Raw genomic sequence first — 70151 nt, 5'->3', positions numbered from 1 at the left:
TATATATATATATATATATATATGTTAGCTCCAAATAGAGGCTCAGATCTACTAATTGGATCATACAAACGAAAGCCGAACAGGCCTTAAAGCAGTAATGCATAGTTCTACAATGCATCAGAAGCCTAAAGCCCCAGGAATGAACTTACTTCTACTTCAGAAATAAACTCTAGATTTTGAAAACAAAAGCAAGGAGAGTACTAACTGTTAGATTTGGATCTATTCTAATAAGAACATTTCGGCTTTCAGAGAGGTCTTCTCAGCTACTGTGCGCCATGATGCCAAGGGAGGAGGGGCTCCACCTCTCTACCTCCCTCCTCCTTGCTGGCCTCAAGTTTGTACTCTGAACCTTTTAATTCCAGTTTCTTCAGTTCTTCATACAGTGCCTTGAATACTCACAGTGGGTAATTTATAAATGGTTTTCAAAGGGATGCTCTGAGTGAGAATTTTTAAATTAAGATTAGTAGTTTATAGATATTTATAGTTGCCAAGGGGGTAGAATGGATGAATAATGTAGATAATCTTTATATGTGTGTGTGGACGTGTGTGTGTGAGAGAGAGAGACAGAGAGAGACAGACAGACAGAGAGAGAGCATGTGTGAGGGCAGACGTGCAGAAGTGCTCTGTGTGGATCCCGGGTATTGAACTTTGTCAGTCTTGGCAGCAAACACCTTTGACCAGAGCCATTTCGCCAGCTCCTAAATACTGACATCTTTAGAAAATTAAGAATTGTTCTCAGCTCTTCCTACTGGGTAGACAGGACCGCGGATACTGCATCAATGAGCTAGTGTAGTTCACAAGTCAAGAGAAAGTTAGCTTACAGGTAGGAGGGCCTGTGTGTCAGCAGAGGATCTGAAGCTGACCTGCGCTGTGGTTCCTTGTGTGCCTAGCCTACCCGAGGCCGAGGTTTCCATCCCCAGCACTGCCAACAGGAAGATTTCACTCAGTGTCTGTCTCTAAGCAACGTGTTTTCAGTTATGCTGCTGTTCGTCCATGAGCTCAGTGACAATTGTCTACACTTACAGACTTAAAGCTCAGGGAGAAGCTCAGGGAGGCCAAGCTCATTGCTGAGATCATTTGGATTTTATTTCTTTGGGAAGGATATCATTTCTTAACAGGTTTATAAGATAATGTAATCCACGTGCTAGACATAGTACTTTGCAAGACTGCTTTTAAAGACGGTGACTATTTGAAGATTTAATATTGTATGTGTATGGGTGTTTTGCCTCCAAGTGTGTCTGTGTAGCACATGTATTCAGTACCCTTGGAGGCCAGAGAGGGCAGGAAATCTCCTGGGCCTGCACTTACAGGTGGTCTTGCTAGGAACCAGCACTCCTAACAGCTGAGCCTCTCTGCAGCCACAACTACCACTTTTTTTTAAAAAAAAGACACAAGCATTCTTTCCTCTTTTATTGCCCTTTTTTTTAAGTTTTAAGGCCTCCCTGTTTTGCCTCAATTGACCTCCTGAGTAGCTGAGTCTATAGATATGTGTCCTTTTCTTTAATTCTTTTGTCTGCCTTTCATTTCTCTCTCCTCTTTTCTCCCTCATGATTTTTCAGTAATACAAAACTGGGGTTGAATGTTCAGCTTTTCAAAAATATTTTCACCATTTTATAGACATTTTTAAAATAACTGAAAATCTCAGCAAAAATGTCCACCTGCCTCTCCCAGAGAAGTGTTTTTTTCCCTTTGGATTTTATAAAGCCCCATACATGACCCTGTCGCCTAACAGGAACCTAAAGCCCCACCTTTCCTTTCCTTTCCTATTTTTATTTTAAGGTTAAAAAATGACACCTGGTGGCAAGTCTGTTCAATTACAAGTTGTATTTACATTTTATTTACATTAATATATACAGGTTTGTGGCTTAAAACAAAGAATGTGACTGAAAATATGATCGTAGTCCTAAGGTGAACCAGTTGAGCTACTTTCTTACTCATACTTCCTCAGGAAAATGATTCTTTTATCGCTTACCAAAGGGTTTTGTTCCACTTATTCTGGACAATAAGGATTTTGTTAATTGCCTTTCTTACTGTTTTCTGTCCTTAATCTTTATTATCTTACTTTTTTTTTTTAAGTGTTTTCCATTTTACATAATTGTATTGTTTTACTCTGCTTGTTACCATAACTGAATACCTGAGGCTGAGAAGAAATTTAATGTTTACACCTCCGGAGCTCACACAGCCTAGCTGGTGGGGTCTCTAGTCCTGAGATAGTAAGCAGTGCATGCTCCGAAGCTCAGAGCATGCCTAGGCGACAGGAGTTCACTTTTTTTTTTTAAAGATATATTTACTTATCAGTATACAGTGTGCTGCCTGACTGCCAGAAAAGGGCAGCAGATCTCACTATAGATGGTCGTGAGCCACCATGTGGGTGCTGGGAACTAAACTCGGGACCTCTGGAAGAGCAGCCAGTGCTCTTAACCTCTGAGCCATCTCTCCAGCCCTCAGAGTTCACTTTTAAAGCAAAGCCAACTCCCTTTTGATAATCTAATTGCCTCCCAAGTTCTCACTCCTCAGAACCCCAACAAATAACTTAAAAGAGTGTTTCCCCCACATGAATTTTGGGCAATGTTTAATGTCAGTTAAATGCAACAGCCGGTCATGTTTCTAATATCCTTTCACACCTCCACTTGTTCGAGAATAAAACATGTCTTTCTTCTCGCTTCATAAATATGCAACAGAACACTTATTTCTAGTTCATAGTTTTATCTTTTGCACTGTGTAGAATGAGGTGTGATCTACAATCAAATCTTTACACCAATGCCTTCTACACTAACTTGAAAACTAGCATTTACTTGCGATTCTCCTACAACCGTAGGAGGTAGGACTGGGGTTTTCATTTAGCATGTGAAGAAAATGAGACCACTGATCTAGAAAAATGTAAAGCCATGATAGGAACCACATACCTGTACCCCAAAGTCCAGCTTCCTGTCAGGTCAGGCTTTATCAATAGATGAGTATGTTGCTCACATGTATGTATGTGTTTGCCTGTGTTGTGCCCACTAAGGCCACAAAGGGGCCTGATCCCCTGGAGCTGGCTTTAAGGAGGTTGTGCATTACCGTGTGGGTGCTGGAAATTGAACCCTCGGCCTCTGGAAGAGCAGGCAGCAAGTGCTCAAAATACTGAGCCATCTTCCCAGCCCCTAAAATACTTATTGTGACGTTACTTACAGATTGTCTGAGTGTACAAATATTTGGGGTTTTGACTTTCAGCAATATCTCGTTTGAAGTCAGTGAACTGATACAGATCTTAAATCACATTGATATCTTTATTCACGTTTCCTATTGTGAAATTTCACCATGTTTCTCATTTTCTTTTAAAATAGACACTTCTGGGAAATGACACCAGCATTCTGGTATCTTATTCTGAGTCCCAGTTTTCTGTCTGCTTCCCAAGAAAATTTTATATTTAAGTCACTATATGCAATCCAGTAACTGGTTTAAATAAATGTTCATGTTAATGTATTCTCAAAGCTTAATTTCTTTAAATTGTAATCTCTAAATATATTATTTTTCTAAGGCCTCACACATGTAAAGGATATGCTCACAGTACAAAAAATGGCCAGTCTCTCAGGAAAGCTTCTGTGATGAACAGCATCTGCCCCAGCTTTAGAAAACCAACATTAGCTCATGTTTGCAAGCACCCTTTACAGACTGTCACTTAGGTGCCATTCTATGGTGTTATTTAGGTTAATGTAGAAATGTCACCTTTTTTAGTGTTTAACTTTTGGTAGAAAACTAGATTTTTATTTTTATTGTTATTATTTGCTTATTTTGTAAAACTAGAGAGCAGTCTTGAGGCCTTACACATGTGGGGAAATCAGAATTTAATTCTTGATTTCAGATGTTCAGATACTGACTTGTAGCCACATGAAACTTTCCTGTGCAGAATTTTTATCAAGTAAATAAAATCATGCACTGTGTCCCCATCGGCTGTCACCAAGATAGCACACTATCTAGGTTCGAGATTTCACAAGTGAGTATGACTTAGCAGAGTTGAAGGGCTCTGTTGACAATGTGGAAATGAAGAACAGTGCCATTTCATACAGTTGTGAATGTTCCTTGTCCAGGTTGGTGACCAGATCGTGGAAATCAATGGAGAACCTACACAAGGCATCACACATACACGAGCAATTGAGCTCATTCAAGCTGGTGGAAATAAAGTCCTCCTCCTTTTGAGGCCAGGAACTGGCTTGATACCTGACCATGGTAAGCAAAACAGCTAAATAAACACGAGGGGGCGGTAGAAGGAAAGAGAGTCCCCTTGGAAGGAGTGGACATTTCATTGGCTGATTCCTACGTGGACACCAGAACCACCAGAGAAAGTTACTATGATGCAAAATGATGTTTCCAAACAGAACATTTATTGGAATGCAATATATTTTGCATGTATTGCATCTAAAAGCACATAGTGCTGTTTGTAGAAAAACAAATAAGAACTGAGAACATTAGAGGCAAAGAACTAAAATGTCTTCAGAGTTATCCCAGCTTTATCCCCTCCTTGGCTGATTACACATTACCAATAAATGTTCTTTTCTTAAGATAAGTTTGTCTCTCTTAACAAGTAAATGCCAGAAGAACTTTAGGATTTTCTAGTCACTCATCAAAATAAGTTGCTACAGCCCCACTACTTGGGGACAGGGAGGGAAACTTCAGCTCATGTCTGTACTCCTGCACTGATTGCAAATGCCCTTGGCTTTATTGTGTATTTTTGAGCTGTCACGGTGTTTTGAGATTGCATGATCCTAGAAATAAAGGCAGCACCATGCCTGTGTAGTACGTGTCTCCCCTGCCCAACTCCCCGTCAGAGCTGTAGGGTAACCTCCTACAGTCCCTTCCAGCGGTGACTCTCTGGCTGTGTTATCTTCGACCATCTGCTCATACAGCACGTGTTCCCAGTGACATCTATGCTAACTGTACTCGTTTGTTTTCACATAGTCCTAGGCTTTTTCTCTTCCTTCTTCAGGTTTGGCTCCTTCCGGTCTGTGCTCCTACGTGAAACCTGAGCAACATTAAGGCTTTCAGGGCTTTTCTTGGTCTTTCCTTAAAAAGACTTGGTAAATTTGCATGTCTTTTAAATCACTTCTTTCATTTTCTTTTTAATTAAAATGATGCTATTAAATACATCTGTTTCTGTCTTCTGCACTTTTTCAGTCTTCTTTTGACATTAAAATTTGACAGCTTAACAAGAAAACTATTTACAGTGTCCATAAACCTCATTTGGGTTACCACAGTCTGGTCTTTTTCACTAGTTATTTTGGCATATCCTTAAGTTAAACAGTAATAACAGCTTAATTAGTAAGTTTATTGGACCAGGCACTTTGGTCCAGTTTTATTATTTGTATCTTATTTGGGTTTATGAATAAAGAGTGTACAGATCATATTACCTCTTATGGTACCTAAGTGAAAATTTATTATAACACGAATCTACCCTTCGTACATGAGCAGAGAACTGTAAGCATCTGCCTTCACAGAGAGCAATATAAACGTGTATAAGCTATGTGACATATTCCTCCTCGGGCTGTGCAACCAGTAACATATTCAAATGGCTGTCAAGAGTTCAAAACTCAAAACTGTTCTATTTATAATTCTTGAGTGTAACAATGTTCTGCTCAATCACTTTTTAGGTGATTGGGATATTAATAGTCCTTCATCTTCCAATGTCATTTATGATGAACAGCCACCACTTCTCCCATCTTCACATTCTGCTTCCACATTTGAAGAGTGTCATGTGCCAGTAACTGAAGACTCTCTGATTAGAGTTCAGATATGTGAAAAGGCAGAAGAACTGAAGGACACTGTACAAGAAAAGAAAAGCACTTTAACTGGAAGCCAGCCTGAGGTGAAGTATCAGTCTGTTCTCCAGAAAAATGTGAGCAAGAAAGGTCCACCCAGCAGCTATGGGCATGGGGAGAAGAATCTCCTTAAAGGAGAAAACGGTGTTGCACGAAGAGGTAGGTCTGCCAGTCCCAAAAAGTCAGCCAATCGGCATTCAGAGGAACATGTGGAAAAGATTTCCAGGCCCCTAAAAAGTGACCCCAAAGGAAAATCTAGAGAGCGGTCACTCAGCCCTAGGAAAGGAGGGAATAGAGGTCAGCTTACCATTGAGGCGGGCTCTGGACAAGATCCCTGCAGAAAAGGCAGAGAACGCTCTTCCAGCCCCAGGAAGCAGCAGAAGATGGCAGGCAACAGCCTGTCAAACACTGAAAGCAAATTATCAGAGGTTGGGAGCCGAAGAGCTGTCGGCCATTGTAATGACAGCACTGAGCAGCTCCCAGATGGGAAAGAAAAGTCAGGGGTCATCAAAAAAAATCTGAAGCAGAGTCAGCTGGGGAAAAACAGAACAAGGTCTCCAGAGAAAAAGGGCAGTAAAACGGATGAAATGTCTCTTGCCTCCAAAAAGACCAGCAACGCTGCTAGTAGGGTAATGTCTGAAAAGGAAAACGGAAAGATGGTAACCACAGGGGAGACAAGTAGAGACAAGACAGCAGAGAACGTCCACATCTCAGCAAAGACGCTCAAGCAGGAGCCTGAAGAGAAGGCAGCGTTGAGTAAAGCAGAAGATCACAAAGGGAAAGAACCTGAGGCCGCTGACAGATTCAAGGAGCGCGCAGGGACCACAACCGAAAGTACCTCTCCAGTCAAGAAAGCACCCATCACTCCAGGACCCTGGAGGGTGCCACGTGCAAATAAAGTCGCAGGCACTACTGGCATGGCTGACAAACAGCTGTGACCTTTCGTTTAAAACAAAGAAAAATTAATTTGTAATCTTTTTCTAAAACACAGCATTCTTTTAAAGGGGAGGGGTATGTTTTTCCCCCAGAAATTCTTCGATACCTAATTGGAGCATCAGGGTAGCCAGGCTGCATGAAGGGCTTCTGGGATTGCTAAGACCCACCTGGCCCTGGCCTACTGCCCTTCCTTATGCTCAGGCCACTCACTCAGCAATGACATGAGCCTAGCAGTGTGGTCATTCAAGTTATCCACTGCATCAGGTCTGTTTTATCTTCCCATTTTGGTAGCTCCAGTCACAAAACAGTTTGGTCTGGCTTGAAAATGTTCTCAATAGCATGCTGCATGTGTCCAGAGAGAAACATTTGAGTCCTTGCAGAGGAAGAAATCGTTAGCTCATCATTAAAGTTGGCACTTGCCTCTTCTCACAGCCTTCTGTCCGTCCTAGTTCACAAAAATATTACAGGAAAGGTCAAATACTATGGATGCTTTTTCATGGCTAAGTAAGGTGTTTCAAGTGACTGTTAAAGGTATTCCTTACAACTGAAAGCTCAAAATGGGAAAGTCCTCTAAGCAGCAGAATTAATGACCTCCTGCCCTGTTAGCCAGCTCTCACATAGTGACAGCGTCTCCGATCACCTCTGGTTGTGAGGGGAGTACAGGAGCATGTAGAAGCATTGCTTGTTTCTCTTTAAAGAAAAACTTCTCTATCTGGATATTTTAATTATTAATCATTAGTCTTTAAAGAGCCAGAGTCCTGTATAGGTTTTTGTGAGGGACTTAATCAGAGAAAGCACCAGCTCCTGCAGGTAAAGGAGACGTCCAGGAGCAGACGTATGAGTGCTGGGATTTAGAAGCAGAGCCTGCCTTGGGCTTCCCCAGCAAGTCAGGACTAATGTGGTAGAGACTGTGTGTTGGAACTTAATTTTTCAGAGTTTTTAAAGTCTAATAAAAATGTTTGCTGAAAGTGGGAGAGAATTTTTAAACTCATACAATAGAGCAGGACATTAGTTAGTTCCCTGAAACAGCATTCAGAAACATCTATAAATACAGACATGTCTCAAACCAAAACTATCTACTTATAAAGTATTTGAGCACTCATTCTATTACCCTGTGAGTTTGACAAATTCCACTGTGACAATTGTACCAGCCCCTGTATATAACACATGCTTCCATCCAGAACTCTATTTAACCCATCTCTTATAACTACTTGAATAGAGCAAATTAGGAAACTTGATAAATGCTAAGTATTTAGTACCACAGAAATGATTTATTTTCCCTATAGTCTACAATTAGTGACACAAATCCTATTTTTATTGTTAACTGTGACATAACTTTGATGTCATACGTTGTCAACATGATGTGGCTCTTCCTGAGTACCCTGTCACTGTACTGATTGCATACTGACTTAGCAATGTGGCCTTGGAGTGCTGAGCAAACTACGGATGTGCTGGGTGTAAATGTTTATATATGTACAGTACCTTTATATAGACACCTGAGGTTCTGATTAGAGAGAGATCTGTAAATCGCTCGTTATTTTTTATATAGATATTAAAAAAGAAATAAAAGTTTATGCCCTGCTTTTTTTTTCTGTCAGCATCATTTAACATTGCTGTTTGTGGAGTCTAGTTACCATCATGATCTGAGTCATCAAGGACAGAAAGACATGTTAACGTGGCTTTGCCAGCACTTCATCTCATATATGGAAAAAAAGTTGAATACCATTGTGGCTATTTTCATATTTCATTGCAAAGACGATAGTTTTGCATTAATAATTTGCTATTAATGCTATTTTTGATGTCCCTTTTCTCCACCACCAGGGAAGAGAAAATACTATATCTCACTGAAATTCAGTCACTACACATTTATAATGGACTAATGGTATAGACCACTTACCACAAGATCACAAAATTCCATGGCAGTTCACATTATTTAAAACCATTTTTATTTTACTTTCAGAATTATACGTATGGACTTGATATCATTTTACTTGGTATATAAACTCCTTAAATCCTACTTCATAACTCTGGTTAAGTAATATTCTTCAGGAGAAATATTCCTGTAATTGCATGAACTCACACTACAAAGTCCAGTTACATTTCCAGGCCCAAAATGAAATGTGTCAAACCAAAGGCTACCGAAAGTGGGAGCCGTGTGGTTTCTGTCGACTCACTTCCTGGTCACCAGGAAGCACTGCTGAGAGCCCACAGCACTGCCCTCTGACGGTCAAAGCACCCTTCCAGCAGAGCAGCTTTGAGCAGGGGCAACACCTACATCAGGAGTCTTGGCCCCAGAAAGCATTTTGCTTCTTATTTTCACATGTGAACACCTTCATTTAATGAAAGAAACTGGGGCAGCAAGATGCTCCTCAGGTAACAGCACTTGCCACCAACCTTCCATCCTCAGCACTCACATGGCAGGAAAGAACTGAGTCCATCAAGATGGCCTTCACACATTTTGTGTGTGCTCACACACAAATTTAAAATAACAAAATAATAGTCAAGATACTATTGATACTATTCTTATGCAGAAATAGCCAAATGCTTTGTAAACATCTGGACAAATGAAGCTCCATGTTTTATTATGTCAAATCTCAGCAACCACATGGTGACTCACAACCATCTATAATGAGATCTGGTGCCCTCTTCTGGCATACAAGTGCACATGCAGATAGAACATTGCACACGAAATAGATGGATGGATGGATGGATAGATAGATAAATGGCAAACCAACCAAACAAAAAACACTGATTAGACTATGGGAAAAGGAAGCCATATGTAAAAATGGAAGCATACATTCAGAAACACATACCAATGAAATGTGTGTGTGTGTGTGTTTAAGTATAGCTCCCTCACAGCACTTGGGATGGGTGAGTATTCTTGTTGACCCACTACCTATATTTGTGTCTTAACAGCTATGAATCTATCAGATTTTAAAAGGATAAAGATAATAACAATATTTACAGTAGAATTAACTGATCAGGACCTTATTCTGTCTCGTTAAACCATAACAACGCCATTAGGTAGTTGTTACCTCAACAGGTGAGGCAATTGAGACACTTCGTAGCAGGGGCAAGGATTCAAACTGAGAAAGATCTGTACCATCCAGGCACTTGGAGAGCTCACCTTTAAGTTCATCAGTTTTCCTGCACATTGAATGTGTAACCAGAGCTGGAGGGATAGCTCAGAGGTTAGGAGTACATGCAGAAGCCCTGAGTTTGATTCCCAGCACCGACATGGCAGCTCACAACCGTCTGTAACTCCAGTCCCAGGGAATCTGATGCCCTCTTCTGGCCTCTGGCACCAGACACACACATGGTACACAAACATACACACAGGCTAACATCCATACACGTAAAATAATAAATATAAAAATAACAATGTGTAACCAATCCCATGATCTGGATAGTACACAGGATGACCAAGTTCTGCAAAATCTTACCATTAAGGTGTTCGTGTCTCCTGTCTCCCTCAAATTCTTCAAAGCAGGGAACTTCGTGAGCAGGAATGCAGGCGTTTCCATTAACAGACCATGCGTGATGGGGTGCTCACAGGTAAACCTCCATGGAAGGCAGTGTGGCCAATCATTAGAAACTGAGGGTCTGAAACTGCACTAATGGCTGGACACATGACCTCGCATAGCAGGCGGACCATCAGAGAAACTGCCATCTGATGGGCATGGCTGAATCACTCAAGTATGCATGACTCACCAGCAACTATAGTTACAGGCTTAACTCAAAATTAAAATTTTCCACACAAATGAATAGAAATTTGTTTCAGAGGTTATTGTATTCCTCCACCCTCCCTGAAAAAAGCCTAGAAACTGAAATTTTCCAGTAAAGTTCTTTTATTTGGATTCAACCTAAAATAGTTTCTCTCCGATAGAGAAATCCCCAATTCATAGACTATATAGAAAAGTACCGAATTTGCCTATTTCCAATAAAAGATAGTTGCTTCATGCTTTGGGCATCTACCACAGTTACCCAATAGACTATTTCCAGTAAATAGAACTAGCACAGCACTGGAGGCTCCAGGATAAATCTCCTGACTCAGAAAACAGTCCTGCATCTGTCAGGCAGCTTTAGTTTGCTGACTATTCACATTGCTTGAGAACCATGAAAGTGCAGGTTTTAGCACGCATGCCCAGGGAAAGGATGTGCCCCTCTAGAAACGTCAGTTGTTAGACTGGGCTGAATAGAGGCTTATGCATGTGAGCCTGCAGGTTTCTGTGTCCATCTTTGTCCTCAGCGGGTGAAGAGTGACACCAGCCAGAAGAGTCCAGGCACATGTCTCAGCTTAGGACTTAATTTTCCACAGCTAAGGAAAAATAAATATAAAGAGTTAGTTGTAAGACAAGAAGGATTTAGATATGTATTTACATGACTATGAACTGAGAACTGTTTATTAACATTTTATTAAGAACTTGCAAATAAAAAAACATTGCACAGTGAACTTAGTAGATGCAAAGTCGACATCCTGAGCTGTGGCATGTCATTCTAGACTGTACACTTTCATTATCAATTATGGTTCTGAACTTTTCACTTTCACTATCATTTATATTTTAAAGATTTATTCTTATTTTATATAAGGGCTTTTCCTGCATGTATGTATGTGCTCCACATGCATTCCTGACCAGAGTCAGAAGAGTATGTTGGATCCCTTGGAACTGGAGTTATAGACAGTTGTGAACCATCATGTGGGTACCAAGAACTGAACCCACATCTTCTGCAAAAGCAACAAGTGTTCTCAACTGCTGAGCCATCTCTCCAGCTCCCTCAATTGTTCTTTTATGCACTTACCCACACACACAGAGACCCATTACAGAATTAACACTAGAAAAGCCAGTAGCTTTATGACCTTCCATGTCCTTTTCTCATCCCCTAACACTGACCTCCTGTCTTCCTTTCCATGTTATACTGATCCACATGTCCACACATATATTTTGGGCTAGAATCCACATGAGGGAACACATGCAGGGTTTTTTCTTTATGAAACTGTGTAATTACACTTAAGATTACACATTCTATGTCCATTTTCCTCCAGATTTTGTGATTTCATTTTTCTAGAGCTGAATAGTATTTCATTTTATATGTGTACCAGATTTTCATCATCCATTTATCTGGATGGACAACAAGGTTGAGTCCACTCTTTGATACAGTGACTAAAGCAGCAATAAACATGAGGTATAAGTATCTCTGTGGTAGTGATGGAGTTCTGGAAATGTGCCCAGGAGTGAAATAGCTGGGTCATGTCATAGTTCTGTTTTTAATTTTTTGAGAAACTTCCAAACTGATTTCCAAAAGAACCCTTTATATAAGAAGGAATAAGTAACAATTCTGACAATGGAATGGGAAAATAAATATTTTCACATCAAAAGTGGCACTCTAGCCAGGTGGTGGTGCACCCCTTTAATCCCAGCACTCAGGAAGCAGAGGCAGGCAGATCTCTGTGAGTTCGAGGCCAGCCTGTCTACAAAGTGAGTTGCAGGACAGCTAAGGCTACACAGAGAAACCCTGTCTCAAAAACAAACACACACACAATTTAAAAAGAGTGGCACACTACTGTTAACATTTTGCAGGTTTCGGTCACTCCTCTGTTTCCCTGGGTCACAGTAACATGCTCACCCAGACCATGCTACTAACATAAAATTCAAAATTGGATTTTCAGTCTGGCCAAAAGTTGAGTGTTTTACTTTTGTAAAATGAGAAAAGCTAAGCTGAGAAGCCTGCAAACTACCATGTCAAATATCCCCAATCACTGTCAGCCCCACGGACACTCGCAGTGCTTTACAGACCAAAAAGGCTACACACAGCGCAGTCATTACAGCTTACTCTTATGTTGAATCCTAGAAGATCGCTTATGACTCCAGAGACAGCAGAGAGGATGACCACTCTTGTGATGTTGTAGATTAAGGGGTTCATGGTCAGTCCATAGAGTCTAAATGGTGTGTCCAGCTCCTACAGGGATGAGAGAATTGAGATGAAACATGGCTTCCCAAAGGTCACCATTACTCCATGCTTGTTTTAAGTCTTGGGTGAGGATGCTGCTTATGGCTCTTCCTTAACATCCCAGAGCTACTTTTAAAGAAACTTGTTAGGGTTTAACCAACCTCTCCATGGCCTACTCTTGTGAAAGAGGAAAGGGGCAATAAGTCATTAGTACTGGTTTTTTATGAGTGCCTTTAACCCCAGCTTTGAGAATCAAGACATGCAGATCCATGTTGAGTTCAAAGCTACGCTGGCCTACACAGTCAATGTCAGGTCAACCAGGGGTATATAGTTATACCATCTCAAAACAAAACATGAATGACCTGAGTACCATCAGAACCTAGGTTATGAGACTGAAAATTCTTTCCCATTAGCCTAAAACCATCATGCCAGCATTCTGAACCTATATTGCCTAGCACTGGTCAGAGGTTGTTTCTAAGTAGTAAAACATGGATTTAATGACATAATTCAAAACAAGCTTAATTTGCTTCATCTTTCTTACACAAAAACACTGAGCAGCCAGCAGGCAGAGCCTGGGCCCTGTACACAGAGAAAGGTAGGCCTTTTGGCTTGGTAGGTGAATGTCCAGCAGAAAGACCTGACAGCCATAGATCTTTCCAGAGTTCAACAATAAGAGAGCTGAAGGTCTTGGACTCAGTAACAAAGGTGGCCTTCGGAAGGCTTCCAGAGCCTCAGGAAACTCCAGACTAGGCAAGCACAATGACTGTGAGACAAGCAGCTGCTTCTCCAGCCCAGCAGCACCAATGGTATTAGTGCCTCTGCGAACAGGGCTGAGGACACAGTGACAGGAACCAGTCTTGTGGCAGGGGAGAGTAAGGCTTGCGTATCTGTACCTCCAGCAGCCTCTTCATACTGGCATGCCTGGGGATGACAGGAATGACAGAAAGCTTGGCCACGCTCACAGCCCTTCAGCAGGCCTAAGCGCTCAAACTCAGACAAAACCCTGTCCATGGGCCAATAGAAGTCTGCTTTCCCATGGTCAAACTGTACCCGAGGGATACCAAGAATAAGCCAGAGATCTCCCAGCCTTGTCCAGAAGAAACAAGTTCTCTTTCTGATCAGATGGACCACATGGTAACGGAAGCCACAATCCCTTGCCTTGCTTCTGGAGGCTTCAGACAGCTCTGGACTGACCCAGGCATAACATTACCAACCCTTTGTCTCTAGAAGCTGACTAAGTCACACTGCAGTGAGACACCGCTTACCTTTAACAACTTGGTGGACAGCTTCAATACATTGTTTACTAGAGTGAGCTGTTCTTTCTTATTTGGCTTTTTTTCCATCTTAAGATATAAATTAATCTAAGAGAAAAGAAAGAGGAGCAAGGTAAATTCTACAGAAAACACACGCTGCATAACAGCTGGCCAATCTTGAGGGTCATGTTCTCGAGTAAAATCTGTATCTGTAGTGTCGCAGCTATGGGGCCACGTCCTCTTCCCCGACCCTTTGCCTCTTTGGTAAGGAAAAGCTACTTAGAGAAAATTTTTAAAATCACTGACGAAACAATTTAAGTATCAAAATAATGAAAAATACTAATTGTAACAAAATCAGCAAATTCTGTGTATTCAAACACTATGCCTTCCTCTTCTCACTATCCCTCAGGTAATCTAATATCTTCAATAAACACTTATGGAGAAGAAAAAAGACACCTGCTTTAACTTACTAAATCATTTTTTCTCATAGAGAAAGAATGATCCACTATGACCCGAACACCAAAGCAATAAAAACAAATTATCCCAAGGGTTTTTACTTAATTTTTATGGAAAACTTGAACTTAACATCAAAATTAACATAGAAAATGCATTATCACTCCATAGTCACCAAAAAATCTGTCAGTCCTACTGTGTATTCACAGGTACCAATAAAAACACCTTTATAGAACAGAGTCCTTTCAGCACATTGGCTCTTCGTTCTTTCCAGTGCTACGGAAGATAACGATGTTATTATGCTCACTTTATGTGGAGAATTAAAAAGACAATTACAGCATGAGTCCCAGTTGGTGACTCAGCCCCATCCCCGACATCGGTTCTGCAGCCTATAGCCTCTAACTACTGGCAAGCTGAGGGGCCCCTCTGTACCTGTTCAGTGAGCAGGATAGAAACATTGCTATATTTCTTATTGGTTTCTGACCCTAGTGAGGCCAGGCGAAGCAAGAAAAGCAACAATGCTGTTTCCCAGATCAAGAACTCCCAGTTGTAAGCATCATTCAGGAATGTCTTGTGACCTTGAAGAACCTATCAAAGGAACAGAAGAAGTGCAATAGTTGTCTTAATATCACAGAATTATTCGTGTCAATTTTAAAATGTTACCAGCAATCCACACTTTAAGACTCAAAGGAGAGGAGTTGAATATTCATAAGGTATTTTTACTTGCTTAGGCATTGTGTAATTCTCCAAGTTCCCTATATTTTTTTTTTCATCAAAGACTGCAAGGGCCTCCAAGGAGCAAGGTAAGAAACAGATTTCCAGCTTCCTGAGTGTGCTCAGAGTATGCTCACGGGCACAAGGCGCTCACTGCGTCTGACTAACAACAAAAGCTCCAGTGGCAATGGCCCTCACGCCCAGCTCAATTCTATTTTAGGATTCCTGTAACAGCATGGCTGCACAGCTGCACTGAGCCTACTGTGTGTCTTAGGTTTCACTACTTTAAAAGTTACTGAGTTAAAAGTAAAGCACTTCACTCAAGAAAGCCCAAGAAAGTTAGGATAATTTCTTGAAAAACTATTCAGAGAACTCTCACAGAAGCCTTTGAAATATGCAGGAAGTCACCAAGCAGCTGCCCCCTTTCTTCCCTTGTCACCTGACCAACTCTATAGCCTCACAGGACTCTGTGAGCTTCCACTACTGCCAGTCTTGGTTTGTCATGAGACCCTTGGCCACAATGATCCTTCCTGACCTTTCTTCTCCAAAACTTGTCACCCAATATCTCAGTTTAACTATGATTTCAGGAAAAGTAAAGCTCTTTAGCTCAGTCTGAATCAGGGTCACCGTAATCAATCAGCTATAACCAAGATGAGGAAAGACCCAACTGGCAGCCAGTGCTGGGCCTTCCCTTAGGCAATCCATGCATCACAGCAGAATGCGTACAAAACTACCCTAACTCTTAAGCCACAGATAAAGTTTAGTTTTTGTAAAACAACAGTGAGACCAACAACTAACTTCTCAAGATAAAATATAGAAATCCAAAGACATAAGAACCAGGTGTAATGGCCTAGGCCTTTAATCAGAGGCAGGTGGACCTTTGTGAGTTTGAGGTCACCCTAATCTCCAAAGGAAGCTTCAGACCAGTGACGACTAAATGAGACTCTGTCTCAAAGAAGAAAAAGGAAAGAATAACAGAACCCTAGAAGTACTGAAAAGAAAACACAAACACCTAGCTGGCACCCTAGGATTCTATTCCACCAAATAATATACTTCAAAAAAATAAGTGAGCTAAAAGTGGGGCAGCTAATCCCAGCACTTGGGAAGCACAGGCAGGAGGCTCAGAAGCTCAAGGTCCTCCCTGTCTACACAGTTAACTGGAAGCCATCCAGGCCTACGGGAGACCTAAACTAAAAGAAAAAAGACATTTCAAATGAGCAAAGAACTCATCTGCAGCAAACTAGCACTGAGCACTGTGACTCAGGCTGGCAAGAGTCAGCCCCAGGAGCAGGGCAGAAAGCAATGGATGTGCGGCTGCGGCTGAGCAGTAACTAGCTACCCAGATAATAATTCCATCCTGGGTCTTAAATAACAGAGAATGACACAAAAGAAGAATGGAAAGATGTAAGAAAGTGTTTGAGGATCTTGTCACTAAGGGTGGAGAGGTGGCTCAGTGGTTGACAGTGCTGGATGCTCCTTTAGAGGACAGGAGTTCAATTCCCAGCCCACAGAGGAGCTCACCAACATCTAACTCCAGTTCAAGGGATCTAGTGTCCTCCTTTGGGATTCCAGATGTGATATACAGACAGATACACATGCAGACAAAAGACCCATACACATAAAGATAAATCTTTTTAAAAAAAATCTTGCCATTACCAAGGAAGCTATAAATTAGACTATAAATTCATCAGACTTCACACTCAGCTAATTTCTAAAGTCACTACTCAGACAATAGCAACAAATGTACAGGTAAAGAGTAGACTAAATGGAGTATGAATAAGGAGAAAACAAAAACAGAAAAGAAAAATTAATAGATAAGCCAAACAGGAAGCAAACAGTATTTATAGTTGTAGAAATTATTTTACATTTAAATAGTTAAGAAACCCCAAAGAGCTAAGACTATGAGGTTGGATAAGAAAAAGGTAACCAGGGACTAGCAAGATGGCTTAACAAACAAGGTTACCTGCTAATAAGTCTAGAAACCCGACTTCAATCCTTGGGACCCAAACAACCCAGTCTATATATAGTTAAGGAGGGCCTCTCTCAAGTCTTGATCCTTCTGCTGCCTCCCTCTCTCAACTGCTGTACTTACAGATATCTGCCACCACTTGAGACTACCCTGGGTTACATAATGAGATTGTCTCACACAAACATAAATATTTAAAGCAAAAATTGGCAATAAAAACTTCACAATCATGATGGGTTTAAGCACACGTCCATCAAGAGCAAAAAGCAACACTGAATATGTGCAATGCAGTGACTATACCTGGAGAAACCAGCATGTAGAGACCATTGCTCTCGGCAATGGCAGATTTAATAAAACCGAGCAATGCCGGGGAATGAAGGAAGCCTCTACCCATTTCAAAAGACTGAAAACCATTGAGTCTGTTCTCTGACCACTGCAGGTAACACTAAACAGGGAAGATGTGTGATAAGCCTGTAACTTCTTTTGTTGTGGTGGTTTTGTTTTTTGAGACAGGGTTTCTCTGTCTCAAAGCTAAGCTGTGCCTTAGCTTTCCTAGGACTTGCTCTGTAGACCAGGCTGGCCTCAAACTGAGAGATCCACCTGCCTCTGCCTCCCAAGTGCTGGGATTGAAGGTGTATGTCACCATGCCAGGTAAGCCTGTAACTTCTTACAAAGCAGAAAGAGTAAAAGTGCTTTAATAAGGAGATAAAAAGACCTATCAAAAGGACACTGCTTTCAGATCCCACAGGTCAAATATAGGACAATTTAGAAAGCAAAACAAGCAGATACTAGATTATAATCCACTAGGTAAAAACAAGAACACACCATACCATAATTCAGTAAACAGATGAACAATATATGAATGAGAAAGGAAGTCCCCCAAAGCACTAACAATGCTAAAGAAAGGATGTGGGTGGATCACTACTTACAGCTATCAGAGTGTGACAGTTTATAGTCAAAAATTGCCAACTCAACTAACTTAGAACCATTGAAGAATTCTCAAGGACTTCAACATTCCCACTTCAAAGAGATTTTTTAAATAATAATAATAACAGGTATCCAAAATAGTAAGATATGCAGACACACTTGAGCGCCCAGCAGCCTGTTATAAAACAAAGTGGGCACTGCATAGAATTCCCTCTTCCATTAAAACAGATAAGAAACTTTACCTGTGCACAACAAATGAAAGCAATTGAAAGTGTCAGTAAGAAGACGGATGACACAACCACGTCCACTGAGCGCTGTGGACCCCGCCTCTGTAGAGCAAGACACATGTTAATGTTTTAGAATATGGTCAGACAGCAACAGCCTTCACACTCTTAGCTCTGAGATGTACTACGTGTGAAAATAAATGTGAGAAATGTCTGATAGAGCATTATAACATATTTGAGGCAACAACCTGAAACACTAAAAGCCATGTTTTCCAAATTAAGAGGTTAATACATTAACATATTTTCAGCTCAGCTCTTTCCCAGTCAGAAAAGCATGCAATCCTTAGGTCTTTGTCCTAGGCAACAGTTCTCTTCCTTCTTCTACCTTAACTATCTACTGCTACTATCTTTCAGCACACCATGTATCGCACGGCATCCAGTAAGGCTGGCCACTGCTGAACCATCTGCCAGTGACTAGAAAGCCTTGCCTGCTTAGCAACTGTACCCAGCTTCATCAATGCACATGCTTTCCATAGACCTACACATCTCCCACAGTGAATTAAAATAGCTCACCTTTAGGTAGGAGCGCAGCGATAACCATATTTTAATGTTCTCCACCTTTTTAAGTCTGAAATGAGGTATTTCATATTTCCTGGCTTTCCTGGCAGAAGTAATATGGCTGAAAAGTTTTGCAAATAAAAATCTCTAAAGGAGATTAAAAAAAAAACACAAAATGAAATGTACATGTGTCTAGGTTTATGTTCAATAACCATCAATAGTATTCCTAGAATATTTAAAGTGTTATAAAAAATTAAAATTCTCCGGAACTTTTAATGAACCCTCAACATTCACAATCTCAAATCTTTTTTCTTTTTTCTTTTTCTTTTTGGAATAGGGTTTCTCTGTGTAATAACCTTTGCTGTCCTGGAACTCACTTTGTAGACCTTGTACTCACAAGTGCTGGGACTAAAAGCGTAGACCACCATGCCTGGTTCACAACCTCTAATGTTTATACACAATTCTGGCTGACTCTAGAATTGTATTCCCATTCAAAAATTACATTCCTTATGCACATCTCCAATATAGTTAATTCTCAAACCCATAACTCAACAGATTTCGATCCATTTCTTGTCACTGTATGTGCTATAGATAAAATACAAATGAAGTACTGCTCCCGCCACTGAGCAGTCAGCAGCCTACCCCACTCGTTTCTACACACAGGCTCCAGCAGCATTTCAGATGACATGGCTGCTGCACTAATGGCTGTGTAAGATGGAGCCCAGGGGTGGGTTGGGCCGAGGTGTCTTTGCTCCAGCTAATAACCCCACACCCACACTCATGAAAGCAGCCTCATTAAAGGCACAGGGTCATTTTTCAAAGACATAAAAATAGAAAGGAGACTTGATGAGAAGAAAAAGAGAGTTCTGTGCAAGTGAGAGGACAGGTAAGAGAGTGTACTAGGGGCGAACGGATCAAAATAATACATGTATGAAATTGCAAAAGAACAGAACTTCTCTTGTTTTTGTTTTTCAAGACAGGGTTTCTCTGGTAGTCTTGGCTGTCCTGGACTCACTCTGTAGATCAGGCTGGCCTTGAACTCACAGAGATCCACCTGCCTCTGCCTCCCAAATGCAGGGATTAAAGGCGTGCACCACCACCGCCCAGCCATTTAAATAGTTTTAAAGATTATAACATGTTTTTCAAATAGTCAATAATATGAAAATTAAATGCACAAGTCTCAAAGGAACAAACAATTCAATGGTGGCAAATGGATGCAGAGGTGACAAATGCTGCCCGTTTGTCCACTCACCTGCTTGTATGTTCTCTCTGCCACACACATCATGAAAAAAAACATCCAAGTAAGACACGATCTTTCAAAAAAATTAATTATAGACAAAATAACTACAGGTGTGACAGGCGGTGCACCACAGAAGAGGGTCAAGATCTCCTCTGCTGAGATGGACATTAGCTGGTCAAAGCTCTTCTCCCGGAAAAGTCGATATAAAAACGGAAAAAATGCTAAGCCAATGGTGACCGCATTCCCCAGCATCTGATAGACAACTCCTTGCTGGTACGCATTGACCTGCAACCCAATTTAAAATCTCCATCAGTACTTCACAGGGAACGAGAGTTACCAAAAGTATTTATCAAATACATTTAGAGTATTAAAGATGAATCTTAAAAGGAATACAAGTAAGAGGATAGAAAGCCTTGGTTTGGCATTAGAACTAAACACGTGAGAGGCCCTGGTTTCCACCTCCAGCAACAAGGCAGGGACCATGTGAAGAGACCTGACTTACTACAAACCAGGCTTCGGTCTAAGGAACAGCTGCAGAGCATCCTGAGTATCAGATGATTCAAGTGTAAAGTCCACCAACTAAAGGCTTCTTCAAAATCTGTTTCCAAATCCAAGTTACAAGTTGTCCTAGTTAGGGTTGCTACTGCTGTGATGAAACAGCATGACCAAAATCAACTTGGGGAGGGAAGGGTTTATTTCAGCTTACACTTCCAGGTAACAGCTCATCACTGAGGAAAGTCAGAACAGGAGCTCAAACAGGACAGGAACTTAAGGGCAGGAGCTGATGCAGAGGCCATGGAGGAGTGCTCCTCATGGCTTGCTCAGCCTACTTTCTTCTAGACCCCAGGACAAGCAGCCCAGGAATGGCATCATCCACATGGGGCTGGGCCCTCCCCCATCATCAGTAATTAAGAAAGTGCCCTAAAGGCTTGCCTGCAGCCTGATCTCATGAAGACATCTTCCCAATTGATGTTCCCTCCTCTCAGATGTCTTTAGCCTGTGTCAAGTTGACATAAAACTATAGACAGCTCGCAAGTCTTCATCAATGAATGGATTCTTACAGAACCGCCTTTCTATGAGTGCTTTGTTCAAGAGATCAAAGCACATGCTCTTACCCTGCTCATAATGATGCCACTTATCTCCAACACAGACATGTCCATCTTTTTGCACTCGTTTCCTTCCCAGATTATTGCACTAACTCGCTCAGAGGCAGGACTTGAATTCTGAAGCCAGAATAAATGGTTCTGGGAAGAAAGAAAGATAGAAAACTGTTTCCATCCATTCCATCTTTCCTCTTTTAGTTCTTCTCTCCTTCTGTCCTGGTCCCAGATTATAGGTTCAGTTTCATCATAGGTTCATTCTCTTTCTCAAAGCCCATCACTCCAAGAACCAATTGTGTGGTGGTCTAACCTGGAGAGCTAAGACCCAGCATGTGCGAGGTCAGTGCCTCCCTGAAGGTATGAAGGTACATGATGCACTGGCATGGTATGAGGAATGGACCTCCTGAACCACAGACTTCACTAGGAGTAGCAGCAAGTGAGGGGAAAGGAGTCCTAAGGCCTTAAGAGGCTACACAAACAATTAGGATTTTGGGGGCCTTAAGGACATGGAAAAGCATAGATGAGCCAAAGCCAAAAGTGGCAGTCACCATGACAACAACCCCACACTCCTCTGCTGACAACAGTCCCCACACTCCTCTGCTGAGGCTGTCCTACTGAGAAGTATCACCTCAGGTACCTTTTCTCCAAGTGAGCCTCACCACACCCTTGAGCCCAACTTTGCTCTGAAATCAGAGATTGTATCATGTATATCATTATGTCCACAAACTAAACTGAAGTTTCTAGAACAGGAACACATGGTAGGTAGCTTCTAGAAAGGGAGCACATGTGGATGGCTTCTTTTTCTACCACATAAGGATGATGAGTATTTAGTGATTTCACCAATGCATTGACTATACCCAGCAAGTACTTGTGAAGTGCCTGCTACGGAATAGGCATCGAAGCAGCACATGCCTGTAATCTTAGTACTCAGAAGGCTGAGGCAGAAGGATAGCAAGTTTGAGGCCAAACTGGACTCAAATATATATATATATATATATATATATATATATATATATATATATATATATATATATATATATATATATATTTATATATTTAGCAAATGTCAGGCTAGCCTGAGCTACAGGGCAAAAGGACACATGACCTTGCTATCTAGGAGCCTTGCTATCTAGGAGCTTAGAGACTACTAAAGGAGACATAATTGAAGTCACTGGACAGCATGCTATGGGAAGAGGAGAGTGCTTGAGGAATACAAAGGAAAGGATTCTGAAAGGAACCCAGTACTCTAGCCAAGAGCTGCCTGTAGAATGAAAAGGAGTAAGCCAGAGAGCAAAGGTACTTCCAAGGAAAGGTGCAGAGGCACACAGGCTGGTGCTTCAAACAGCAGTGGCAGGTCAGCTGAGTTGTAGCACACAGGCACCAAGCAGGCAAGGAACTTTGGGATGAAGCTGGCAGAGTGTGCAAATAAAGGCAAATGACGTTCCTCGGCAGCACAAACAGAAATGCCAAACCTTTTCTACATCTTCATCGGCAAGTCAATCAAAAAACCAATACCCACTGCTTTTTGCAAGGCAGTTTAGAAATAGTTAGGCAAAAGAATAAAGACAAAAGAGAAAATTATTAGCCACCCAAAAGGTGCCATAAGAACCAACTGCTAATCTTCCTACCACCATCCCTGGGGATACAAGCACCAGCTTCAGCAGAGGCACACTGACCACCTGAGGATGCTTACTCTTGTCACGCATCACACCAGCCTCTTCACAGTATCCCTAAAACTACTTTAGCATGTGACATATGCTTTAAAATAGTCTATAGATATAGAATAAGTCAAATATCTGCTAAAGAGTCTATGATTCTAGACTAAAATCAAGCCCAAGATCAAGAGTGTCACTTGATTAATGCTTACAAGAGAAACAAGAAATGCCATTTTGGCATAATTTTTATGAAACATGAAATCCAAGAAATCGTAAAACAGAGTACCAACCAAATAATGCCACTCAGAGAAAAGAAACAGTAAAGGTCATTTAAAGGAAAATGAGCAAAGTATTATGAAGAGAAACTCAGGTCAAGGCAACTGCAGAGTCTTCTCAAGTTCTCCTTATAAACTATGCTCAATTTCCCCATCACAAACTGGGGATAGCAACAACCCTTATAAGATTGCTGCAAAGTTAAATAACATGATACAGTGGCTTAGAAATGCTAATACAGAATAAGTATCAGCTATCTGTTCTGGTTCTGTTGCCATGGTAAAACACTGACCAAAAAGAACTTGGGAAGTAAACAGTTTATCTCATCTTCAAACTCCCAAGTCGGCTGAGCAGTAGTGGCGTACACCTTTAATCCCAGCGCTCAGGGAGGCAGAGGCAGGTGGATCTCTGTAAGGTCAAGGCCAGCCTGTTCTACAAAGCAAGCTTCAGAAGAGCCAAGCCTACACAGAGGAATTCGGATCAAGGCAACTGCAGAGTCCTGTAGCAAAAAACAAAAAACTCTCAGGTCAGAGTCCATCACTGAGGAAAGTCAGGACAGGAACTCATGGCAAAACTGAAACAGAAACCATAGAGGAATGCTGTTTACTGGCTTTGCTCAGCTACCTTTCTTATATATTATATAGCCCAGGACTATCTGCACAGGGATGGCACAGCTCACAGTACCCTCCCATAGTCAAGAAAACATCTCACATACCCACAGTCAAATCTGATCCAGGCAACCTTAACTGAGATTCCCTCTTCTTGGGGACTGTAGTTTTTGTCAAGATGGCAAACAATAACTAGCACACTTTTTTGTTTTGTTTTTCAAGGTAGGGTTTCTCTGTGTAGCCTTGGCTGTCCAAGACTCACTTTGTAGACCAGGCTGGCCCAAATGCCAGAGATCCACCTGCCCCTGTCTCCCTGAGTGCTGGAATTACAGGCATGCACCACCTGGCTACTAGCACACTATTTTAATCATTGTTCTCATGTACCTGCTGAAAGACATCTTCTTTGGGGTCACGTTTGGTTCCTGAATGAAGGGTATTTGCATGAGTCCCCTCACTGTCACTGGTGACAGATGACCGGCACTCTGGGCCATGGAGAAGGTCATCCCATAACATATCCTCGGTCTCTGAGTCATGGCGAGTGCTCTCTGAGTCTCTTCTTGACAAGTTAAGGCTCCGAGAACCACCACTTACACCAGACCTAGAACCCTTTAAAGAAAAACAAAAGGGGGGAAATACATATTTTAAAAGTTATACATAAAACACAAAACAAATTATTTAATGGCAATGGCTGGTAAGCCTTCATAAGTTAATCACCATGATTTGTTAATTTCCAAGACTTCATATAATAAACATGATAATACATGTTTAAATATCTAACTCCAAAAACCCTGGTATGATGACTAATCTTGGTTGTCAGCTGGATTACATGTGTAATCAACTAAAACCTAAGCTGCTGGGTATTCCAGGGAGAGATTTTCTTAATCAGGCTACATGACGCAGGAAGACCTACCCTAAACCTGGGCCACACCATCTGATGGCAGCCCAGATAAAAGGACATGGAAGAAGAAAGTTTTGCTTTTCACCTGTTTGCTTTAATGCTCACTATGAAGTCCATTTATCCTGTTGTTGTAGCTAGTCTAAAACCCAACTTCTTCAGGATTCAAATACAGATTGAAGACCAGAATCCCTCCATTAATCCCTCCATCACTCCAGCACCAAACTGGGACTGCTGAGACATCCAGTCATGTGGACTGAACAACCACTGGATTCTCACTTTTCTGTCATGAGACTGTCATTGTGTGACTATTCAGACCACAGCCTGTAACCTAGTCTAATAAATCCCCTGTATAGCATACATACACACATAAACACAGACATACATATCTACATATGCATATGTGTGTCTGTATATATGTATGGATGTATGTAAGCATGTATGCATGCATGCATTCATGCTGTCAGTTCTGTTCCTTTGGAGAACCCTGACTAATACCATAACTTGTCAAACCAGGACTTTAAAACAAAATTCGCTCTAAGAAGCTACCACCAAAACATTCAATTATTCAGCTTCGGCGTGCTATATGGTGAGTGCTTCCTGGACACATACTCACTCTGTAGACAGGGCTGGCCTCTAGCTCTCAAGAGATCCACCTGCCTCTGACTCCTGAGTACTGGGACTAAAGATGTGCACCACCACTCCTGGCTCTAAGTGAGTATGAAGTAACCATATCATTTAAGAACCTAGCTGGAGAGATGGCTCGATGGTTAAGAACACTTGTTCTTGCAGAAGATTGGGATTGGTTTCCCAGCACTCACATGGCAGCTCCTAGCTCTAGTTCCAGGGGATCTGATGCTCTCTCATGACATCTGTGGGTACACACATGGTGCAAAGCCATACATATGAACAAAACACACATAGTTTTTTAAAAATTTAAAAATTAAAAACTCCCTCCTGCCTCTTCACTCTGTGTATACATGCATGCATGACTAGGGACCCAGAAAGCCACCTGTCTATGCCTCCCTGTTGCTGACGTTACAAGCATGTGCTACCACGCCCAGCCTTTTCTTTTTAACACAGATTCTGGGAATTAAATTCAGGTCCCATGCTTATGAGGCAAGCATCTTACCACCTAAGCCATCTCCATGCCAAAAGTAATTGCCTTCCTGAACGTCATCTATGATACTTTTTTCCTAAAGATTTATTTATGTGTATAAGAGTTTTTGCCTGCATGTATGAATGTGCAACCCAAGCATGCCTGGTTCCCTGACGACCACAGAGGTCAAATAAGAGTAACAAATCCATTAAACTGGAGTTATGAATGGTTGTGAGACACTATGTGGGTGCTAGGAATCAAACCCAGGTCCTCTGATAGAGCAGTAAGTGTTCTTAACCACTGAGCCATCTCTCCAGCTCATCTTGGTACTTTTAAGAGCAGGAAAAAAAAAAAAAAGAAAAAGAAAAAAGAAAAAGAATTCACTTCCTTTTTGGGGGTGAGCAATCGTCTCAAATTGAGCCAACAGAACTGAAGGCAAACTAAATACACGTCAGAAAACAAAAAGAAAGAGGATAGATAAAGCCACTACACACAAAAACACCTCAGATTCTGCTCTTGCCAAAGGGTACTTTACCTGGCTGAAGACTGCCGATTCAAATTCTGACTCAGCCAGACTATCTGAATCCCGTACTATATGACACCACCTTGTCGTGGTTTTCTTTACCTGCCAAAATCAAGCCAACAAACAACACGAAAGCATGTAAATATCTTGCTACTATTCCGTATTTTTAGAGTAAATTCCATGCTTTTATAAACAAAAGTGAAAATTACCTGAGAGTTTAGGTGCTTTGAAAGTACTGATTTTCTATTCTTAACTTCATAACCATTGTCACTTGATGCCCCTTCCACACTCCTACGCAATAATATCATCTGTGTCCGTGCTTCACCTTCCTCCTCACTTGACAGATCATCTGAAATTCCATTACACAAATGCCTATAAGCCTCCTACAAAGAGAACAACAGTGTCTTACAATGGACAGCCCAAAACACGCCAGGAAATTGCCCATGTAAAAGCAAAATCACAGAACAGTTCCCAAGACATAAAAGGAAAGGAAACCTAAACTAGCAAGTTTATTAATGACTTGATCTCAACAATTTAAAAAATTTCAAATTTAGAAAACTGTACACTTGGAACTCAGCAGCTAAATGCTGAGGCAGGTATGTGATAACAAGTCACACCACAGGCTCGGGTCAGCTCTCCGCCTGAATCACACCTGCTTACTAGCTATGCAGCCGTGGGCCAATTTACTGCCTCCCTTGAGGCTCAGCTTCCTCATCTGAAAAGTCATGATAGCAGAAACTACACTACCTCATAGGGTTGTATAAACAAGGAAGTCATTTTGTACTTGTAAGACACTTAGAACAATGCCTTATTGCAATGTTGGCATAATAAATACTATAAAACAGGAGGGTAGGACAGAGGAGTGGGACAAAGGATAAAGAGCTCTAAGGATGTTTAGAAAAGCTATATGGAAACCTTTTATAAGCATCCTAAACTAATAACCAAATTTGTTGATATGACTGAGTTTAAATGGAGTTACCCTTCGTGAGGAGGTTCACACACCTCCTAGAAGCCATTGGCTCTCACCAGAGAGCTCAGTGGCATGTTTCAAATACCTTCCTTCAAGTTGCTTGGTGGGGAGCTTTCCCAAAGACCCCAAAACAATACAGGCTATTGCCATTATTCTTGGTTGCACACCAGAACTTGATTGGTTGGACCCTATTGCTAAAACACAAGACCCTGTGGTCACAGGACTTGGAGAAATCAAACTGGTACTGACCTGGAAGCTTACTCCTTGCTGGGGAGTTCACAGTACCAGAAGGTTCTATGCAGACTTCCAAGACAGAAAAGTTATCAACAGTCTTACCGAGCTGCGAGCCTATGAACTACAGTGACAACTACATGGAACAGTACTGGCATGAATCTTATGGAGTAACCTCCTGCTTTCTGATTGAATTTAAAGCCCACTCCACAGAAGAGAACTCTTGCCTGGTACTACAGACCTATGACCAAAATTCTTATAGTTGGGAGCTCATAGGTCCTAGAGATAAACATATTATTATTTTGCTAAGTGAAAACAGTATCAAATTGCCATATATATATATATATATATATATATATATATATATATATATATTTTGAATATATAAATATAAATGTTTATCTTTGTATCCTAGATGAGTGCAGATGTCAGTCATTAGAAAAGCTTATTTTCCAATGGACCAGATTCACAACTGGTCAAAGTACAGAGTAAGTGTCTGTAGAGTGTACAGCCATAATTGGAACATCTCTACCACACCACCCTCTCCTCAAGGTTCAGGGAACATTACTAAAGAGAGGGCAGAAAAAGTCCAAGAGCCAGAGGTTGGAGAAGACAGCTGTAAAACAGTGTCTTCTGGACAGGAGAGGACCACTCCACTGATTAACTCACAGCTGCTGTGGCACCTGCACAAGATCAAAACAGTCAACACTCCAGCATGTACGCAGGAGGGATTCCCAAGGCCCTGTTCCTAGCTAAAGAGCTTCTGGAAGATGATGGCCTTTGGGGAAGAGAGTCTGTTTTCGTTAGGGTTATGGTCCCTGGTATGTTACTGACATGCCAGTGGATGGCCCTATACCCATGTTCATACTGGCAGCACTAAATGGACTCAATGGGTTACAAGAGGAGGAAAAGGAGAAGGAGGAAGAGGAGGAAAAAGAGGAGGAGAGGGAGATGATAAAGATGATATGAAGCTAGGAGGGAAATATGGGGCAGGGGGAGTCCCAGTGGATGGGGAGGGGGCTAAATATACTCAAAACATGTTGTATACTCATATCAAATTCTCAAAGAATAAATAAAAATACTGTATTTTAAAAAACAATTTAAAAAAGCTTACTAAAATAAGTATTGGAGATCAAATGTCTCAGCTCAAGAAGTAAGAAAACATTTCAAAACTACAAAACAAAAATGTGTAGTTTCAGACATAGAACAAAACTCCACTGGACCTAGAAAGCTTCCCAAGGCCTTAGAAACTGACCATTGCCTCTAGAAAAGACAAGGTCCCTCTACCCTACTCTGCGACCCTTCAACCTGCCCACCCTCTACCATGAAGGCTGCTAAGGAGCAGAATCAGTAAATCTCATCCTAGAGCATAAGCTCCAGTCTACTTGTAGTATTTCCTTGTTCATAACCAGTTGCTTTATTCATTTACAGTGCTGACAAACTCACACACCTACAGGTACTAGTTGCTGTCTCTAACACAGTCTCAGAACAGGAAATTCTTATATAGGACAAAAAAAAAAAAAAAAGACCCTGTTAGGCCCATCTAGATCTTACCCTATGGCACTTTTCTCCATCCGAAACCTTCGCTTTCTCTCTTGCTTGACACATTCTGATCTCTGGTCGACCCTGACTCTTCTTAATGATAGGATGAAAACAGCCTGAGTCATTGTCAGTTTCAGTCCCTTTGTTAGATACTAATTTCACCCTTTTAATCCTATTTTTTAAAAAAAGAAAAGAGTTACTCGTTACTTTTCTGAGAGCAGAATCTTTCACGAAATCATTCTTCTATGGAATACAGTTTATTACTCTGAAAGTCAAGAAAATTCAGAAATGATATTGTTCAGATCTCTAATTTGAAAAGGGTGTTCAAGGGCAGAGTATTCACTCATTCATAAAGATGGACCCCTCTCTGCTTCCTCTCCAGTGTAACGCCTGCTCCTATCTCACCCTGCCCATCAATGCACTTTACAGTGCCTGCCTCTCTGCTATTTCTTGTCCTCAACACGGACTTTGTTCACACCCAAACTACCTCACCCAGGAACGCACTCCATCTGCTAAGCTACGCGAGTGTCTGCTAAGCTACATTCCAGAACGCAATAACCCAGAACGAGTTTTCCTCCCTGTGATTCACCTTCCTACTACTCCCTTTCTGACTAGGACAATCACCTAGGACATGGACCACACAATATCCAGCATAACTCAAACACTTCATCAAGGGGACAAAATGCATCTTAAGAACAATATGTGAACATACTTCACCTTCAAATAAAATTCATCATCTTTAACATAGAAAAAAAAAAACAAGTGCCCAAATCATCATACTGGTATTCTCACAACCTGCACAATTGAGTTAGAGTTTGTCTTAATCCGTCTGTCTATCTGTCTGTCCTATGGCCCACCAAAACCAGGCTCCTTGCCACATCCCATTCCTCACGTGCATCAGCTCTAAGATCTCCATATTATTTTAAATTATCCTTTCTGTCAAAATGCTGGCAAAGTCTATAACCTTTCAGAGAGCTTTTTCCAACTGTGGTCTAAAGAGCCATTAAAATCAAATGCAGTGAAATGTTGAGAGCAGATTACTAGCTTTATAAATAACATGAAAGACAGTGGAAACACTATTTTTAGTAAGCAAGTCTTTCTACAACCCTTAAAAATGAATGACAGAGCTATAATACCAAGCTCACATGATTTACATCTACGCCTAATTATTTAACAGAACCCCTGCAAACCCTAGGGTGAACACAAAATCAAGTAAAAATTCCAATATAAGACTCCCACCTGTTACCAAAGAGAGTCCCCCAAAAACCACCAACACTGGGTACAGATTCCAGAGTTTCTACAGCTCTGACTTTCTCAGAGGAGTTATTTCCATTGTCTCGGCTCCCATCACCATTTACAGTTTTTCGTAATTTTCTACAAAAAAAAAATTTCAGTAATTATAGATTATTCAAGACCTTTTCTATTTATGCCCATAACATCTCTTCAGAAAATTATGCTAACAGACTATTCCCTGAAATCAAACAGAGTTAGCTTCATACACGGAGGACAAATGGCTATCGGACACTTCTGATTTAAAGACAAAATAGATTCAAGATCAAAGACCTGTGTTATTATTTTGTTCAGCCATTAAAGAATAGAACTGCTGTCCAGAACAGGACTAGAAAAGGGTTTCTTCAGGTACCTTCCACTCCAGACAGACAGATCACATTTTTCTATATGTACACTGGCTGACGACACTCCAGCACATTTAATCAGGAAACAACCAACAACAGCAGCTATTATCTTTTACTGACATTCCAGCTGGCTAAATGATTTACATCTGACACAATTATGTTACAGAACCTACCTATAAATCCTAATGAGACACAGCACAATGACCAGTTTCCATAGAAAATTCTAAATTTAAGCAAATTTATAAGAAATTCCTTTTAAAAGCAAATATTTTGAAAATAACATTAAAAAATGTATTGAACTTCACTGACCAATGTCAATGTCTTATTTATTAGTTGTCTAGGTAAACAAATCTAGAAATAGTCTGAGGAAAAAGAAAACCACTTTTGGAAAGTAACATTGAACCTACTAAGAGAACTTCAACACTCCAAACCCCACAGCACCACACAATCAACAGAAACCAAACAGAATCAATATCTAAGCAAGTTAAAAAAAAAATTATATACTTTTTATTTGGGTTTGGCTTGGGGTTGTTGTTTTTGTTTTGTTTTTCAAACAGGATCTTACTATATAAAGTTGGCAGCCTAGAACTCACTGCCTAGACCAACCTGGTCTCAAAGCTGAAGCAATTCTTCTGTCCCTGCTTTCCACATTCTATGATATGTCATGTACTATGAGGTGAGGTTTCAATTAAACACATTTGAAAAAGAGTTCTAAATGTTGGTAGCCTTGAACCATGTTTACTGAAATTCATATCCATAGTGAATTTTCATAAATATTGGTTTTGCTGTTGTTTTAGATTTTCTGTTGTTGCTGTTTTATTTGTTTTTTGGTGAGACAAGGTCTATGTAACTCTGGCTGTCCTGGAACTCTATATAGATCAGGTTGGCCTTCACACAGAAATCTACCTGCTTCTGTCTCCCACACTGTTTTTCTCTCTTTCCCTTCCTTTTTTTTTTTTTTTTTTTTTTTTTTTTCCAATTTTTTGAGACAGGGTTTTTCTGTATAGCTGTGGTTGGAACTCACTTTGTAGACCAGGCTGGGCTTGAACTCTGCCTCCTGAGTACTGAGATTAATAAAGGCGTGTATCACCATATCCGGCTTTTCCCTTCCTCTTTTCTCTCTTTTCAGGGGATGGTGCAGACTGAACCTGGGCCTTACATATGCTCATACTAGGCAAGCACCGTACACAGAGCTATACATCCCAGCCAGAGAATGCTTTTTCAAAACGATTCTTGAAAAATAAATGTTAACAAAAAGTTGTAGTAGTTTTCTTTTTAAACATACTATACTAAGTGAAAAAAGGTCACAGGAAACCAAATTGAATAGGTTCTTAGCATCAGGAGAAAAGTAAAACATTCACTTGTAAGTGAAATATGCAACAACAACGACAAAAAGAAAAAGCACACCACTCCAGTCACCTCTGACCTTACCTTCTCCTCCGATTCCCATTGTTTCCTGATGGCCTTGTTATCTGAGTTGACACAATCTGACAGTGGACAGTTCCCATGAGTAGCATAAGGCACAACGGTCCGAGCACTTCACTCACGTTCACAATAGGCATCATGAGATACAACACAACAGCTGTGACTGCAGAGGATTGCAAATGCAAAGCACTAGGGCACTTCTGAAAAACACACTCTAGCAACTGTACCTGCTGCTCCCATAGGCTGCTGTTTCAAAAAGAACTAATAAAAGCAAATGAGTTCCTAGAATATTGTGCACTTGAACATTAGCAGAGTAAAACCTGAAGCCATAGGTTGCTGGGTAAGTGAAAAATAACCTACTGGTAATATTTTGCAAGCGGGTCCACATACAGCAGACAGTTTTGGGTGTTTTAAGATTTATTTTTATTTACGTGTAAAAGAATATGTTTGTGTGTGTGCCATGAAGAGTGTCAGATCTCCTGAGGCTGGAGTTATAGGTGGTCATGAGCTGCCCAACATGAGTGCTGGGAAACAAACTCAGGTTCACTGCTGAGTCATCTCTCCAGCCTCAAAGAAGACAGTTTTGAACTACAGTTCGACTGAAAGGAAAATTATTTCCCGAGGTCAAAGCGTATCTGGAAAACAACCACTGAAGCTCTTACCTAACTACCATTCGGTATTCCTTCTTTTCATTATGTATATGAGATTTTCAAATAAATAAAAATAATAAATAGGGTGATCTCAAAATTATCTATAAAACTTCCCACTATAAACTATTTTACAGCTCTAAATGGGGGGGTATTGTTTGGTTGATTGGTTTGTTTTTTGTTTTTTGTTGTTGTTGTTGTTGTTTTAAGTTCCCAGAAACAGAGTTTCTCTGTGTAGCCTTGGCTGTCCAGGACTCGCTTTCTAGACCAGACTAGCCTCAAACTCACAGAGATCCAGCTGCCTCTCCCTCCCCAAGTGCTGGGATTACAGGTGTGCACCACTGCACCTGGCTAGTTCTTCTAAATTTCAATGCATAGTAACTCTCACGTTATATAAACAACAGTTGCTGGTGAAGAAAAAGTTAGCACTAACCCAAAGAACCAAGATCCTTGGTTAGCTGAATCTTCAACAAATTCTGTGTGGGGCTGACAAAGAGAACCAAAACCCCAACACGATAACGGCAGAGTATTCATGAACTACATCCCTGATTTGTGAATATAGATATACTCTCTATAGACTCTAGAAAGCATGCACTCTACATACACAAAATGGAATTTTATTCAGACCTTGTTATTCAGACCTTCTTATTCTCTATTATGTAACCTCTACCCTTGTAGATGTGTCTCATGCTGGCTTTGCTTTGGTTTGCTTATTGCACAAATAGGTTTAGGCGTGCAGTGTGTTTCTCCACTCAGTTTACTGTAAGATATTCTTCAACACACTCTTGAACCACACCTCCTACTTCCCTCTTATTCCTGAATCTTTTCTTCTTTCTCTCATCCCTATCACCATCCTCTTTTTACTGCTTAACTGTAACCTTCCATAGACTTAACAATCTGTCCTGCACTTTGGAGAGGAGGGAGAAGATGTCTTAACTGGAGGAGGTGATAGAAAAGTTCATCATTCAATCATGTGATATGAAAGGGGGGAGGGGATGGAGGGATAGGAGAGAGAAGTGGTAAAGGTGGTTTAACCAAAACTAAGTCTGCCTTTGCCCAATGGATGGTCCCAGACACAGGCAATAGAGGCAGCAAGGACTGGACTCAGTGGGTTTAAGGACAAAAAGAAAGACATGAAGTTGGAAGAGGTAGGCACTGGGGAGGGTCCAGGGGGAGTTGGAGGAAGGGAAGAATATGATCAAATTACATAATACATATGTATGAAATTCTCAAATAAATATTTATATAACTATATATGCACGATTTAATTATATAAAACTAAACATGCACAACTACCTTAGTATTCAGCTGGCTTTCATTTTTAATACATTGTAAAATTATATGCATATATATATTTTTTTTCTTTGTTTTCTTTTCCAGATACCCTTTGGCCTTGGGAAATAATTTTCCTTTGTTGTGGTAAACTTAAAATAATATATAGGGCTATATAACATTTATTATTGCCCTAAGATTATCACAGCAGAATGATCTAACCCGCTATCACAGATAACAAGACACAGACACCTGGTAGATTTTATAGTTGCCTTATTTACTTTGGTCAGGGCAGATATTCCTACCTACCCTGTCTGAATCACTTCACCATCCACCTCCCAGCCCCCATCCAATGCCATCCTCCTTAGTCCTCCTATCTTCCATCCATAATCTTATAAATACTTGCTTTTTTTATTCTTTATCTGAGCCATTTCACACCATTATTGGAGTCCTTCCTCCCAATCCCACATGGATTCTTTTCCAGCTAACCCATCATCATCCTCCTTCTTCCTCTCTTCCTCTCCATCTGTCCTCAAAAGCCCCGGAACCTTGCCATACCTACCCCATTCTGCCCTGCCCAGGTCTAGGCCATTTAATGAACTAACCAGATACAATGGTTTCGGCATCTCTATACAAAACAAGGACTGATGTATCTGGCGGGCAGTAACCAGATCTTGAGTGCCAATAATTAGCATTAGACCAACCTCCAACATTCCTTTGTGTCCAAACAGTAGTTCAAAACTGTCTTCTTTGGAGGCTGGAGATGACTTAGCAGTGAAAAGCATTTGCTGTTCTTGCAGAAAACTTGAGTTTGCTTCCCAGCACTCATGCTGGGCAGCTCATGAGCACCTGTAAGTCTGGCTTCAGAGATTTTATTGTTTTTTTTTTTTTTTTTTTTTTTTTTGGTGTTTTTGTTTTGGAGACAAAGTGTTACCATGTAACTATAACTGACTTTGAACTTGCTATATAGACCAGGTGGGCCATGACCTCACAGAGATCCACCTGCCTCTTCCTCCTAAGTGCTAAGATTAAAGGTGTGACCAACCATACCTAGCTAAAAATTTTTTAGATTTACATATGTATATGTTTTGGCTGCAGGTATTTGCCACATGTATGCCTGCTGCCACAGAAGTAGGAACAGTTGTGAGCTGCCAGGTGGGTCCTAGGAATTGAACTGGTGCTCTTTACCACTGAGCCAATTCTCCATCTCTTCTTTCTGACTTATTTCCATTGAACTTACTTTAATACCTGTGTATCCAGGGTGGTAGCTAGCTTTATGTCACTTGATACAAGCTAAAGTTAACTCAATTAAGAAAATGCCCTATAAGAACCAGCTGTAGGGCATTTTCTTAATTAGTGATGAGGAAAGTCCAGCCCACTGTGGGTGGTGCCATCCCTAAGCTGGTGGTTCTGGGTTCTATAAGCAAGCCATGAGGAGCAAGAGAGTAAGCAGCACCCTTCCACAGCCCCTGCATCAGCTTCTGCCTCCAGGTTCCATCCCTGTTTGAGTTCCTGCCCTGACTTCCTTCAATGATGGACTACAATGTGGCTGTGTAAGCCAAATAAACCCTTTCCTCCTCAACTTGCTTTTGGTCATGGTGTTTCATCACAGCAACAGCAACCCTAAGACATCCAGGATGGCATAAAAAAATTAATTTAAGGAGAAAAGAACTGCAAGTGGGAAAGGTTTAAAGCCTTGCTTTAAAGACCCACATGAAATGGTGAGAGTACAGTAAAGCCTCCACTGGTGTATAAAAAAATAAATCAATCATCATAGTTTATTCTACTCTTGAGTTACCTTGCATGAAGTAAAGCAGCAGCAACCAAACAAAAATTCTGAGAGAGGTAACCTGAATCCACCAGCTGCTGAATAATGGAAAAAACACCACTCGAACAAGCCCCTTCCGAGTGAGAGATGTCCATGGAATCTCAGGCTTGGCTTTGGCAAATGTTGAGCCTTGAAACAGTCAATAAACAAAAGGAAACGGTTATTAAAATCCAAGTAAGAAATGCATACCTGCACTTGTACTGATGCCCACTTGTCACCTTAACACCCACTCACACCTACACCCAGGACCTCTGGCCCAGCGGTGGCATCTCTCATGTGAGCTGGGCACTGCCACCTCAATCAGTAATCAGAAAATACCCCAAAGATATGCCCACAAGCAAATTTGAATGAGGGGTAACTGAGGTCTCCTTTTCTCAGGTGACTCTAGTTTGTCAAGGTGGGAGATGAAAGAAAGAGAGACTATGTAATATGTATACTAAAAATCAGTTTTCCAACTCACCTCTGATTAAGTCAACATCAATCAAGTCTGATTTTATGTGGCCCATTTTTTTTGGTTTGTTTTTGAAACCCTATGATAAAACAAAACAAAAACAGAAATGAGCGAGGAAAAAGCAGTTCTTTTACTGTCTTCTTCCTTCTGGTGTGGTGACAGGCAAGCCTCTGAGGAGCACCCAAGGCTCTTCTGCTGTGCAGTCCCCTGCTGTGAGTGCGCGTTACAGAGCCCCACTCCTTGGGGAACTCGAGCGGTGCACTTTAACTGCCTTCCGTGTGTGCACACTGTCACTGGTCAGTTTATCAGGGTACAGCTGACACACTTGGGGCTTCACGGCAGGAGAGTTAGGGCTGGGCACCTCCTCTATTGCCCTAAGTAGCAAGAGAGAATTGCAATACAGAATTGTTTTTTCTGGAGTCTCAAGGAATCCTCCAAATTTCTCCTTACTTGAGAGTTACAGGCTGGAGGACTCTGAGTGGGAGTTTGCAGATTAAGCTAAAGGGCTTTATTATCTTGATTTATGGTTAACCTTCACCTACCCTGAAGCCTCTCCAATGCATTTTATCCAAGGCAACATGCCAAGTTTCCTACCTAAGGGCACTATTGTCTTTTAAGGTACTGGGGGATGGAGGTCTAACCTTTCTGCACATAAACTCCACTCAGTTCCTATTTTCAGAGCTCATTTTATCCTCAGACAAAACCAGGCACCTCCAAGGTCCCAGAAAGCTGCTGAGCAAGCTGGCTATCCATCAGCATTCTCCTCTGAGATCCGGATACTCCTGGAACTGTCATCTAAGAGGTTCCTCTTTAGCCCTATTTCTTAATATTGTGATGTATCCATTTCATAAAAATCCCTTTATGTATCTACTTTATGTGATTTAGCCATAAATATTCTTCAAAGAACAAAAAACCACTTTTCTGGGACTTGGTCTTCTACATTTCATATTAACATAGCTTAATATGCAGTGTTACATGTATTTAATCCACTTATCTAAAAGCAATGTAAAAAGTCTAGTTTTTGTTGCATCCCCCAAGTTTCCAATAATTCTAAAACTGATCATTGTTGCTTCAAAGAGGTGGCAAATCCTGTTTTATTAGATTACAGAAAAAAGAAAAATGAAAACAAAACCCCTGAGAATCTGAAAATCACAATAACCTTACCATACAGTGCGTATTTATGAAATTATCTTTTGACTTTCTTGCAAACTTTTAGTTTGTCAAATACTTTCACTGCTATTAATCTTTTAAGAGATAAACTTTAGGTAGAATGATGGTTCAGCTGATAGAGAGTTTGCCACTCGTGAGGACCTGATTCAAATCCCTAGAATCCATGGAAAGCCAGATGCACAACACACACGCACATGCACACACGACCTCACACTCCTATGGTAAGGTGGAAGACAAAGACAGGCCAGGTGCCTGGCATGCTCATGGCTAACAAGAGACACTGTCACAAACAAAGTGAAAAGCAAGGAATGATGCTTAAAGTTGTCCTTCGACCTCCACACACATGCTGTGTGGGCACACAGTGCCACACTCACAAACACATGTATACTACATGAGTCATACACACTAGGATTGGGGGGAGAGAGGGCAGATGAAATGACTCAGAGGTTAAGAGTACTTGCTGCTCTTCCAGGCAACCAGCTCCGAACTCGTAGAAGGCAGCTGACCCATTCATAACTCCAGTTTCAGGGAAGCCAACACTCTTGTGGTCTCCAAGGACAGGCACTGCACACAGGCAGTTTAGAGACTGACTGACACTATTCTTAGTTGGGGTTTTATTGCTGTGAAGAGACACTATGACCACAGCAACTCTTATAAAGGAAAACATTTAATTGGGGCTGGCTTACAGTTTCAGAGGCTTAGTCCATTATCATCATGGTAGCATGAAGGGAAATAGGGTTCTAGAGAAGGAGCTGAATTCTACATTTTGATCTGAAGGCAGCAGGAAGTAAATGAGAAATACTTCCTCCAACAAGGCCACACCTACTCCAACAAAGCCACACCTCCTTACAGTGTCAGTCCCTATGGGCCTATGGGGGCCATTTTTATTCAAACTACCACAATACTCATAAACAAAATAAAGCTTTAAAAGAGACGAATTTTAATTTCATGTTCAACTAAAACCTGTAGGAGATACTTCCTAGTCAAGTTTTAAAATCAGATGTTTAACCATCAAAGTTAGTGTAAAAGGTTAAGCAGGTTTTACTGTGCAAGTATGAGGACCTGAGTTTGAGTCTCCAGCTCCCACGTAAAAAGCTAGGCATGACTGTAGGTAGCTGTAACCCCAGCATTAGGAGGAAGGCATACTCTCAGAGCTCAGTAGCCAAACTCTATATAACAAGGTTCCAAAACAAGAGGCCTTCTCTCAAGATGGTAAGTCAGAAAATAAGAGCAAGCCACCTAAATTAACTGCTGGGGTGCTTGTAATGCACACACAGGGACACAACATACCCACAATTAAGGAAACCAGAGCCCAGAGCGCTGAATCAAGTTATCCTCAGTCTTAACCATTACACATCCTGAGTTTTGCTACATGGAATCAAACTCATTCCACAACAACAAAAAAAGAAGGTTTAGTTGAGGCAAACAATATGGCTTGACCTTGAAAGCTTTAATGAGGAAAGCCTGGGAACTGTAAGTGCTTTCCTCACTGGTTACACACAACCTACATCTTACAAGCTAAAGACTGAAGGAAGGAAGTGCACTCATCACCTATATGGCTGCCTAGACCTCTGCAGAATCCTCTCCCACAGTAAACCCTAACAAAACTGTAATACTGTGACACTAGTTTAGAAGCACCTTACCAAAACCCTGAACAGATTATTGCAATCAGGATAAATCCACTGACATACAACCTTAAGGAAAGAACAAAACACTGAACATAACTGCTGCAACATCATTGGACTGTGTGTGTAACTGTAGATGGATGGATGGATGGATGGATGGATGGATGGATGGATGGAGCCCTGTAATTCCTATTTCCCAGGGTGTTGGATTTTCATTTTACTGCCACTAAAAGAATAAACTACAATAAAAAGACGACGCAACCTTTGACTTGTTATCGCACACTGTGCAGACTATGGGTTGAATCTGCCATGCTTCCCCAAAGGCTTATGCTGAACATTTGGGGAGACTTGGGGAAGCTGTGGAAACCTCAGGAGGGAAGGTTTCAATACAGTAAGTCAGTTCTTGGTGATGCTGACTTATACCTGTTCCCAAGTTCCTTCCTCACTCTCTGCTTCCTGTCCACAAGCTGAGCCCTCTCCTCTTCACGCTCCTGTTTCCATGATGTTGGACCTTACAAGGAACCCAGAAAATGGAGCCAAAAGACCATAAGCAAAATAAGTCATTCCTCTTTTTGTTGTTTTATCAAAAATTGTGTTTGAGACATGAGACAATAATAACAGAGAGCACAATGTCAACAAAAAGCAATGACATGGCAAATATAACACTGTAAGTAATTGTATAGCATACATCTAACTCACATTAAGAAATGAAAAAAAAAGCCAGAGAAAAATTCCTCAAAGAAAATAATACCTGGAGATCAAACTCAGGACTTGATCCTAGGTGACAGTGGCCTGAAGGGGTGAGCCACCTCACCAGCCCCACATCTTCACTCCTTTTCCCATGTTCTCCCATATTGTTTAGAGATATGATAGTAGCTTTTTCTTCCAACATTTCTACCAAGTATATTTTAAGTCATTTTTTCTTGTACTTTCATATTTGTGAACAAGTACTCTATCACTGAGCAACATACAACCCCAGCCCCACATTTTCATCTATGACATCTTTTTTTTTTAATTTTTTATTATCTTTAGAGACCTTCTAGAGTTGATAGATAAACTTTATATTTACAAATTATTTTTTACAAGTGCTATATTTTTAAAATGGAATGATGGCTATAGATCAGGTGAGCTTTCTTAACACTGACGAGTAAACATGTTTTGAAGACTATGTATGTGTGCAGAGGGTCCCTATAAGACTGTTCAGTTTCAGTATAATCATCTTTACAACAGTGGGAAAACAATCCTCACTCCACAGAGGCCAGACTTCAAATGTGAATTTTGATCTCTTCACGGGCTAACAACATGCAGTACAATACTGTCCTGTGACAATGGGCAGTAATAACTCACAGTTACCATAACATCACAAGCGTAAACAGCCCACACCCTGCTAAAACCAGTGTTGCTAAGCTTGGTGCTCAGGTTAGGTGCAGTAACTTCTGACAGCATTTTCAGTTTATAACAGACCTACTCACTCTTCGAGCTCTCGGGAATATATGAACTGTAATTGGCATGTTATATAATACATCTCATTTTTAATCGTATCTAATCACTTAAATATATTAATTACTGTTGTGGTTCTTCCACTATTTGTTTAGTCAGTGTGGATCAAGGCCTTGGTATGTAAACTACACTGACTTCAAAATTGCAATCTTTCTGCCTCAGCTTTTCTCCCAAGAACTGATAACAGGCATGCACCACCCACCTTAATTTTTTAAAATAAAATTATTCCTTTTCTACTTTTCCTTTAAGTTTCAAATATCTCATGAACTTTATCCATTTATATTTACACATAGATCTATAGATTGGATACAGCTTTCTGAACAGTAGCCCGCACTGTAGAGGTGCTGGCAACCATTTCACTCTTCCGATTGGTTTCTATAGAAATTCCACTGTCCTCTTTAGAGACTGGCTTAACAGCAGCTTGACAGCCTGGCTGCCAGGCTCATTTGATCCTCAGTATTAGAGTATCAACTCAACTCATATTTGTTTCTGGCATAGAACTTTCAGCCTACCGAAGAGCAAGCTGCAGTTCTGTCTTCTGTGAGGGAAAGAGGTGTGTGGAGGAAGGAAGGTCCGAGGACGCAGCCATTGCCACCATACATATGTTCCTGCAGTCCTGTCTTCAGTTCCGCACAATGACCTGATGAATCCAGTTGTCTTTCAGAAACTGAACAGAGCTTTTCCTAGTTTTTTACCGGCTTTTCCCGCAGCAGACACTCAAGTGCTTACTTTCTTTACTTCCCACCTGCTTCACAGCTTTCAGAATTGTACGTTAGCTCCATCTAATGTAGCCTCCTCCGCTCTGCTCATACCTCAGAGCCATGAGCAGGTAGTTTCAGCTGGGTTTTTGGCACTGTCCTAGCTGCTTTAACTTTCAACTTCACACAGCCTAGAATCACCTGAGGAAGTCTCACCTGAGGGATCGACTAGTGATCTGTGGCCCTGTCTTAATTGATAACTTAGGTGAGTGCGTTCAGTCCACTGTAGGTTGCGCCTCTCCTAAGCAGGTGAGCCTGAAGCTTTATAAGAAAGCTAAATATGCATGAGCCAGTGAGCAAGCCAGTGAGCAGAAAGCAGTGTTCCTCACAGTTCCTGCCTTGTGTTCTTGTCCTGACCTCCTTCAGTGACGATCTCAAAGTTTAAGCAAAATAAACCTTTTCTTCCTCATGTTGCTTTTGGTCAATATTTTTATCACAACAGAAAGAAAACTAGGATGAGCATCCTTGTTAAAAATCATCTTTGTTAAAATGTATAACAGAGCATAGTTGGCTACACCTGCCCCATCACTGATAAGGCTGCGGTAGGAGGGTCCTAAATTCAAAGGCAGCTGAAACTACCTGGAGAGCTCCAGGTCTGCCTGGGTTCACAATAAAGAGTCTGACTCCACAGATGAAAAGCACTCTATTAATGTGGTAAGAAGGGGCTGGAGAGATGGCTCTGTGGTTAAGAGCTCATGGCACTTGCATAGGACCCACCCTAGACAATTTCCAGCACCCACAATCATCCACAACAAATTAGTTCCAAAGGATCCACTGCCTTCTCTGATCTCCAAGGACACAGGCATGAGAAGATGAGGTAAGAAAAATCTAAATCTAAATCTGCAGCAGGAAGTAAAATCCTTTTAAGGATCAGGAAACCAAAACCCAGACAAAACTACATGGATCTGTTAGGAATCACAAGGCTATAGGACATAAAACAATATCTAATTTTCTAGACCAGCCATTTCTATTACACTACTGATGTGGCTAGTGGCTCACAGAAAAATAATTAGAAAAGATTTAGACAGTTAGAAAATAAATTGTGGGATTTATTCATCTAAGCCCCATCTTCCATTAACAAAAAGGAGAGCTAAGGAACCTGTGAAATTAGCTATATACTGTGTAGCTCAAACAACTTTTTAGATGACTGGATTATGAAGAAATGCATCCTGAGTAATGGTTAAATATATCCCACCAAAGATACTTAAAGGTCTAGTCTGCTCAGTGTAACTTAGATAAGGAGAACACTTTTGAGTTGTACTTACCCATGTTTTTAAAGTGTTGGGAAACGTCTGCACCAAATCTTTTCAAAAGGGGTTCAAAAGCAAGGATGTGCTAGCAGTTATGAACGATTTCCAAGGACGAGACCCCAAAGCCAGTCCTATCCGCTTCTCTTTGGGCTTTTCTCAAAGACTACCAAATTACAAGTGGCCACTCAGCAACCACTCCATAACCAGTATTTTCCTTCCATGTGGTGACTTGCACAGTAAAGTTTAACCTTCCCCTCTACTATTACAAATTAACCAACTGGCATTATTAATTACAAAGTAGTTTTCGGTTGTTTGGTTAGCATGAAGAAACTGAAGACGGTGCTCAGTTCGAAGGGTAATGTCCATAGAAGCTTAAGAACCTGAAAAACTTGAAGACTCACCTCTAAACCAGTAATTACAGTAATTAAAAAAAAAAAAATGGGGGTGGAAGGCTAGATAGGCCAAATATGAATTTAATTTGGCTTGCACAATAGTGATGATGATTATGAAGAGGAGGAGGAGGAGGAAGATGAAGAAAAAGAGAAAGCGAAGAAGAGGACTACTACCCTTTTAGAATGTGGACATTTCTTTGTTAAACGTGTGTATTTCCAGATTCTCTTGAATAAATGTCTGGCAATACTGGATTTGAACAGTCATATGGTAAAAAACATGACCAGAAATAAGAAAGCACATTGCCATTTACCTGCGACATCTGCTGCTGAGGCTACATATCTGTCCTTTATCATTACCCAGGCACTGCTTTCTTATAGAGTTCAAAAAAGAAAAGAATGTATACTTAATGGATAGTGCATATTCTTTAAGTATGATCCTCTCTTCTCTTTAAAGCAGTAACAAAGAAATCAATTTACCTTAATCTGAGTCTGTTCGATTGACTTTTCCCATATCTGCTGATCATATGCTCCAATCTGAAATAAGGAGCAGGCTATTTAAACCGATGCAAAGGCAATCTTTGTATCTAAGTCAAACCTCACAAGGCCATGAAACTATTAAATTTGGTATCTGGGAAGTGTGTTTCTCACATAGTAAGTTCATACTTCCAAAGGCTGTTTAAAAAAAAAAAAATAGACTAGATCTAAAAAATAAAAAAGCAACACCCCAAATATTTTAAATTAAAAGATATCGCCACTCCCTAAGGAAAACAATAGGAATATGAGAAAGGAATAAGAGGAAAGGAACAGCTCAATCAGCCGATAGTAGCAATCTGGGCCATGCAGGTAAGGATTTCATTCTTTATTAAAATAAAAAAAATAAAGTCTGATAAAGCAAAGCACTGCAGCGGTGTGTGTATGCTGCCTGGAGATAGGTGACTTAACAGCTCACATCCTGGAACCTAAACTGGGGTTTATAATGACTTTGCACATCAGTCTTTACAGTTATGCTGCGGTATTATATGAGAATATGTGCTATTACCAAACTTAAGGAAAGTTAACGACCGTCTTTAAGAGAGTTTTCTGCAGGAAATACGGTTTACAAGTAAAAATTACTGTTACCTTCTTCTGATACCACGATATAGCATCTCTCTCATTTGAGGCCATCTGCGTCTCCAGCCAGAGAGTCGGATTTCACTAAAAACGAAGGAAATGTCTCGGTAAGTCCTGGTGCTGAAGGTTATTGTTCCCATTGGGGGCTGACTTAAAATCTGCTTCTCTCAGCCTCTCCATGAACTGCTCTTTCTCCAGATGCTCGCGGATAAGAAGGAAAAAGAAAAAAGAAGAAAAAAAAAAAAGTGTGGGGGAAGGGGGAAACGGGCACAGAGGCAACCAAGAAGCCTCTGCACCAGCCAGCCCAAGTACGGATGCGGCGACGGCAAGGACCGGGCCGGGCCCACCCCCGCGCCCTCCTCCTCCCCGCGGCCGGCTCACCTGGTGCCCGCTGCCGGCCGGGCCCCCGCTCCTCAGTGACCCCGGCCGGGCCTGGAGGCCGGGGGCGAGGCGGCGGGCCCGGCAGGCCGCATCTTCCCCCAGAGGCCCCGGCCGCCGGCGGGGCCGTTACCATGGAGACCGCGGCGGCCGGCCCAGCCCGGGAGGCCGCCGGCCGCGCTGAGCCCTGAGGAGCGCAGCCTGCAGCAGCCACGGACACCCGACCCGGGCGGTCACCGAACCCGCCCTGGGAGACGCCGGGAACCAGCTGGAAGATGAGCGGAAGGAAGCGGGAACGGTGCCTTCGCCGGGCACCTCGGCACCCGCCAGCGCTGGGGACGCGGCTGGAGGCCAGCCCCGGGCCGGCGGCGGCGCGCGTCGTCCGGGAGGGACGGGCCGCGGCTCGACGAGCTCCGGGGAGATCAGACGCTTCCGCCTTCCGGCTCCGCCCCGGCCGCCTTCTGGCAGCCCGGAGGCGGAGGCCGAGCGGCGCGCCGCGAGTAACCCTCGACGCCTAACGGAAAGTCACCTCCGAAACAACCCTCCCGGCACCCATCGATCCCCGGGAGGCTGGTCCCGTGGTGCCAGAGGTTCCTGTGCGGGTCTGTAGCATTTAGCGTGGTGTCTACTTCGTCTAGCCGTGGCCCCTAGGGTGGACGAGGTGAGAAACTGGCGCCAGACCCGAGCCCTGCGCACGAGTTCTCCGTTCTTGTTGGGCAGGTGTTTGTGAATTTGCGCGGCCTGGAACGCGGACAGGCGGCCTGTAGCTTAGCGGTTTCCTCCCTCGGCTCTCAGCAGCTCTGGTACCTACACAAGCCTAGGAGGGGCTGGAGAGATGGCTCAGAAGTTAGGAACACTGTCTGCCCTTCCAGAGGTCCTGAGTTCAATTCCCAGCAACCACATGGTGGCTCACAACCATCATATGAGTTCTGGTGCCCTCTTCTGTCATGCAGGTGTACATTCAGGCATACATAATCAATAAGTCTTAAAAACAAAGCCTAGGATAGAGAATGCACAAAGCCCGACCGCGCTGGGTGTTTCCCCAAATCGGAAAAAAATAGCTGTAGGGGCTGTTTTTAATGATTCAGAGGCCCAGAGAAAGGGCAGCTGGGCGTTAACGTGGATATTTAAATTTATGCCCAAGGGGTTTCTCAACTGTTGTTCTCTCTGTACAGTCTGTGCATGTCAGTAGTTGGTTTCCAAGGGCCATTGTCTTCAGCTTACTTAAAGTTGTCTCCTTTCTTGTCCTGGGCACAAAGCATTTAGTTGATGTAAGGCTAAAAATGGCTGATAGCTTTCCTATCACTTGAGAATGCCCAAGAGGCAGTCTGCAGCTTATAGGTAGTCTTAAAAGGGTCAAATGAAAAATCTCCATAATGTAAGCCGACTAAAAAGTAACACCCACAGGAATAACTTTTAAAAATTTCTTCACCTACAAATTGGCAGTGGTTACACTGTTTTTACCCTTTCACCTGTTAAGGGCTAAACTAACAACTGTGGAGTTTTAGCAGCTTTTCCCTTCAGTTCTGCTGAAGAGCGTAACTCGAGGAATGACCAACTAATCGCTAAACGACAAACAAAAATTCACCCTGAGACCTAAATTAACACCAAGAATAAAAGCATCTGACTTCGTTGCTGAACACACAAAGTTTCTGGCTGTGGGTGGTACTCTCAGGAACAGAATTAGTGGTACAGTAGCTTATCATTTTCCAAGAGCCCTGTTAAATATTTTCGATTTTATTAGGATGCTGCTGTGTAAGGCAGAGCTCTGAACCCACAACAGCACTCAGCCTGCTGCTCCCTGTAATGACCTGTGATTTTAGGAAATTGGTTCGATTTTCAAGTCTGCTTTCTCACTTGTGTTGTGGAGATAATTACCTCCCTACTACTGGCTGTGAGAATTGATGAGATACCCTGAGATGAGATGCCTTCTGGGAACTAAGTGCTGTCAGAACAAACATTTCAACTACACAGTTCACCCAAAACCTAATGAGAAAAAGAACCCATTTTGTCGTGTCCCATAGTCATTCCATATCTGAAAACTAAATACCATCTTATTAGGCCATGCATTTTCAGACATACCTACACTGCCGAAATGAAAGCTTAAGGCTGTTCAAGTACTTAAGTGCTTAAATAATTTTAGGCAGCCATAAGGATAACTGTCACAAATACAAGCTTCATTTTTCTTCAAAACTTAATATGGATGTATCTGACCTTTTCTTTGAGAAAGAAAAGTCCAAGGTTTTCTTCAAAATAATAGGGCACAAAGAAGGTGAGTGCATGCATGGTGTGTGTGTCAGGGGAAGACTAGTACTACACAAATAGGCTCCAGGCAATGAGAACTCTCATGTGCTGTTCATTTTGTGATCAAACATCAGTAAGGACAAATCAGACTTTGTTTATTAAAAAAATACTTTACAAGAAAAAAAAACTATGCATTCCATTGTCCTATTTTACAAAGAAATAGCTTAACAATTTAACACACTTAGACAGCTACAAAAAAGCACTGTGTTAAAAGAATTATTATTCACACAAATTTAGATTTAAGACTATTCATTAAAAACTTTTTAAAACACTTGTTAATGTCAATGAACAAACTAAGGCCACACAAACGAAAATAGTCCGCCAGGCAAATTATACATTTCATCTATATGCAAAGACCTCTTAGATAAATTAAAGCCACAGGGGGAAAAAAAAAGTCTTAGCTGCCAATCAAAATGAAGTTTAGTCACAGAAAACACTATTACATGAAAATTTACAGCATGTGATAGAAGTAGTACATAAGTATTTCTTGAGAATTGAAAAGTGCTATATTTTAAGAGACGGTGGTCTCAACTACATGCACAAGTGGATCCTAAAAAATTTATGAAGATTTTTAAAATGGAAGGCCATAATATTTATGGATACTTGCTTTTAAAGCAATAGACTTCCAGGATGAGGATAAGTCCTTTGTACACTTAAGAAAAACACTGGTGTTGTGCATCTCTACTTGCATGACCAGTGAATACAGCTACAGACTGTCTTGAAAACATGAAACTTAGCACAAATGTGAACCTCTGGTATGCTACTGAAAGGATGAAACAGACTGATTAGAAAGACACAAACTCAGTAATCCTAATTATCCTCAATAAATGCAAATAAATTTTAAAAGGCAAACAGATGAAAATATAATGGGCTAATATTAATGATAAAGGATATATTCCTAGTCTCATGGATTTTGGAGTCTTGTTCCTATATTAACTTTCCTTCTAGACAGTATTTATACAGGGAAAAGCAATAAGCAAAAGTTTCTCAAGTCATTAGGTGAGATCTTTATGCCTGTTAAGACTGATACATCTTTTCCTAAAGTTTAGCAAATGGATTAATAAGCTCCTTTCCCCATATAAGAGCTTGGAATACTAGTGAACTGATAGTTCAACTGTTTCTAAGGGGACTGGGCACTTTCCACAAGTCTTTAAAAATAATGTACCAGTAAAACTTGTAAGTACTGAATAAGCAAAGTACAATTAAGCCTAAGAATTCATTTTTCAAGAGTTAAACTTTGGAAGAGGGAACCAACATGGAGGTTATTATTATTGCTTTATGAATTTGGGACATTTCTCAGAATCATAACCCTGATTCCTGTCCTATCTTGATAATTACAGAATGACCTCTGGGGCAGGGGAAGACTTTTATCCTTTTTCATGGTTACCATAAAACCATTCTATTTGCTGTTAGGAGTATTTGTTTATTAGGTCCTTTCCATAAGCATGTTTTTAAAATATCCCTCTGGTCCACAAAGCACTAAAATTTATAGCCACATTCTGCAAGTACTCTCAAAGGTTGGCACAACAGAAAACATACCAGAAAGGAAGATCAGCTTCAATTTCAGGTACAGCCTCACTGCCACCGCTACTTCACAAATCAGAGGACGCCAGACCGCTCCACGCCTCACTCCACCAACCAAATAGTTGAATGATTTAGAAAAGTTGCAATCATTTGTATCGCTCAACTAGGACACAGTTTTGAAAGCAGCAAGAAACTCAAAGCCCCTGCTTTTATATTCATCAGTCTTTAAAGCATGCTATCAAAATCTAATACTCACATAGGACATTCAGGGTTTCCAGATACATTACTAGCTAAATGTTTCTTTCCATTCTATTGCAATCTAATATACAGTAACTTCATTAGTACATGATTTTCAACATTTTTATATTTTTTAATATGTTTATACTGGAGGTGAGGGTAGAATGTTTTGGAAAAGGAAAACGGAGATTTGCGTTTGATTGTAGGTCTTTGCAGATCCGCTGGTTCCTGAGTGATTACACACAGTGCTGGCTGTCAGGAGACAGTCTCCTTGTTTATTAGTAATGACCAGCTTAGATGACAGATGGCATCTGCTGGATGGCAAGTGGGAGATGGGGAAATCGGATCTTGGAAGACAAGAAAAACAAAATAAAACTTTTTGCGTTAACAACTTTTTCTCTTCATGATTATTTTTTAAAGCAAATGTTGCCTGAGAAGAATTTTTCTTTGCACAGCCTGGTAAAGCTCTATGAAATTCTTCTGGACAGAAAAATAAAAGCAAGAAATAACCCAAGCCCATTCATTTTTTGATAAACCCCTTCTCCACAAAATAACAACAAAAAATACCCTCAAAGGTCCCTTAAAAACTAGTTTGATAAACTAGAATTTACCCTAAAATTTATACACAGGATTTAAAAACACCCCTTTAATAATCACATTACCTTTCATACCATTCTAATTACCTTATTTACAAAGATAACTAAAAGCAACATCACTTCCGATTCATAAATGGTTTACATTGAAGTGTTTCCCTATTTATTTGTCTTCATCCTTTGTAACAGAGAATACATACATATACATATATATAAGGAATAATACAGTTTCTAACTAATCACTGTAGTATTTGCTGATGGTTACTTTTCTATCGGTTTACACAGTGACCTCTATACTTTGCTAATATGCATTTAACTACACAACAATATTGCACAAAGTAATATTTATATAAGATTTAACCTATTTCAGAATATTTTAGAGAAAATTCATATTTGATATTTCCAAAGATGCAGCTAAGTTTCCATGGTGACAGACATAATAAAGCAGCATCTTTACCTTTTGCCTATGTTAATGCAAATATTTCAAATCTCACCATCCAGGAAAAAAAAAAAAATCAAATTGCACTGTAACCAGGTAGATACAAGAATCTGGTCTCAGGTGTGGGGAGTACTCTTCCTTTAGTAAACAAAAGGCCTACTGAGTTATTAACTAAGAGAAAGTATAATGCATAGCACTTGAACATCCTAAAATAAGAGAAAGACCACACTGCTTATATGAAGGAGGCCTGTTTGAAGAAAGAAAACAAAGTAAATATCCAGACATTAAGTTTCAGCTTCCCTGAAACTAGTAAGATGGAAGTCTAATGCCTGTTATCAGAAAATAGCAACACAGAATAACAATGAACAAACCCAGGTATTAGCCAGATAAAATTGTAAAGTGTTCCAAAAGTAGATGCCAAGTCACAAGAATAGTTTCTTCTATTTGATGCTCAGATATGGCAACCCTCATCAATGAGACTGGCACGATTCTTTAACTCTGATATTTGTGATCTGTTTGGGAAAAGTATCCACAGGAAATGTGAGGATACTAGGAAGCAGAACAAAGGATCAACATTATCTCTTTTGCTCAAAATAGCCTCCATAGTTACCATATAGCCTAGAAAAGATTAATGAACCATGGATAATGAATAACCAAGAAATATTCATCTTTAGAATTTTGTTTAATAGAAATATCCACTGGGTTTTAAATAACGGACACAAAAAGACAGCCTGGGTCAGAAAGTGCGGTGCTTCCTCTTTTGCTAAAAAACAGAGAGCCACTCAGTTTTCTTTAGAAACCATATCTTTGAGTTGAAACTAAATAACTTTACTTGTCCATGTACCAGATGCAGGAGCCTTTCCTGCAACCAATGCCATTTTACTGTGGAAACTAACAAGGTGCCTTGAAGACACAAGTACTAAATCATAAATCTACTTTCTACCACATAAAGCAAATATGGCAAGAGACAAGGAAAGATAAAATCAAGGGAAGTGAATAATTTACCAAATAAGAACCTGCTATTCCAGAGAATTCGTGTTTTGATTTGAAGAGATTGAACTGTAACCTCACACCTTAAAACAGAAAGTAGCAGCAGACCCACTATTACATACTGTACTACGGGATAAGATACAACTCTTAGCTTTGCATAATCTGCGTAAAAAAGATATGCTCGACATTAATGGAATGTCATTTCTCTTTATAGAATTATAGGCAAGATTTCTCCAATAAAACTTAACTTAGGCCAGTTATAAAACTATAACTTCACATCAAAATTTAAAAAAGTTAAAAAATGTGTTTGAATATGTACATATCACACAGGAGTGCTTGGATGTTCCTGCAGACCGTGTTGCTGGTCAGAGTCCAGTCTACTCTCCACCTTGAAAACTGGAATAGGCTGAGTCTTCAGATCCTGTAGATGAAGTTCTGATGGCGGTGGGAAAGATGAGGAAGCAGTTGTCAAAAGCTGCATCTCTGTGCATGTTTCCTCAGATTCAGTTTTTACTCTCACACACTGGGAGTCAACTTCTAAACCACAGTCCATGTTGGAATTGTTTTCTGTGTTTTGAGGGGCTTCCACAACAGGGTGGTACTGTTTAAGCCTTATATGCCAGGCTAAGCTGCAAACTGCTGACACTGTTTTGAACTGATGAATGACATTTCTCGGAATGAAGTAGATATCATTGTCGCAAAGCTGAATTCTAGCATAGCGAATGCCTTCTCTCCTCATTTGGTTTAGTTTCGCTTCATCCACCCACTGTACACACTAAAAAAAAAAAAGACAAAAAATTGCATAAGACCTTAAAATATGTCATGATTCAAACAAAAATACTCTAATTCACATAGGAAAACAGAATGGTAGACTGTGTTAAAGCAGAGTTAAATGGTTTATCTTGAAAGAACACAGTAACTGTTGGGAAACATTTTTGTACATATTTACCCTTCTTAATCATAAAAGACTGTCGGGATGGCATATGGAATCAGTTGAAAGTGTAGCTGAATATCAGTATCTTTACCACATATAAAGGCAGCACTTAATCTTTCCCTTCCTATTTTCTGACATTTTATAGTTCAGGCCACAGTCCAGTGAGGTTACCAAATGAGACTGCCTGTGGCCAGAAGTCAACTAACCAGCTAGGTACTTCACCATCTCAGGCACACCCTCCATCCCAAAGATTGTGAATATTGGTACCACCTTCTACCACACACAGAAGTTAATACAAGTAAAGTTAAATTTACTATCTATGAATCCAGTAACAAAATGCCTCATAAAATGGATCTCGATGTTGTTTCCAATGTCTCACTCCAAGGGTAATGGGAACATGAGAATTATTACCTGGGAAACTGGAGGTTCATGAAGGTCTAACTGAAGTCTCTGTACAACATCAGTAAAGTCCTCAGCATGAAAACAAATCACATCTTTGGTTATGCGAGGCTGGTCACTCCTAATATTAATAAAACAAAGTTTAAGGACTAGCATCCACAACAGAAAATGACAACTTCAGTTTTCCCGTTTCTAGAATGCTACTATTAAGTAAACAAAATGCCTATTTCCTAAGGACTAAGAGTGCACTTGCTTATTAATTAGTTTTCAAAAAACAAAAGCAAATCAATAAAAAACAAAAATCAGGGCTTGAGAGATGTCTCAGCAATTCAGAGTACCACCAGCTTCTTCCAGAGGACCTGGGTTCAATTTCCAGCACCTAGATGGGAGCACACAATTGTCTGTGACTCCAGTTCCAGGGTTTCTGGCATCCTAACACATACATACATGCAGAAAAAATATCAATGTACATAAAAAACTAACTTTTTTTTAAACTCAGGTAAGTTGTTAAAACTCGAACAATAATGACTAAAAAGAACAGTTTTGGCTAGCCTTGCAGCAACCTTTCATGCTAGTGCACACTGTAACCCCAGCACGTGGGAGGCTAAGACCAAGAAGAGGATCTTACGTTTGAGATCACAGTGAGTTCCTACATAGTAAGACCCTGGATCAGAGGATTTTGGTTTTTTTAAGTTTTATTCAAATGGGATGCATATGCTACTGTCTCATTAGGGTCCTGAGCTTTGTTATAATAAACCAGGTTGCAAGTGAGTGCGAAATGGTGCCACCCTACAGAAAACAGAGAGGCAGTCCCTCCAGTAATAAAGCAGAATTGCCATATAACCTAGCAGCTCTACTTCTGAGCATTGAACTCTAGAGACATAAAGACGTGCCTATGTTAACAAAGAGCAAAGGCTCAAGTAACCAGAACATCCATTAATTGAACGACTGTCTGTGTCTGTGTGAATGCGCATTGGAAGCACATGTGTGAAAGGACTATCCTCAGCCTAAAAAGGAAATGAAACCTGAGACTTGCTACAACACAGGTAAACTCTGAGGGACATTATTATAATAGAAATGGCTGAGTTAGAAAAGGATAAAAACCGGAACTGCCAAGATGCCTCAGTGAATAACCATGCTTGCCACCAAGCCTGACTATCTGACTTCAATCCCCAAGACCCAGGTGGAGAGAAGCAACTGCTCTAAGCTGTCTAACCTCTACACAACTGCTGCCGCACACAGCTTACACTCACAGATCAAGAAGTGTGATAAAAATAACTTCCTTTTGTCACTATGATCAATTGTATATGACATTTATATTTGTGTATATGCATGTACATGTGTGAATACCAACATGGAGTCCTAGGGATAGAACTGGGTGGTCAGGCCTAACAGCAAGCACCTTTAACCCACTGAGCACAATCCCTGGCCCACTAGGACTTTTTTTTAAAAAGGAAAAGACTAAGAGGAGTATGTTTCCATTTCTATAAGACACTGGAAATGAAAATGACAAGAGGATATATAGTGATGGTTCCCATGACCTAGGAATGAGAGAAAACTAAAACTGGGCTGTGGGACACCAAGTTTCAGTCTGGCAAGATAAAAAGTTCTAGAGCACTGTTTTGTCAAACTGTGGTTACACTTACACCCTTAAACTGTTTAGATGGTAAACCGTCTTATGTGTATTTCATCACAATTTAAAAATTGTTCCCTGACCTTTTAAGCAGAATCCACATTTTCTTAGGCATTATCCACCCCTGTATTTGGTTCCTTTAACTTACCATTCACCGAACTGTACAGCCTTCAAAACCCCAACAGCAGCCGTACTCTGCCAGTCAAACCCCTGACCTACATGATCAGCATGAGCTCTTGTCCTGTCTTCAAAGAGGACTTCTCGGGGTTCACTTGTCCGAGGTAGGTACTGGAGATTTTTAATTTCATTCATTGATCTATAGTTGATTTGGTTGTGAAACAAAGGAAAAGCACAGGAAATAAACAGCAAAATTAACAGCAATAAGGTAAAAGAGTACTTAAATGAGGTTAGATGAATACAATGATTTTGATTATTGGCATTAAACATACAATATTAAAAATGATTAATATGATTTTCTCCCTTTCCCTGTAGACTATACCTTTATTAGGCTCAAATGCAAAATCTGAATGTATAAAATTTCTCTACACAAGAACAGTATAACTCAAGGCTTAAAGCTATATGCTTCTTTACCTTTAGCTCAGTCACCCCATTTACAACTCTCAAAACATTCTACCGCAACTTAGATTCCAAACAGCAAACTGAGCTACATTTGATGTCCTCCCACATTAAATGGAACTAATTTGGACAGGAGAAGGGAAAATAGACTAGACAGAAATATACATAAAACAGAGTTAGGCATGAGTAGATAACTATTGATTAAAAAAAAAGGATGGGAGTTTATTCTGCTTTTTATGTGTTCAAACATTTCTAAATATAACAATCTAAAGGTGGTAGTAAAGGAAATGAATTAGTAAATTAGCAATACCAACCAACTTTTACGTAATGAAAAATAATCACATTGTCTTAGACTAACAAAACTGATAAAACTGAGCAAACACCATCAAAGGACAAGAACATTCAATAAGGAGTCAACAGGGAAAAAGGCAATGGACCTTGGAGAAGTTGACATCAAAGGAGGGCAGGCACAGTAATGATATGGGACAAAAATTAAGTGAAACTTAAATTTTTTAATGAGAGTATAATGGCTATGGCGTTTGAATGAGAATGGCCCCTGTAGGCTCATATATTTGAACGTCTGATCCTTAGTTGATAAAACTGATTTGCGAAGGATTAAAAGGTAGAGGCTTTTTGGAGGAGGTGTGTCACTGGGGGGTTCACAAATCCCACCCCAGCTAGTTTCTCTCTGGCACTCTGCCTCCACTTTGCAGATCAGGCTGTGAGCAGCATGTCTGCTGCAAAGTTCCCTGCCATGATGGTCATGGACTCACTATCTGAAATTGTAAGCAAGGACCCGATTAAATGCTTTCTTTTATTAAGTTGCTTTGGCCATGGTCTCCACAGTAATAGAAAAGTAACTACGACAAGGATGAAACTCTGCCAGACTCAGTGCCCCTTGCAGGAAGGATGTTAAGCATTTAAACCCATGGAATGGAGAATGTCTAACCACTCAGTTCTGCATTCCTCTCTCAATTTTCTTCACAGCCCCTGATCTAATCTATAAGCTCCAGAGATAGAGCTAGATGAGTCCTGTGAAATTATAGTAGGCTCATTCCAACCATCAAAACATTCAAAACTATTTCAAAAAAGAGGCATAAACCAATGCCTGCCAATAATGTGGATTCTAATTGACAGTATGAAAAAAATCGAAATTTTCCTAGCTCATAAAAAAGCATAAGAGTTTCTTCTATTAACTATAACCAGGTTCAATTATGATGCCTAAAACTTCTAGAACCATCTAACAAACATAAGCCAATATGAGCACAAAAGCCTAAGCAAAAAGAATGATTAAGCAGAGAATGCAAATGGGCAGTTTTAGGTTTATAGCTAAATGATGAGCTAAATAATGAGCTTTTCATGCTGAGCAGAAAGAACACAGTTCTCTGAAGGTGCCCATGATATAAATGGTATATAGAAGAAAACTTAAAAGTTCATCTTATGGTACAGAGAAACAGTAGTCACTAGAGGCAGGGAAAGTTAGCAGAAAGGGAATAAAGAGACACTGAAGAATGGAAACTGTAAAATTAGGTAAGTAATTCTACAGGTACATTAGAAGAGTTAAGTTCATCTAGATGATGAAGGGACTAAGGATGGCAGGGGTGACTCCATTTTGTTTCTCAGACTATCTTAAGTTGACTGTCCTTGGAGTGACTTGACCCCCACCTTTGGGTTCCGAGAAGGGTCACATGGCCCTCCACCCCACAGGTTGTCATAAATACCACAGAATGTATTAATGGGTCCTCTACCCAGCAGGTTATCGTACAGGTATCTTAGATGTCTTTTGGTTTGGCCAGGTGGCTTGGAACAATTAGCCTAAAGGTCACCTCGATTGCTGAACCCGCCACCCAAAACTTACACTTCCCTGTAATGCCAAGGCTTGGAATTCCCCACTTGCTGTTTTTCCCCTTAAAAACTCTGCCTCCCTGAGACTCAGGGCCTCACTTTCTAACCTGCTACGTCAGGAAAGACTGGCAGCCCAAGTTTAAGCTTGAATCGGACTCGACTCTTAGTGGTCTTTTGGGGTCTCTTGAATCGGGCACAACAATGAAACATTCTAGAAGACTGTTATATAATACAGTAAAGAAAGTTTCAAAATTTCCTTGTTTCAAGGTAACTGGAAGAGTGTAGACTAAGCTTGAGAAAGCTGTGTTAAACGGAAACATGGAGCATCGCTGTACACTTGTTTAAGTACTGTTCACAATGTGGCATTAATAAATGTTTGTGAGAAGCACAAAAAACATAATAAAACATTCATTTCTTTTTGAAAATATAGAGCAAAATACATATAGTACTTCCAAGAATTTAGAATTAAGATCCACCACCACAGATATAAAAATTGTTGTGATCTAGTAATGTGCTAGAGTTTTAATTAATTGCTGGGGTTTATGTCCTGCATTCACATACAGTGTTTGTGAGTCTTTTATATCCCAGTCTGGTCTCAAATTCACTATGTAGCTGAGGATGACCTTGAACTTCTGGTTTTCTTGACTCCACCATACCTGGATAAGAGAACTACAAATGTATCCAATTTATGTAGTATTAGGGGTGGAATCCAGCGGCTTCCTACATGCTGGGAAAGCAGTCTATCAACTGAACCATATCCCCGAATCTCAGTTTTTAACTGAGGCTTTTCATTGATCATCTTAAGTATCTAAAGCTATTTTGACACTTAGGTAACGTTCTCCTGTGAGTTTTATTAAAGTTAAGACTAATCTACTCACTTTTGAGTCTTAATTTTTTTTTTTTTTTTTTTTTTTTAAGGCAAGATCTCACTATGTAGCTCCAGGGTGACTTCAAACCTACAGAGATCCACCTGCCTCTCCCTCTGGAGTTCAGGGACTAAAGGTATATGCCATCATGCCAAGCTTAATTTTAAATTGCTATTTCTATAGCTCAAGCAGGTATAAATTATTTTCAGTCTCATTGAATGTTATTTCCCAAAATACTATAAAACAAATCTAATTTGTTTTATGTGTATGAAAGAGAAAATATCTTAGCACATTATTTATTACAACTCTATGCAATAGCATAATATCTCATACAGCACACCATGGTTTCCTACTATGCATGATGATGACTGAGATCAAACAGTCCTCAACCTCAAGGAGGTCAAAATTTATTAAGAAACAAAAACAGTAAAAAGATCATCAAGGAACCATGTTGTAAAACCAGAGACAGAGCTGGCTAACTTGTCCTAAGTTTCACAAAGGTGACATTCAAGGTAAGTTTGGAAACTTTACTAGAAACCTGCTAGACAAAGAGAAAGGTGGGAATAGGGTGGAATTCCAAATAAAAAGAACAAAACAAGAGCAAAGGGCAACGGGAGACAAAGGTTTGGGAATTGAATTTAGTACCTAGGAGAAACTGAGAGCAGATCCAAAGGTACTATATTATCAAAGATTTGTACATACCACACTAAGGAGAATTTGATCGTTTATCCTACAGGCGGTTGGAGGATACCAGTTTTTTAAAAAATGAATTAATTTTTCAGGATTCTGTTGACCATGTAACAGGTTATCTGAACTAAGGTACTGACAACTTGATATTTTACCTAAAAAAAACTCTTAAAAGTCTAGACAAGTTTCCAAACCATGCTCAGGTGTCAATCATTTTTATAAACCACCTACTAAAGAAAGTAATTTTCTTTATTTAAACAAAATTAATGTTTACCGTCGTCTTTTGAAGGGCGACTTTGGCATATCTGCTGTAGGGATCATCTGTTCTCCCGGCCTTACCCACATTATAGGCCCATCATCGCTCTGAGACCTACACTGTAGTTGGAGGCTGGAAAGTGTACCCCAGGGCAAAGTCATCTAGAAACCAAAGGAATAAGTCACATTTAAAAGATTTTAGACTGTTTACAGATTATCCCCCATCCAAATAAAAGCACTAAAAGCCATTTCACATGTGTATATGAAGAAATAAAGCCATATTGCAAAGAAACATATAAAAAAATAAAGTATTCAATACCAATACTTTCTAACCATTTCTACACAAGAAATTTCTACACATTTCTACACAAGTATGTAAGATTTAATTTTATTAAGCAAGATTAACTTAATACTCTAATTTTATGTGTCTACTAAAAATAATGACCAGCACATTAATAGTCTAAACAAACACTCACTTTCAGAAATGGTGATTCTTCTAACATATCAAGGAACTCTGGAAAATAATCACCAACTTCTTCATCTACTGCTCCAACAAGACTTATCTGCCGCATAGGACCTGCTCGGTAGGTACCACAGCAATATGTCCTGTTGACCTGAGATGAAATGAAAGAGAGAGGGAAAGGGGTTGAAGTGCACTATAAGAACGAGAACTGAGTGTTATTTCCAGTATTAGTATTCCATCTACACACTAAGAATTCAATGGTCAGTTCTTCAGACAAAGTTAACCTTGCAGTCAACCGTGATGTCAGCCACAAACAGAAAAATTTCAATGTGTAAGTCAGCCTACTCATTCAATACCTCAAAGCAAGACATAAAGAAAAATTTCTCTAATAATAACTATTTAATTTTGAAAATACTTTATTTTGAAGTGGAAAGGCAGAGTAAGCAATAAACTGGCAGGGCAAAGGGAGAGAATTGCCAGAGCCGCATTAACCCTTCATGTCCACTGCACATCCCTCAGCTAACCTTCACCTCAAGAAAGACACCAAGGTATCACACTACTCTTAAATTTACCTAATTCAAATATCACAATGTTAACAGCACCTAATTTACACACAGCTCAAAAATATAGGTATCTAGGCTAACTGAAGTGATGTGAACAAAAAGACGTGAGCACCTCTTCCTGCTTGAAAAGAGAAAGAAAGCCTAAAGGAAAGATGGAGTGAAGAAAGGCAGAAGAGAATGAGTACTGCCAAGTTGAAAAGCTTCTTGCCTTATCAAGACCTTCACATCTTATAAGGCTCACCCTTCTTGAGGACTAATGCTGTCATCCAATAACTGCCAAAAGTTAATACTGTTATATTTTTTTACTTAGTGGCATAACTGTCATCAAGTAAATAAATGTGCTATAAAATTTGGGTACTAGATTGAGTGCAGTAATAATGTTTAGTCTATTTGGGAAACTATAACTAAGTTAGAATACCTATTACAACCTTCCTGGTTTCCTCCCTTTACTTACACTAAATAAGACCTCTCCTGTTTCCCTTTACCTATATTTATTTCTGAGTCTCAGCCCCATTCTGGCTTTCAGTTTCTTCCAGATCCAGCTTAGACCTCAAGGTCTACCCCTCACTCATATTCTATCCTAATCCTTGTACCAGCTGCCTACAAACCCCAAGGCATGAAGCATTCAAACCATCAGTTCTACCTCTGAACGTTCCTCAACAGGAGCCAACAAACTCATCATCCCTTAAACACAACTGTAATTGAGAATCCTACCAACTTGTATATAAACATACCTTTTCCATATAGGAAAACTACTTCAGTAATATGTCTCTAGTTCCTGTATTTATCACTTTACCTCACTTTTATTCACTTTCATGCAATTCACACTCACTGCAATATGACTTCTATCTACACCAATCCCCTGAACAGAGCCCTCACGACCTCCTACAGACAAATCAGAAATGTTTTCCCGTCATTTGTTGTCTTCGCTTCCTTCCAGGGATCCTCCTCTAAGTTGCAGAGCTGGCCTATTTCTCATTCAACACATTATCTATAGGTAGTTTAAATTATAATGTGAATTTATTATATGTACCCTGCTACATATATCTGTATCTAATTCTCTAAATTAAAACTGTTCCTCTAAGTCAGATCTGTAAATACAACGTCTCTTGGTCAAGCTGCAGATGCTCAAATGCAGCACCTACAACATCAATCACATTTTCTTCTAGGCTTTCTACTCCTAAACCTGTGTATTTGTTGGGGAAGCGCTGATATTTCTGTATTTGCTTCACTAGGCAATGCAATCATTTTCTCAGTCCCCTAATTAGGAATTTATAAGCCTTTTCCTCATCCTTTAAATAACAAATTTTATCTAAGTAGTGCCTTAATGCAAGAGATAATCATTTTTTATCTAACTGCAAAACCTTAAAATCATACATGAGGGTTTCACCTGAGCATTTCTACATAGTGCCTACAAATGATCTCCTACGGAAAAAATACTTTACCATCCAACTTCCCTTTTCTAAATGCTTCCACTAGCTCAAAATCCTCATAGCTGATCAAGTTCCTTCTGATTATTCCAAAAGAACTGTATGATTTGCCACAGTTTAACATATACTCTAATCCTTGTTGGCTTCCAATTTTATTACTGACTATTATAATTTTGACTTATCCCTGTAGGTAACTAATAGGTCATTGATAAGACAGATCTAAACAAGGTTTCCATGTAAAGAAATCAAGTCCATGAAATTCACAGGTATTAGACAAGTTGGATTTGAAGTTATAACTAGATTAAAATAGTAGTAACAATTAAGGGTTTGGGAATACAGCTCAGAAATAAGAGCACTTGAATGGCATATGTGAGGCCCTGGGTTCAATCCCAGCATTTAATGACAATAACAAAGTAAAGACACTCCAATCTCCTTGCCCAGACAGATCCTACACATCCTCCGATCAAGGTCCATCCAGGTGAGTCTGCCTGGTCTTCCCATCAACACACCCTAAGCAACTCCCGAGATCACACGTCAAGTACTGCAGCCTAGCCTGGCCCCCTACTTGTTGGGCCCTCAGCCTCCAGGTTCTGATCAGGACATAACCCATTCACACAACCATCCAGGCCTTCATAAGACATATCCTAACAGGTCTCCAAGATCTTGCACTACAGTCTTGCCGGGTGACTCCACCTGATTTTCCCCTGCATACACCCTTCTCAAGCTCCACACTTACCCTCGAATCAGGCTTGCACTAGGATACACACCCTGGATGCCCCCAAGAGCCCTGCATCCACCTGATTTCATTCCATATAGCCACACCAAAACTTTAGGGCTGTGCTCTGCTCCAGCCTGCTCCGTCCACGCCAAAGGACAAAACAAGTCCATGCACCCAGACCTCACAGCAAAAACACAAACAACAGCAAAGATCAAGACAGTATTCCTTTCCTCCCACCAAACTCCACTAGTTTGCCAATGAGAATTTCCTAGATGAACCACAGGACATGGAATTTTAAAAACCAACCTTAAACTTCAACGAATTTAAGGAATTTAAAGAAGACCAAAAACAAAACAAAAAACAAAAACAAAACTGCTCAATGAACTGAAAGAGAATAAATGCCTAAGTGATGGCCAAGAAAACACATATTGTAAGTACTAGCTGGAGCAATGAGCCAAGAGAATGAAATTAAAGGGAAACAAACAAAAAACCACCAAATTATCCCTATCTGCAGATGACATGATAGTTACATAAGAAATCCTAAAATTCCTACCAGAAAACTTCTAGAAATAATTGATCATCTCAGCAATGTGGTAAGACAGTCAACTTGCAAAAATAGCTTTTTTATATACCAATAACAAACCTACAGGAAAAAAAAAAAGATCATAGATTCACTCCCATTCATAACAGCCTCAAAAAAAAAAAAAAAAAAAAATTCTAGGAATAAGCCTAACCAAGGAAGTAAAAGGACCTCTACAATGTAAACTTTAAACTTCTAAAGGAAGAGACAAAGATCCTAGAAAATGCAAAGACACTCCATCCTCAAGGGTTAGTAGAATTAATACTGTGAAAATGAACATCCTATCAAAAGCCACTTACTGACTCAATATAATCCCAATCAAAATCCCCATCTCATTCTTCATTAACATTGAAAAACTCCTAAAGTTCAAATGGAACCACATAGGATTCTGGATAGCCAAAACAATACTAAGCAAAAAGGACAATCCTGTAGGGATTACCATTCCAGACCACAAGATATATTACAAAGTTACAGTAATAAAAACAATATGGTACTGGCACAAAAACAGATATGTAGACCAACGGAACAAAATCAAAGACCCATATACATATATATAGTACATATACCTATAGCCATCTGATATTCGACAACATTGCCAAAAACGTATGCTGGAGAAAAGACAGCATCTTCAATAAATGGTGCTGGGAATACTAAATGTATTAAATTAGATTTCTATCTATCGCTTTGCACAAAACTAACTCCAAATAGATCAAAGATCTAAGTGTGAAACCTGAAGTACTTACAGTGCTAGAAGAAAGCATAGGCAGAATCCTACAGGACACAGGTATAAAGATGAACTCTCTAAACTGGGTTTGCCCAGAAACCAAGACCAACAACTGACAAATAGGACCTTTGAAAACCAAAAAGCTTCTGCATGGCTAAAGAAACAATCAAATGAAGAGGAATCTTACAGAATGGGAAAGCATCTTACCAGCTGAACTAAAATAAAATAAAAGACCCATGTAAAAATGGCCTTGCAATCTCTAAACAGTTTTTTGTTTGTTTGTTCTGGTTTTTCAAGACAAGGTTTCTCTGTATAGCCTTAGCTGTCCTGGACTCGCTTTGTAAACCAGGCTGACCTTGAACTCAACAGAGACTGACTCTGCCTCCCAAGTTCTTGGATTAAAGGTGTGTGCCACCAAGCCCGGTTGTCAAAAGAATAAAATAGCTAAAAAGTATCTCAAAAAATGTTCATTCTCTCTAGCAGCAAGAAAATGTTAATCAAAACAATTTTGAGACTTCATCTTATCCAAGTCAGAATGGCAAACATCAACACAACAACTAACAACACTGGAAAGAATGTGAGAAAAAAGAAAGGAATGAGTCCTTACTGCTGGACACCATTTACTTCAGGCATAGGTCCTGGACAATCAGAGATACACCTGACCTAAAAGCCTCCTTCATGTTACTAGAAGGCCCCATAAAAGATTCCAGGGGAGGGAAGGAATGAACAGTCCTACTCAGCTATGACACCTATGAACTACAATATCCAGTAAGCACAATATCCCTAAGGGTGAAATCAGGGCACACATACCTTGTCAGTAACCAACAACTCTCTAGTTGGAATTATGGCCTGCTCAAAAAAAGGAAATCATACCTTGTACTAGACACATAGCCAACTACTGGGGGTTAGTGAAAGCATGGATCCTGGAAGAGAGCCTACAACAGCTACTTTACTAAACCAGCATAAGCCCTAAATGCATTTTCAATATTGATCCTTATTCTCACAGACAAGAATAGGTCGTGTCTCATCAAAGAAACCGCTCCTTGAACAGATGGAGAACATTATAGAAAATCACAACCAATTAAAATTCAGAGAACAAGTAACAATGTGGTGCTCGGCTCCAACTTACACATTCACAACACAACTCCTGCACTTAAGGCTTAGGGATCATAGCAGAAAAGATGGAAAGAACAGGAAGTTTGCTGAGATAATGTCCATCCTAGAAACTACACATGAAATAGTACCAATACGGCGCCTAACTAAGACCTGAACAGGACAACACCAATAGACTGGTTAACATGGAAGAGTGACTCTCATGGGACCTAAACCCTAGATCAAAGGACTACAGGCAACAAAGAATGCTGAGAGCAGGAGAAAATAGTCTTTCCCAGGGAAAAACTCTGCCCCCAACTGGTTATACAATACCAAGTGGTCAAACCTGAAACCATATATATGCAAGTAATTAATATGAACTGAGTAGGCTGAATATTATATATATATACACACACACATACATACATACATACATACATACATACATACATACATACATACATACATACACACATACAGTTAAATAAAGGCCATGAATTTAAGAGAAAGCAAAGCAGGTACTTGGGAAGTGTTGGAAGAGGAGAAAGGAGGGGGAAAATTATATAATTAAATTTTAATTGCAAAAAATTTTAAAAGAAAAAGTATTCATAGCTAATATTTTTTAAGGTTTAAGATAATTACAAAATTAGAGGTAGATATTAAAAATTAGAGTGTAGAGAGAGAAGTCAGTGGCTAAGAGTACGAGCTGCTCTTCCAGAGGACCCATATTTGAATCCTAGCACCCACACGGCAGGTTACAACTCTCTATAACTCTCTGTAATGGGGATATGACACCCATTTCTGGCCTCTGCAGGCATCAGGCACACATGGTACACAAACACAGATGCAGGTAAAGCCACTGGTATTAACTCGAAAGTCTAACTATAGTTAGTAAGACTCAAAAAATATAAAGAAACAAAGGTCTTAAAAGTAAAGGGGGAGCTGGAGAGATGGCTCAGAGGTTAAGAGCACTGGCTGTTCTTCCAGAGGTTCTGAGTTCAATTCCCAGCAACCACATGGTGGCTCACAACCATCTGTAAGAGAATCTGATTCCCTCTTCTAGTGTGCATGAAAACAGAGCACTCGTATACATTAAATAAATCTGTAAAATAATAAAAATTAAAAAAAAAAAGTAAAGGGGGAAATGAATATTTGAGGGAAGACAAATAAATAAGACGTCAAAGAACTGAGCTGTAAATTTATAGTCCCAGACAGAAAAACAGCTATGACAGGATGATCACACAAAGAAAGTGAGTTTGGAGTGGGGGGGAGGGGGTGCTAAGCCACAGAGAGAAGACAACTATAGTAACTTAAGAATAACATTTCAAAAAATGGTCAAGAATATTAGACTTGAGAAAAGAAAAATTACCCAGAATGCATCTTTACTAAAGAACTGGTTAAAGAAGTTAACAAATAATTAATAAAGAAAGAAACATAAGCTGTTAGTTTAGACCTCCAACCCACAGACCAAACTCAGGATTGCCACATTGAACTAGAAAACATTCTACTCATTCATGTCTACTCACGCAATGGCAGAATTAAAGTAGTAAGCACTTGAAATAGAGGCAGATACTATGCAGGCTTCTGTATTCAAAGTTTATATATACCCTCAGTTTAAATAAAGGCAAAATATTATGCAATCCTTTGTAGAAAACTGTTTACCAGCTAGGCATGGTTGTGCACTTTTAGACCAGCACTGGACGCAGAAGCAGGGGGACTGGCCAGCCTGGTTACAGAGTAAGTTCTTGGACAGCCAGGGCTACACAGAAAAACCCTGTCTCAAAAACAACAAAAGAATAGAAAAGGTTTACCCCAATTTAAAACACTCAGAAAAGAAAGCAGACAATGTGTTTAAATATAGACTCTTATCATTCATCTCAGTGTATCAGTAATACAACATGCCTCACATAAATACTTGAATTTATACATGCTAAGGGTAGAAATACAAAAACCAACTATTATACTCTGACAGAGAGAAAAGAGAGGAAGAACTACTGACCCACACTGTCAGCCTGCATTAAAGATTCGAATAAGTGTAAATTCTAGTTACTTTTGTTACTTACACAAGTCAGACTGGGAGCAGCACAAGCAGCCAACATGCACCAGTTGAGTGAATCTGACGCCAAACAAGAAGCCACTAATTATTCCTAAAAGTCTGTCTGTCTTCTTCTCAGTGAGTTTCCTGGGCATATAGCCAGTGAGCTAGGCTTCCTGGCAGCTAAGTACACCTGTGATTAAGTTATAGCCAATAGGAAGGCAAGTTAGAAATGTCATTTTCCTAAGGAACCATCTTGTCTTTCACTTCCTCTTTCTTTGCTAGCAGAATCCTGAGTGCTATAGAAGCAGGGGCATCCAAGCATATAATAAGGAAGGATTGGCCAAACTTAAAGACAGAAGGAACTAGGATCCTGGATAAAGTGAAGCAGTGTTGCTAAACTCTGGCCTGTCATACAAGGAAACATCCTTTCCTAGCCACCATATCTATATTCTCTTTGTTATGGTCATTTTGGTTGCACAGATGACCCTGGCATATTATAGCCTGACCTGGACTTAAGAAGAAAAAAATAGGGGATACAAAGTGAATAAAGTGTAATTAATAAAAAAAAAAATTAAAAAAAGAAGAAAAAAATAACAAAAAACTAGGGAAAAAAAATCTACCCCTACACTACACCCAAAAGCAAGTAATTTAGAGACTTGCAAACCATACAAAGGAGGTGAAGTACAAGTTAAAAGAATATTTTAAATATTGATAAAAGATTAAAAGAGAACACAACAGTCTTCAAATACTTGGAGGCCTGTTTGTCCCCAGTGAGTGCTGAAAAGCTCAGTCTTAGTGTGGTGATGCTGAGATATGCTGGAACTTACTGGGAGAGATAGTTAGAACACTGGGGCATCACCTCCGAAAGAGAGTACCATAGTCACAAAAAAGGTGACACATGATATAGAACGTTCCTAAGAGATTGCTACAAGTGAGCTGGTACCTCTTCCAAATCCCTCTGGCACATGGCCTCTGATCATACTCACCCAGAATGGAACCAAATGTATGCGAGTGATATGCCCTTGAATCCCCAGAACACTGAACTAAAAATAAACCTTTTGTCTTTATAATGTACCTGGTATCTGCTGGTTTGTGATAGCAACAGAAAGTAGACTATGAATTTTAGCACAAGGGAGTAGATTTATATAACTTTACACAAAAAAATAAGAATTATTAAAAAACCAAATCATTCATTTACTATAAATTTATACTATATGTCAGGGACTGTCCTCAACACAGATACAGCAAACCAAACCTACCCCTGACTCCTTAAAGCATACAGTCTAGTGGGGAAAGACATAAACTAATAAAACATTAAATTGTAAACTATAAATTGTAAACTATAATACAGAGTACAAAATCTCAATCCAGAGTATAAACTGTCCCTTAAAGTAACATTCAACTAAAATCTGAGAACAAGTTTAGAAACAAAAATCTATTAACAACTACTAGCACTTGGAAGGCAGAGGCAGGGAAATCTCTGAGTTTGAGGCCAGCCTAGCCTACAGAGTGAGTATCAGGATAGACAGGGCTACACAGAGAAACCCTATCTCAAAAAAAAAAAAAAAAAAAAAAAAAAAAGTAACCCATTAGGTCTAAAGGAAAAGGAAGTTTCCCAATTTACCTCTGTCTGTTCTAGAGTCGTATATCCAGGCTGACCTCAAACTCTGGAGTTCAAAAGATCTTACCTCAACTTTCCATATAGATAGAACTGGAGTGTGTCTTCACAGCAAGCCATACTTGCCTCTGTCAATTTTTAAGCAGGGTCTCTCATGTAACCCAAGATGACCTGGAACTCATACTATATAGTTAAAAATCACCTTGAACTTCTGGTCCGCCTGCCTCTACCTCCCTAGTACTGGGATTACAGGTGTATGCCACTGTATCTGGTTTACATGGTGCTGGGATCCAACCCAGGGCTTTGTGCATGCTAGGTTGCTAGCCTACTAGCAACATGAGTTCCACCTTCAAATTCCGATATTTGCATTTTTTATTTTGTTTGTTTAGTGCTTTGTTTGTTTAGTGTTTGTTTGGGGGGAAAGAGACCAGGTAGGAGGGTTCTATAATAGCCCAAGTAAGAAATTGCTCAAAGGCAGTGAAATGGAAGAAAATATATATAGAAAATATAGGAAGAAAATACATATAGAAAATATCAAGGAGATTAAACAGTCAGGACTGACTGAAAGAGCATCTGACAGGAAACAAGAATATGTATCAAAGATTACTACCAACCGGTATCCTTTATAACTAGATAGGAAATATCAGTCATTATGTCCTCTGGAAGAGAAGTTTGGGTGGGAAGATCTTCTGTTTTAGACATCATGAATTTGAAGCATGGGACAGGTAGGGTAAAGACCCCAAAGATGTGCATGTTCTAAATTCTCAAATCTATGGATGTTACCTTATCAAAAAAGGGACTTTGCAAATATGAAAAAATAAGGATACTGAGATGGATTATCCAAGTAAACCCCAAAGGTAATCCCATGCATCCTCATCTCTCTTCCACAGCTAAGTTCCAAGAGTCCTAAGAGTGAGGAATAACATATTCTAACTCCCTGGCAAAAATGTAACGGTTCTTAGCTGTAGCAATTAAAAGCCCCAGAGAAAAAACACTGATGGTTGAAGCTTTACTCACAAGGCTATAGATTCCTTACTGAGTCACAAAGCCCCACCTATGTGACTTCAGGGTTTCTCACCAGTTTTATGCTAACTCGTGTTTAAATATGAACACACAAGACCACTTTTGAAAAAAACCTGTAATACAATTAAAACATGAAGACAAACAGAATTTGTAGAGACAAAACATGAAAGAAAATTTGATTATTTTAATAATTAAAATAATTTCACCAGAGGGATAAGAGAGGGTATAACATCCATGATAGAATAACAGAAATAAGAATGAAACCTCTCAAATTCAATACATTTTAGCTAAAATTCATCTACAGTAGGAAAAGGAGACAGCAGAACAAAAAAGAAAAATATGTAATTTTAAAAAATTAGAGGACCAACCTGTGCTTGCGATTTAAAATAGCTACAGCAATATAATAATAACCCATAGAAAAAAAGGAAATTAAGGCCAAGAAGAGGCTCCAAGGGTAAAGGCATTTGCCACTAGGCCTAATGGGTTGAGTTCGATGCCCAGGACTCACATGGTAGAAAGAAAAATATCCCTAAGTTGTCCTTTGACCTCCACATGTACATGCTACCCATGTGTGTATGCATAAGACCAATGTAATAAAAAATTAAGTAGGGCTAGAGAGATGGCTCAGAGGTTAAGAGCACTGGCTGTGCTTCTGAAGCATCTAAAGGCCCTGAGTTCAATTCCCAGCAACCAGATGGTGGCTCACAACCATCGGTCCCCTCTTCTGGCATGCAGATTTGTATGCAGGCAGAACACTATGTACATAATAAATCCTTTTTTAAAAAATAGGTAAATTAGGCCATTAGTTGGGAGACCTAACACAATAAAAATTTCTGCAAACAGAGAAAAAAAAGCCAAGGGAAGGAAATTAACAAAGAATTAAAGCTAGAAATGTAGCTTAGCTCAGTGATAAAATACTTACTTGTCTAGCAGGCTTAAGAATCTAGAGTCAGCCCCCAGAGGAAAAAGAGAAAAGAGGGTGAGAGGAGAGGGAAAAGAAAAGGTAAAAAGAGAGGTAACTGGGCGTAGGGAAGTAAGAAAAGGGAAAGGGAAGAAAAACATAGTAGAAAATGTACTTAAATGAAAGAACCTCTATTTCCATATAGAAAGCCGGAGAACTGAGTTCAACTTCGCTGATGAAGTTTATTTCTTGAGTTTCATGATATAAATCTAGCTGTTCGTAACTTATACTTCTTTATATTTATAATGCTTGATGCACTTCAGTAATTAAAAAAAAAAAACCTTATCTCAAAATGTATTACCCTTAATATTCTCAATTTTTATAATGAAGAAATGTTGAAAACATTCAAAGATAGTGGGAGGATAGTACGGAAAGAAGGGCTCAAAAAGAATCAGAAATGACAACACTTAAATTTAAGAAACATTGGAATAATGCCTTTAAAAATTGAAGAAAATTACCTAATCTACAACTCCAGACCTATCTGAACTACCAACCAAATGGCACAGGAGAACAGACTCCCTATATGTGAGTGAAGTCTTATTTGAGACACTTTACTTTTCTGTGGAATCTTAGAAAAGAAAGAAAAAAAAATCCCAGGATATACTTGTGGATAGACATTTACAACAACAATAACTACAACACAGCAACATTATAAAGCAGTAAATGCTCAACAAGAAAACTGCAATGTCCTATACCATCAACCCAGAGGCTGACAATCAACGAACTAGTTTTGTACATCAACATAATTCTCATATGACACTGCTGAACCAAAACCTGGATCCTAAAGAATAATACATGTGATGTGGTAGTAAAAGTCACATATGTTGTTTTATGTTCACGCTCTGATGAGCGCTGCTTCTCTCTTGCCTAACATGACCTGGGGCAAGTGGGCAAGACGCTGTAGTTAACTTTAAGCATATTTCCTATTTAGGGTGGTAGATCAAATGCAGGCCTTCTGTCTAAAGAAGGGATTACCAGAGGCTTTTTTCCCCTGAGTGGCTAAGAATACGCAAGGTCAGGCTCCCAGAACTACAGTGATAATCATGATGACATAAACTGGACATGAGTCAGAAAGAGTCGCAAAGGTAACTTACCAGTATAAGCAAGTTTCTAAAGTGTTGAACATTGGGCCATTTACCAGATTAAAAATGCAGCATAAAAAGTGCACTGTGAAAAAAAAAAAAAAAAAAAAAAAAAAAGTGCACTGTGAACACCCATATCGACCTCACTCTTCTTCCACAGGAGATCAAAGTTGTTAGCCTCTCTGGTGCTAGAACCCAAATTTAGCTGGAGACTATCAAAATATAC

General features: G+C 40.0%; 3 protein-coding genes across 7 annotated transcripts in view; 1 reads left to right on the top strand and 2 right to left on the bottom strand.

Moving 5' to 3' along the window:
• Positions 1–8317, top strand: part of Magi3 (membrane associated guanylate kinase, WW and PDZ domain containing 3) — a 199338-nt gene extending 191021 nt beyond the window's left edge. Inside the window, exons 20-22 of one of the 2 annotated variants that reach the window (XM_055628775.1) lie at positions 4071–4209; positions 4967–5057; positions 5628–5687. In XM_055628775.1, the coding sequence (XP_055484750.1) occupies positions 4071–4209; positions 4967–5016 (189 nt within the window). In that variant the 3' untranslated portion in view covers positions 5017–5057; positions 5628–5687. Of the gene's footprint in view, positions 1–4070; positions 4210–4966; positions 5058–5627 lie in introns of both variants that reach the window. The other variant, XM_055628767.1, reaches the window with a different exon arrangement.
• A 2244-nt stretch (positions 8318–10561) lies between these two features.
• Positions 10562–44751, bottom strand: Phtf1 (putative homeodomain transcription factor 1). Of its 2 annotated transcripts, XM_055628751.1 has the most exons (19): positions 44355–44751; positions 43983–44057; positions 43341–43397; positions 36178–36247; positions 35688–35846; positions 31977–32133; positions 30151–30285; positions 28924–29083; positions 26378–26551; positions 26181–26270; positions 24036–24257; positions 21131–21259; positions 20028–20300; positions 18791–18922; positions 18236–18322; positions 14819–14974; positions 13946–14041; positions 12564–12689; positions 10562–11049 (listed from the first exon to the last, which is right to left on the bottom strand). In XM_055628751.1, exons 2-19 carry the CDS (start codon positions 44025–44027, stop codon positions 11029–11031), a joined length of 2289 nt encoding a protein of 762 aa, XP_055484726.1. In that variant the 5' UTR covers positions 44028–44057; positions 44355–44751; the 3' UTR covers positions 10562–11028. The 2 variants fall into 2 exon arrangements, with proteins under 2 accessions (XP_055484726.1, XP_055484730.1); XM_055628755.1 differs by lacking the exon at positions 43341–43397 and having other exon boundaries at positions 44355–44750.
• Positions 44752–48665: 3914 nt separating this feature from the next.
• The window catches only part of Rsbn1 (round spermatid basic protein 1), a 44516-nt gene continuing 23030 nt past the window's right edge, over positions 48666–70151 (bottom strand). For 2 of the 3 annotated variants that reach the window (XM_055628730.1, XM_055628742.1), the window contains exons 3-7: positions 58110–58247; positions 57653–57795; positions 53553–53720; positions 51784–51892; positions 48666–51213 (exon numbers count right to left, since the gene is read on the bottom strand). In XM_055628730.1, coding sequence (XP_055484705.1) covers positions 50761–51213; positions 51784–51892; positions 53553–53720; positions 57653–57795; positions 58110–58247 — 1011 coding nt within the window. In that variant the 3' untranslated portion in view covers positions 48666–50760. The remainder of the gene's footprint in view (positions 51214–51783; positions 51893–53552; positions 53721–57652; positions 57796–58109; positions 58248–70151) is intronic. The other variant, XM_055628735.1, reaches the window with a different exon arrangement.

The sequence above is a fragment of the Psammomys obesus genome, unplaced genomic scaffold, assembly GCF_907164565.1.
Source record: "Psammomys obesus unplaced genomic scaffold, mPsaObe1.curated_primary_1811, whole genome shotgun sequence".
In the NCBI taxonomy this organism is placed as follows: Eukaryota; Metazoa; Chordata; class Mammalia; order Rodentia; family Muridae; genus Psammomys; species Psammomys obesus.
The sequence above is the reverse complement of the archived record's forward strand: the minus strand, read 5'-3'. Positions and strand labels throughout refer to the sequence as shown.

What these genes read in the sequence shown, in the direction of transcription:
- Phtf1 (XM_055628751.1), bottom strand. Translation starts at nt 44,027, where the DNA reads ATGGCCTCAAATGAGAGAGATGCTATATCGTGGTATCAGAAGAAG. An exon ending in AATGGGAATCGGAGGAGAAG is followed by an intron (nt 30,286 to 31,976) that starts GTAAGGTCAGAG and finishes TTTTTTTTGTAG; the next exon opens with AAAATTACGAAAAACTGTAA. An exon ending in TGTCCACCAAGTTGTTAAAG is followed by an intron (nt 12,690 to 13,945) that starts GTAAGCGGTGTC and finishes TCATCCCTGTAG; the next exon opens with GAGCTGGACACACCATTTAG.